The 72,089-nt window shown below is 42.4% G+C and overlaps 2 protein-coding genes across 2 annotated transcripts; both read left to right on the forward strand.

Annotated features, from left to right (window-relative positions):
- Positions 1 to 1,609: 1,609 nt before the first annotated feature.
- On the forward strand, positions 1,610 to 30,752 carry LMAN1 (lectin, mannose binding 1; the record flags this gene model as incomplete). The annotated part of the gene is made up of 13 exons (XM_082853206.1): positions 1,610 to 1,847; positions 5,067 to 5,221; positions 5,305 to 5,412; positions 6,404 to 6,465; positions 7,420 to 7,519; positions 13,369 to 13,492; positions 15,226 to 15,284; positions 15,693 to 15,825; positions 17,177 to 17,370; positions 17,512 to 17,582; positions 25,460 to 25,613; positions 27,179 to 27,300; positions 27,600 to 30,752. The coding sequence occupies 13 exons, from the start codon at positions 1,610 to 1,612 to the stop codon at positions 27,634 to 27,636; spliced, it is 1,557 nt and encodes a 518-aa protein (XP_082709332.1). The 3' UTR covers positions 27,637 to 30,752.
- A 2,625-nt stretch (positions 30,753 to 33,377) lies between these two features.
- On the forward strand, positions 33,378 to 55,991 carry CPLX4 (complexin 4; the record flags this gene model as incomplete). Its single annotated transcript, XM_082852980.1, has 3 exons — positions 33,378 to 33,544; positions 38,978 to 39,065; positions 55,764 to 55,991. The coding sequence occupies 3 exons, from the start codon at positions 33,378 to 33,380 to the stop codon at positions 55,989 to 55,991; spliced, it is 483 nt and encodes a 160-aa protein (XP_082709106.1).
- Positions 55,992 to 72,089: the final 16,098 nt, after the last annotated feature.

Below are 72,089 nucleotides of genomic sequence, written 5' to 3' on the forward strand. Positions count from 1 at the left end.
TCGCACAGAGCACCTGCTGAACTCTAGAAGAGCTAATGAAATAAGCTATTTAAATCATACTGCTTATTCTCAGATTTGAAAAAAAAATTCAGTAAGACATTTATGAAAAACAAAACTCTGGATGATCATTAATATTTTGACAATATTTTTTCTAGTTAAGGCAAAGGAGATTCCCTTTTAAAATGCAGAACTTATTTGTTGAATCAAAGACCAATACTATCTCAAATGTCCAGGTTCTATTTCTCCCTCCCTTCACAGCACATTATTCCTCTTATCAAAACTAAACTCAGTTTCATTTGAATGCCTTATTGCTATGGTTTCAAAATTTGGAAAGCTCTTGGGATTAGATTTTGAGAACGGTAAATGTTGAGTGATAAACTCACACCTGATTCAACACCAACAAAAAGATCTTAGGTTTCTCCGGGCCTATGGATTGCTGGTTCCCAGTCTGAAATGCCCTAACACAGGTTGGTGGAGCTCAGGGGCTAGGACCGTTAGTATTCGTGATTATGCCTTGTTTCTGGAAAGACATGATTCTGCAAAGTCCACCTAATGAAAACCAGCTACTGAACAATGGGTATCACATCAAAAGGAATGCCTTTCTTCTACCTAATACTGAAAAGGTTTATTATAGTCAGGGAGGATTGATGTGGTGGGTCCACAGGTGTCAGGGCTCGAGAATTCTTTTTTTTTTTAAATAAAGTATTTTATTTTTTTAACCTCTTTATTGGAGTATAATTGCTTTACAATGGTGTGTTAGTTTCTGCATTATAACAAAGTGAATCAGCTATACGTACACATATATCCCCATATCCCCTCCCTCTTGCGTCTCCCTCCCACCCTCCCTATCCCACCCCTCTAGGTGGTCACAAAGCACTGAGCTGATCTCCCTGTGCTATGCGGCTGCTTCCCACGAGCTATCTATTTTACATTTGGTAGTATATATAAGTCCATGCCACTCTCCAATTCGTCCCAGCTTACCGTTCCCCCTCCCCGTGTCCTCAAGTCCATTCTCTACGTCTGTGTCTTTATTCTTGTCCTGCCCCTAGGTTCCTCAGAACCTTTTTTTTTCTTTTTTTTAGATTCCATATATGTGTTACCATATGGTATTTGTTTTTCTCTTTCTGACTTACTTCACTCTGTATGACAGTCTCTAGGTCCATCCACCTCGGTACAAATAACTCGATTTCGTTTCTTTCTATGGCTGAAGTATATACGTGCAACATCTTCTTTATCCATTCATCTGTCGATGGACACTTAGGTGGCTTCCATGTCAGGGCTCGAGAATTCTAAAGTATGTTAAGAGGCAGGAGGAAGCTCCAGGCCTTCGGATCTGCTCCTCCAACACTCCACATCAGGTGGGAAGGGTAGGTTGCAGTCCCTTTCCCGCCCTGGGAGAGGATAGGAGGAGCGGGCGGACCTTGCCGCCCCAGGCCCCGCCCACAGATGCTCTGGGTCCAGCAGCCTCCTTGACAGCGGAGCCTGGGGGCGGAGCTCACCCTTGCCCTCGGGGTCCCCCGGGCTCCGCCAATCATGGAGCGCCCTGTTGGCCGGCGGCAGCGCCCGCCCCCACCTCCTTCCGCCGGCCTCCCGTTTCCCAGAATCCAAGATGGCGGGATCCAGGCAAAGGGGTTCCCGGGCCGGAGCTCGGCCGCTGTTCTGCGCTTTGCTGCTGTCGCTCTGTCGTTTCGTCGGGGGCGACGGCGTGGGAGGCCACCCGGCAGCTGCCGGCGCCACGGGCACCCCAGGCGCGCAGCCACATCGGCGTTTCGAGTACAAATACAGCTTCAAGGGACCGCACCTGGTGCAGAGCGACGGGACCGTGCCCTTCTGGGCCCACGCGGGGAGTAAGCCAGGGCAGAGGTCGGGGGGCCCGGGTCCCCTCCCCGCCTTGAGCCTCCTCCTCTTCACCTTCTCCCCGCTGCACCCCGTATGCGCGGTGGAGGGGACCTTTCTCAGCAGCCTCGCCTGCACGCCGGCTCTGGTCCGCAAGGTTCCCTCCGCCAGCCCCCCAGTCTTTCCCACATTCTCTCCACCCGACCTTCCCCCTCCCTTCTTTGATGTTGTCTTTTCTTTCCGTTTGGGTTAGAGGTTTTTCGTTAGTTCCCGCACTTCCAGGTACTAACTTGAGCTCGCTTCTGGGCATCACGTCTCACCCCAACGCCACGTCTCTTCCGAACCTGAGACCTGGTCTGGCAGCCCTCCACCTTCTTTCCCGCTCCCCCTCGGCCCTCCCCTGCGTTTTCGCCTCCGGTGTTAGCAGTGGGTAATGCTCCAGTTTGTACCCGATGCCCCCTGACGGCTTTAGAGGTGGCATGTGTTGGCTTTAGAATAATCTTTATGTCAGAGGACATCCTTCTCACCCTCTTGGAACTGTACGTTAAGTTTGCCTTTCTCAGTGACTTGGTGTGGTCTTTGATCTTTTCTCTTGTATTAACACAGTAGGTAATTTAATAGTCACACTCGTTGCTTTATTTAGTAGAAGAAGGGAGGGGGGTTATTGACTGAGAACTTGAGGCTAAGAATAGCATTATATATACAGCTGTTTGGGGGGTTTTGTTGGGGGGGAATTGAAATAACCTGTGCGCCATGTGTTACTGATTTTATGTGTTTGGCACTGTTAAGCACTGTTAGTGGGTGAGAGAGCCTTGCTAGGTATTTACATATGTGAAAGAAAACGTATCTACTTTAGTGCTGATGTGTCACCTCTGACTAAGGAATCAGCCGTAGCACTTGGCATGCTGTAAACTCTGTTCAGTGACCATCAGATGCAACCTTTGAAACAAGTGGCAAATGCCTTTATCTGGGGTTAGAAGCACTGGCAGTTTGAATTCCATCTTTATGGGTTATTAAGCAATCATTTATGTAAGGCTTGTATACATCGTTTTAGATTGTCGAGTGCTTGAAACAAAATGTTCCATTTCTAGAAAGTAGTTGCTGAATAGGAAGCACACTTTTAGGAAGTGCTATTTCACTGAAATTAATGTATAATTAAAAGGCATAAATTTCAATTTGACTTAATGACCAAGTCATTAAATATTTGAAGTAGAGTGCATTTTGTTACTCAGCGGACATTTATTATGTGATCACTCATCAAGGGTATGTAGCTGGGCAACTGTTATCAAGGTAGCATTGTTTTACTACACAAAGACGATGCAGGTGTACCAGACACAGGTTTGGGGGATTTTTGTTTCTTTTCTTGGAATGATGATGAATTTTTCAGTAGTGGTGGTAAATGTGTTGACATTTTTTCGCTTCTGCCATTCTCCATTGCCGGCTTGCTGTTCTTTTTCTCACACTCACACCACATACATCAGCCAATTAGGAATGTTAATCAGCTACTTAAATTAGTCACATTGACTTTCTTTTCAGAACCTATAACCAACTAAGCTTTTCTGCTGCAGAAATGTCAGATAATGTACCTGGGTGAATGAAAGTTGTATGGCTAGATTGAATTTGAAATAAAGAGATTAGAATTTTAGCTAGTGACTTTTCTGTCTGTTGACTCTGGGAATCACTGCTTATGGGTATCCCTTGCTTTCATTATCACTGTAATTTTTACAGTCTCACAGCTTTCTTAACTCCACTGATCATTTTTTCGCCTTTCATTTTGCCCTGAGATCCATTATTTAAAACAATTTTTTTAATAGAGAAATTTTTAAGATTTAGTTTAAACGTGTCCCCTTACATCATCCCCAAATTAAGACCAAATCTATGGTGTTTCTTTTTCTTAACTCTCATGTTCTTTTGTACTGTCAGTACACATCCTTGGGTCCATAAGGGCAAAAATGATAACAGCAATTTGTAAGCCTTTATAGCTCTCAGAGCTCTTTCACCTTCTTCGTGCTCTGATTAGATCCTTGGTAGGCAAGGCAGGTGTTATCTGTTTTATAGGTGAAAAAAACTGATGTTCAGAAAGGTTAAGGTTCTTGGAAGAGGTTACATAGATAGTGTCAGTAGAATAGTACTCAAATCCAGGTCTTCTGATTTCTATATCCAGTGCTTTTCCTGTGATGACTGCCCCAGACCTTTAAGTGTTTGAAAGTCATGGTGACAAATAGTGGCTGAACTTACTAAAATATCTCAACTTGTCTTTTAGTCAATTTTTCCTACCTGTAAAGAAACAATACAGTTATGTCCCAGTGTGGATGTCAGAATGTCAGAACTGGTTAATATCTGAAAAGGTGTGCCAGAATTGTTCAAATATAGACCTCATAGGTGCTTTAATAATTATCTAGTCCAATAATAGGAACAGCTAACATTTATTGAAATATTTATATGCACTTATATGCCTATGAGGTTGTTAGAGAAATGGAGTAACTTGCCTACGATCAAACAGCTAGTAAGTGAATGGAGATGCAGGCCATCATTTTGGGGATCACTGTTCTCTCTGAGAATCTCCTGATGCTGAAGAACTGATTATTGACTTGAAATTCAGTTGATTGACCCTCTCCCTAGAAGAATGTATATATGCTCAAAATTTTGCATATAACTTTTAGGGTGTATATAAGTGATTGAGCCCAGCCCCTTCATTTTACAGGTGAACATATGGTGAGCCCGAAAGAGTAAGAGAATTATTTGCTCAAAGTCACACAGCTGAACTGAGACTAGGAATAAGTCTCTTGATTCCTAGTGGTATGTTCTTTTCACACTGTTTGAGATTTCTAACATTTGTAAACTGGTAAAAAAAAAAAAAATACAGTTTTAAAAAAGAAAATATGCAAATTTTTCAGGTGTTTGAAAAAGAGTATCATGAGAATTAAATAGTTGATTTGCCTTTCAAGCTGTAGTTTCCTCCCTGCTGCCCCTTGAATTTTTAGTGTTTGGTTGCAGCTTTAATTTTTTTTGCAGAGATATTGCACTCTTCCAAAGATAGGAGGCGGGTATCAAAACCCGCTAATATTTAAAAGCTGAAACTGTCAACATGAAATTTTTTCCTAACAAAGTTACCATACAGGTAACTGAGTTAAACTTAGGTCTCAGTAGGTATATGTAACAGTTTGGTGGTGATTCATTGAGTTTTATCTAATTATAACAAAACTTTTCTTCCCTGATTTCTATTCTAGATGCTATTCCAAGTTCAGATCAAATTCGAATAGCACCATCTTTAAAAAGCCAAAGAGGATCGGTGTGGACAAAGACAAAAGCAGCCTTTGAGAACTGGGAAGTTGAGGTGACATTTCGAGTGACTGGAAGAGGTCGGATTGGAGCTGATGGCCTGGTACGGTAATTTCTTTAACTTGGAAAATTTGTATAAATGCATATACCACTAGTCTCTAAATGTCCCGTGTTATGTATTTACAGGCAATTTGGTATACAGAAAATCAAGGCTTGGAGGGTCCTGTGTTTGGATCAGCTGATATGTGGAATGGTGTTGGAATATTTTTTGATTCTTTCGACAATGATGGAAAGGTATATTTGTTTTCAGGACTGTTACCCATTTTAATATATTTGCTAACAAAGTTAGGCTGTGAACAATATAGCTTATTTAACACTTTTGTCAGTTTAATAGTAGAGGACTCCACAAAATGTATTTTAAGTGTGATGATTAGTCTTTATATAGCTGGGAATTTATAAATTTAAAGCTAGGGTTCATGATTTGTCATCTACCAACTTGAGGTAACAGTGGAACCTCAGGTCTGAGAACTTTTCAGTACCCACCTCCCCATCACCCTGTTTATGCTTAATAATTTTTTTTTTTTTTGCGGTACTCGGGCCTCTCACTGTTGTGGCCTCTCCCGTTGTGGAGCACAGGCTCCGGATGCGCGGGCTCAGCGGCCATGGCTCATGGGCCCAGCCGCTCCGCAGCGTGTGGGATCTTCCCGGACCGGGGCACGAACCCGTGTCCCCTGCATCGGCAGGCGGACTCTCAACCACTGTGCCACCAGGGAAGCCCCTGTGCTTAATAATTTTGATGGATCAGCATGAGTCATTTAGATGTAGGTGGTTAGTGTTTAGAAGATTATTACTGTTTGTTTTCATGAAAATGTGTGCATAACTACTACTAGCTCACATGTTGATATGTTTTCATATATGTTAATCACACTTTTTGATCAGCCGATTTCTCTAAAACAGTTAAGAGCAAAATGTACTTACGAATTGGAAACATTAACTTGTGCTTTAGCAGCCCGAAAACTGATGATCATTGTTTCATTTAGTAGTTTGTCCACTGATTATCCGAGGTCATGATTAGCAATTTAAAGGAGAGCTTTAACATTGAGCTTCTTGAATGCTGAGGCCATGTTAGTCCTCCTGTTACTGAGCTCCCATAGGTCCCATACCAGTCCCATGCTCACAGTGTCCTAGGATTTTAGAGGTGTAAGAGAACTTATAGCACACCCAGAATGATCTATACTTCTTTGATCTAAGGACTTTAAAACAAATACATTCTCTTTATTTATAGAAAAATAATCCTGCAATAGTGATTATAGGCAACAATGGACAAATCCAATATGACCATCAAAAGTAAGTGTATATTTTTTACATTATTCCTGATTTCAGCTTCTTTTTAGAAACCTTATAAAATATATTGTTTCAAATCTGAACATTTTCCAGATGAAGTAAGATTATTCTTTTCCTTGAGATGTTTTTTGTAACTTAGTGGAAAGGTCTTATCTTAATTTGGTTTTGTTTTAAAGTTCTTTCTGCGGACCACCTAGATTTCAAACATAAAAATGTGTTGTAGTTAACCTGCAATTAAATAGTACCTTTAAAGGTTGATAAAACATTCCTGGCTCTCAGTGATAACAATAGTCATGTTTTTTCATCTTTATTAAGAGGGATCTTTAAAAAATAAGGTTCAGAGCCTTAACCAACCTAATGACTAAGCAGTGCGTGCCATGTCATTCAGCCTTTGTATTGCTGTATTGAAAAGATTCTCAGTGGGCTACAAAACTTCGAGTGTTCAGTATATTTATAATGTGTATGAATCAGGTATGTACATTTTTAATTTTCACATGTTTGTTGGGGGGATTACCTTTTAGCCAGTCAGTGAACTGTAAGAAAAATTACTTTCCTACCTTAGTGATTTGTAACTCTGGTAGTTCATCATGACCACCCATTGAATATATAAACAAGAGGTCCAAGCCTCCCCCTTGTGATGCTGCTTCAGCTGATTGAGGGTGGGATCTAGGAATCTGCGTTGCTGAAAGCACCGTATGTGACTCTGACCCTGCCCTAGTCTTGTGGAGAGGAAGAGTATCCCTTCCCCTTGCCAGCAGGCAGCCGTGGTAACATTGGCTCCTTTTGTTATCCAGAGTCCTTGGTGTTTTCTGCATAAATAACTTCAAATATCCCAAGCTTTGTCATAACTTGATTTTGTTTTGACCTTTCTGGACATTAATCATTTTAAATAGTGAGTTTTTAACATATCGAGAAGCTTTAAGTTTCTTGTTTGTCTTCCTTTCCCTCACACTATAGTGATGGTGCTAATCAAGCTTTAGCAAGTTGCCAAAGGGACTTTCGTAATAAACCCTATCCTGTCCGGGCAAAGATTACGTATTACCAGAAAACATTGACAGTAAGTAACATGCATTTAGAGATAATCAAATGAACAATATTCTGGTATGACTTCTCATTCTGAATCTTTGATAGAAATTCAATGCATTTGAAATTTGGATATTGTTCGCATACTCATCAGTGTTACTCTGAGAGAGCAGAAGTGGCTTCAAAGCTCGGTGTAAGTGGTCATGTGTTGTCAAATTTGCCAGTAGGTTTGTGTTTAGTCGGTGAATGTTTAGGCATTCTGCTGTGTGCCACACAAATATGAATAAGACAAAGGTCATTTTCTCCAAAGAGCTTGTCTAATGGAGGTGACATTATGTAACATTATGCTTATGTAATGTTAGTATGCTATGTGGTAAATTTAAGGGATCAGGAGGTTAGAATCCTGTAACTCTGCCAGGCTGGAGTGGTGAAAGTCAGGAACAGTTTCTCAGAGTTGAGCTGCACCTTGAAGGAGAAGTAGAAGTTTCCTAGATGGAGTGCATATTCCAGGCAGAGAAAACGGGCATCGGGACTGTTGAAAGATTTGGGAAAGGCAAATAGTTGGTATGGCTGGAGGATAGAGGAGGTTTGGAGAGTGAGGTTGAAAGGTTGGCAGTAACAAGTCTCGCAGCCCTCTGTGTAGTTTATCCCGTAAGGAACAATTTACAGAGTTTTAAGCAGGAATGTGAAATGATCAGGTTTACAGTTGAGGAAGATGACTTAGGCAGCAGTGTTTTTATAATGGTATTTGTGAAAGGAGCAAAAAATAGGATGATTTTAGCCTCCTTGCTGTAAATGAGCCACGACCTGTACTTGGTACTCTACATGCAGTTTCTCACGTTTTCTTTTTTCTTCCAGTTTTATTGAGATATAATTGACCTACAGCACTGTAGAAGTTTAAGGTATACAGCATAACGATTTGTCTTACATACATCATGAAATGATGACCACAACAAGTTTAATGAACATCCATCATCTCATATAGAGAATTAAATAGAAAAAAAAATTATATTAGGTTAGAATTTTTTATTAGATATTTCGTGCATGATTTCCAAACTGAAATAAAACTGCACATGTAAAATAAAATTTAAAAAATAAAATAGTAATGTCAAACATTTTTTTTCCTTCTGATAAGAACTCTTAGGATTTACTCTTTTAACCATTTTCATATGTAAGACAGCAGTGTTGATTATACTTACCATGTTGTACATTACATCCCTAGTACTTATTTATCTTATAACTGGAAGTTTATCCCTTTTGACTGTCTTCATCCAGTTCCCCCACCCCCATCCCCTACCGCTGGTATCCACAAATCTAGTGCTATATGTTTGTTTGTTTGTTTGTTTGTTTTTCAAGTAAAATTGACCTATAACACTATGTTAGTTCCTGGCATACAATGTAGTGATTCAGTATTTCTGTACATTTCAAAATGACCACCGTGATAAGTCCAGTTATCTATCACCATACAAAGATATTTCATAATTATTGACTGATTTCCCTACACTGTACATTTCATACCTGTGACTCATTTATTTTGCAACTGGAAGGTTGTACCTCTTACTCTCTCTCACCTATTTCCCTCCTCCCTGCCAATTCCGTCCCCTCTGGCAACCACCTGTTTGTGCTCTGTCTATGACTCTTTTTTGTTCTGTTTGTTCATTTGTTTTTTAGATTCCACATATAAGTGAAATCATACAGTACTTGCCTTTCTCTGTCTGACTTACTTCACTTAGCATAACACCCTCTAGGTCCATCCATGTTGTTGCAAATGGCAAGATTTCAGTCTTTTTATGGCTGAGGAATATTCTGTTGTATATATGTACTACATCTTTATCCATTCATCTGTTGGTGGGCACTTAGGTTGCTTCCATATGTTGGCTGTTGTAAATAATGCTGCAGTGAACGTAGGGGTGCCTATATTTTTTCTCATTAGTGTTTTCATTATCTTTGGATAAGTTCCCTGGAGTGGAGTTGCTAGATCCTTTGGTAGTTCTGTTTTAAATTTTTTGAGAAATAATCTCCATGCTGCTTTCCATAGTGGTTGTACCAATTTACATATCTGCCAACAGTGCACAAGGGTTCCCTTTTCTCCACACCCTCACCAGCATCTGTTATTTGTTGTCTTTTAGATAATAGCCATTCTGAACAGATGTGAGGTGATGCCTCATTGTGGTTTTGACCTGCACTTCCCTGATGATTAGTGATGTGGAGCGTCTTTTCATGTACCTGTTGACTATCTGTATGTCTTTGGACAAGTGTCTATTCAGATCCTCTGCCCATTTTTTAATCTCGTTGTTTCCTTTTCTGATGTTGACTTGTATGAGTTCTTTGTATATTTTGGATATTAACTCCTTGTCAGATATATCGTTTGCAAATATTTCTCATTTATCCCAACAGCCCTATGGGGAAGGCATCCCCGTTTTATAAATGGGGAAATTGAATATGGGAGAGTTTAAGTAACTTGGACAGTGTCTTACCACATAAGTAACAGAACTGTGATTTGAACCCAGCACTATTTTAGCGGCAAGACTCCACTTGTGGTCTGAATGAGGGTAGAGGAAAGAAGAGATGATTAGGAGGTGGAGACTACAGAACTTAGTACTAGTTGGCTTGGGGCTGGGAGAGTGAATATAGTTGTGGAGTCAAAGATAGTTCCTGAATTTCTGGCCAGTGTTCAACTAAATGGTACCATTAACTAGCCAAAAACCAGCACGTTTCTTTGTGTTTGAGGGAGGAGTGGGAAGGCAGACAGTTGGTAAGGAGTTTAGTTGTAGACAGATTGAGTTTGGGTTAATATTTAGGTTAGGTGGATATACCCAGCAGGCAGTTATAATAACTAAGGTCACTAATACCATGTGAACATTGCATTTTTAACAATGCCATCAGTACCTGGTTATATAATGCTTATAAGTAAAGAATACCTCGTATACATTTTTCTTTTCCCTAAATCATGAGCCAGCCTTGCACTCCTTTGTATAAACTCTGAAAAAGACAGTTATTTGGAAAACTTTGTATTGGCTTAGTCTTAAATTCCAAACTAATTTAGAGACCTCAGAATAGAGGCACTGTCCAGTCTATTATGACTCACTTGGATTTGAGTTCCGCTGGAATTATTACACATCCTGTACAGTTTCATCAGGGGCATCAGTAGGTCATGCTTACCTTCATGTGGCAGAACCCAGATACCAACCATGGCGAGTACAGACACACACCTGAGTACCCAGATCACAGGGAGGCTGCCTAGATGACCCCACACAGTGAGGCCGTCAGCCCTACCAGCAGTCCTGCAGGACCCCAAAAAAAGTTCCGTGGTCAGATAAGATTGGGAGGTCTGTGCACAAGCACGTTAAAGACGCTGGGAAGTCCCTAAATAAAGAAGCTTTATTAAACCCCTCATTCTTTAGGCTTACTGGGCCATGGAATTCTCTTTTCACTTCGTTTCTGAAGAACACATTTTAGAGAGACTTGGCAGGACATCTGGTTGACTTAACGGTCCCAGCCTTCGTGTGCTTGCTCCGTCTGCTGCCCCTTCCTGTAATACTCTCCCCTTTCCTCTCTACCTGGCAGAATCGTGCTCATTCTGGAACGTACTAGTTCAGGATCCCTTTCCATCAGATTTCCCAAACATCAGCTCGTAAGGATCTGTCTCTCTGAAACTCTAAGTGTTTCTCTTTCCTCTGGTGCTTGTTTGCCCTTTAAAATATGTTGTCTTGACTTGCTAGTTAATTATGGTTTGTATGTCTTTTCTCATCAGTATGGTTGTACACATCTCAGTGCAGGCACTGTATCCTACATTCCTCATACTCCCTAATATTGTGCCCGTGTTTAGTACTCAAGAAATGTTTATTAAATATACTTACATCTTTAGCTCCCAGTTGTTTGAGCTTTGGAGGGAAAAACAAAGCAAGGGGAAAAAGAAATGCTGTTAGTGGAGGAAATATGTCAAAACAAGATATTATACACTTTTTTTTTTTTGGCCACGCCGTGTGGCACGTAGGATCTTAGTTCCCCCGACCAGGGATCAAACCCACGCCCTCAGCAGTGGAAGCGTGGGGTCCTGACCACTGGACCGCCAGGGAATTCCAAAACAAGATTTTAAATACTGCAAGCATGGTGTTTAACAACGGGTCGAAACTGTAAGATGAATAAGGGATGTTATCTGTAATCTCAAAGAAGCGTTACTGGTATTAATCAGTGGATATATTGTACCTGTACAGTCACAGCCCTAAGGTTCCTCCAGACTCATCGTGCAGTGAATGTATTGTACCTTTTTTTGTTTGTTTAAAGAATTAGAACTGGATAGTAAATACTTCTGATGGATTTTCAATTTCTTAGGGCTCAAGGAAAAAATATTGAAGAGTTGAAAGTTCTTAGTATTAATTTTAGAATATGATTAACTTAACACTTCTTTTTTTATCTCTCGAAGGCAAATGTCTTACTGATCGGCGATTTGAAAGACTGTAGGAGAATCAGTTGTACATGCTATAAACTCAAATAGGAACATTACTGAATAGAGGAAACAGAAATATTAATATTGGTCAATAAATGGCAGGTGATTTTTAAAAAATTGGTAGGAGTTCCCGTGTTGCCATCCTACGTTATATAGAGATTAACCCTTCATATTGCCCTGTCCCTTACTCTTTTGCTAAAAATTTGGATCAAGTACTGTCACATTTTACCTGTATGACTTTATCTTAAGTGTCACTAACGAAACTTTGCATCTGGAGGTAATGACAGAAGTGCCCTTACTCTGGTGCCGTGTACCCGCTCCCTTTGCTTCCACTCTATCTCGGTGGCTCTTCTTTAGGGGGGGCTAGTGGTTGGGTTGCTAGAAGTGAAAGGTATTAAAGAGGCCAGACCACTGCTTGACTGGGCTCATGAGAAGAATATTCATGTGCCAGGTGGATTCCTGTGCTTGCTCAGGTTTCCAAAGTTCGTTTAAGACATGTAGGGTCATTATTTCAAAAATACTTTCTGCAGCGTAGAAGCTTATGTGTCTTTCTGTTTTTTTCATTTTCTGCCTTTTTTTGTCTATATGACTTGTCACTTTTGCTGACTCTCTGCTAACTTAGTACAGTCCAGTTACCCCCCTGGTTTTTTTTTTTGGGCAGTATGCGGGCCTCTCACTGTTGTGGCCTCTCCCGTTGCGGAGCACAGGCTCCGGACGCGCAGGCTCAGCGGCCATGGCCCACGGGCCCAGCCGCCCCGCGGCATGTGGGATTTTCCCAGACCGGGGCACGAACCCGTGTCCCCTGCATCGGCAGGTGGACTCTCAACCACGGCGCCACCAGGGAAGCCCACCCCCCTAACTTAATGAAGAGGAGTTCACTACTTGCTGAGGCAATCTGTTTAATTCTCAACCTCTATAGTAAAAATTGTCAATTTAACTTATTCGTTGTAGCTCTGTCACTGGAGTTTCAGACCAAGCCTGATCCCTCTTCTGTAGGAACCATTCAGAGAAAGTAATCATGGTTGGTTCCTTAAGTCTTCTCTAGAGAAGGTGAACCACATTCTGTTTTAGAAAGATTTTCATGGAAAGTTATCAGATTTTTATTTTTAAGCCTTTGACACACAGTAGGGCAAAAACCATTTCCTGAAGTGAATTATCTCATTGTATAATGATCCCAAATAAGTGAGTTTATTTAATGGACAAAGGATTACAGCTTTTAAATTTTTTTTATTTTCATTTTTTCTTCCAACTTTATTGAGATGTAATTGACATACAACACTGTAAGTTTAAGGTGTACAGCATAATGATTTGAAGCTGATAGCTTTTTGGTGGTTATTAGACCAAATATAAAGATCAAATAGTCATAAACTGACTGCTTGAGATTCGTTTTACAAGATCTTTGTAAAAGCTATAGCTACAGTTTGTCTTTCTAGGTAATGATCAATAATGGCTTCACACCAGACAAAAATGATTATGAATTTTGCACCAGAGTGGAAAATATGATTATCCCTGCACAGGGGCATTTTGGAATATCTGCTGCAACTGGAGGTCTTGCAGGTAAAATCTTGGTATCTTTTAATATTGAAAGGTTGTGAATTGAATTTTATTGGGAATAATGTATTTTGGAGATGGGTAGCGTTGTTTGCTTTTAACCTTTTAAGACTGGTTGTAACCTTCCATGATCTGGGATGCCAGTCTTTTGGGTCTCTTGGGACTGCTGATCCTCTACTTTCTGTAGGTTTACAGTTGGCTGGGGCTATGTGCAATTATGTAAATTAGACTGTCAGTTTGGATGTGATATTTTATAGTGAAGGAGACATTTAAAAGGTTAACTGCCAAGTGCTTTAGGATCCTGAGAGTTGTCACAGCACATTTAAATGAGGAAATATTATTGGGGGCTAAACTTTAAAGAAGACGTACTTACCCTTTTTTTTCCATGAGTGGTGATAAATGAACTTATCATTGGATGTTAACACCATCTTGTGTTCATATTGTATAATATTTTTATTATTTTCAAATATGTGAATTTTTCCTTACAATAGAACAAGGAAGGAAGGAGAAAGGATAGACCATATTTAACCGATTTTTAGGTGACTTGGCCAAATCTTCGATTAAAGGGCTTTCTAAAGATCACATGGCCAATAAATCAGACCCAGGCAGGACTTGGTTTGGATTTCTGGCTCCTGGGTCTAGGGCTCTATTAACAACTGCATGACTTCTCCTAATGTTACCTAACCTACACTATGGTATTACAATTTTCTCTTTAATCTGGCTGTATATCTAGATCTCCATAAAAGTAGCAGAAAGCAAAGAGATTGCTGCAGTGGAAATTCATCTCTCTTGCTTTGTGGATGAGACACTAGCCAGGATGAGTATTTTAATTCGATGTTATGAGGTTTGATCTGTTAGCTGTTTTTAGCTTAAACAGCTTGAAATGGATTTGATTTTTTTTTTTTTTTTTTTGCGGTACGCGGGCCTCTCACTGTCTGTTGTGGCCTCTCCCATTACGGAGCACAGGCTCCAGACACGCAGGCTCAGCGGCCATGGCTCACGGGCCCAGCCGCTCCACGGCATGTGGGATCTTCCCGGACGGGGGTACGAACCCGCGTCCCCTGCATCAGCAGGCGGACTCTCAACCACTGCGCCACCAGCGAAGCCCCAATTTGATTTTTTAATACGATTTTAGGTGAAATAAAATCTGTATGAGGGAAACAAATATAAATAATATATAGAAAAGTAATCATATTCTAATCGAGATGCTTTGGGAGTAACAGGAGATGCTATTAGTAATGCCAGGGGAACACAGATAAATCAGGACTGTCCCAGTAATCCAGGACAGAGCAGTGTCATGGTTAAAACAGGAAAGTAAGGCTGGGACTGAAAAGCACTATCGGAAAGGCTCAGAGACAGGCAGGAGCAGGAGACACCTGAAGAACAGGATTTTGTCTCACTTGACTGGAGCGCATGAAGGAGATCTGTGGAAAAATAAAGGAGGCTCTTGCTGCCAGAATTAGGAGTTTGGACTTGTTTTGACCCTTCATTTGTTTGTTCATTCCCTTATCAGGCATTTATTAAACATCCATCATGTGTTAAGCACAGCTAAATGTTCTGGTTTAGGATTTTAAAAAGTGAATTCTAACCTAGTTCTAACATAAGTCAGATGAATTTTTGTCTCTAAGCTCACAGAGCACCGTTGCCTTTACCAAATTAGAGCAAATTTTTGTTGTTTCCCTTATTGATTATTATTTTAAAGCAACAGATGTCTATATTTTTTTTTTTTTACTTTGTAGATGACCATGATGTCCTTTCTTTTCTGACTTTCCAGTTGACTGAGCCTGGGAAAGAGCCGGTAAGTATACTCATTTTTTTCCAAAAGTTTATCTGTAGTTTAGTGGTACTGCCTCGTAGCTGAAAACTTGAGAAGACTGACTTAGGTTTGGATCTTGTTTCTGCCAGATATTGCCATTATGACCTGGTACAAGTTACTTAACCTCTGTAACGCTCCATTTCTTCACTGGTAAAACTGAGATGTTTGTACTGGCCACCTTAACGTTGTAAACATTAAAGACAGTGCCCTCTGGCAAGCACTCAATAAATGGTAGTGGCTATTTTTATTTTTTGTTGTAATATTAGTAGCAAGAGTAAATTAACCTTTCAACTAGTGGTAGAGTAGTTAAAATGAGAAAAAGAACATATATTGAGGTTTATTATTTTCTTTTTAATTTTTTTAATGATCTATTCTTAAACTCCAAAAAAGCCTACACCAGATAAAGAAATTTCTGATAAAGAAAAAGAAAAGTACCAGGAGGAATTTGAACACTTTCAACAAGAATTGGATAAAAAAAAAGAGGAATTCCAGAAGGACCACCCTGACCTTCAAGGGCAGCCTGGTGAGTTGGGGCAGAGCTGTCCTCCGCTGCAGCGGTAGCTGTGGCGCTTCGTTCGTTCTATCTTTGCTCTGTGACCTGGCACATTCCAAGTAATTTCGAGAAATAATTTTTAAGCAAATCTTCAGTCTTTAAAGGGCCTGGAGATTGATGTTTTTACCGGGAAGAGTATCGCTTAGTGAAGTGCGCAGTCGGGAGTACCTGGATGATGTGGACAGTGAACCGTTGGAGTGTAAGCTCTGTGAGCGCAGGGGTCTTTGTTTGCTGTGTCTACTTCTGTGTCCCCTAAGCCTAGAAAAACAACAGCGGTGCTGACGTAGTAGTTGAGACTCAGTAAATATTTGTTGAATGAAATCGTCCAAGGTTTATTTCTTTCCTTTTAGTGACACACAATTACCTTAGTAATATAGAGCTAACACTTGAAAACTATCAAGACTTGCGAGAGTAAGTAAGTCTCTTACTACTCAACAGAATTCTGGACATTAAAGGTTGAAAATTTTTAAATATTAGTGTAAGCTAATGTAATTAAGAACTTACATGTCAAAAACAAAACAAGATAAGGCCAAATAGAGGGACTATATATAATCTGCTAACTTTTATGATCTCGGTTCCCTATGAGCACAAATGATCAAGGCTATATCTAATAAAGCCTGGGCTAGCTTTTGAACTAAGTAGTGTGTTAATGTGAATGATTAACAGTGTGATTCAGATTTAATGAAGATAAAGATGAAAGGTAAGTCTTATATTTTCCTTGGATTTGTTTTAAACATCACATATGATTTGTGAATATATCCTGAAGCTTATTGTGGTAAGTGTTTGAATGAAGCGATCTGATTTAAGCATGGTCAGGAATAAAAGGAAAATCAGCTGTTCTCAACTCCATTTCCTAATCTTTTTTGTAAGTAAAATGCATAAATTTTAAGAGAATAGTTTGATGAATTTTGACAAATGTGTATACCCTTTTAACCATCAGATCAGTATATAGAATATTTTTATCACCCCAGAAAGTTCCCTTACCTCTTTCAAGTCAGCCCCCTTCCAGAGGCAACAAATTACATTAGTTCTGCCTGCCCCTGTAAATAGAATCACACAGTCTATTTAAAAGACAAAATAATTTTTAGGTGAAAAAATTCATACCTAATTTATAATAAGTATTCAACCACCAGAGATGGTGAAAACAGTAATTTAATCACGATTGAATTAATTACATGCATGTTTAACACTGTGGGAAGATCATAACACTGTGTTGATGATGATCTTATTCTAGTATATGTTAGTGCTTTGGTCACTTACAGTAATTTGAAAACTATGTGTAGGTGATTCTAATAATTTTGATTTGTAATTTCCATTTCAGCGGATGAATTATTTGAGAGTGTAGGAGATCGTGAGCTGAGACAAATCTTTGAAGGACAGAATCGTATTCATCTTGAAATCAAGCAGCTGAACCGACAGTTAGATATGATTCTTGATGAACAGAGAAGGTATGTCTCTTCCTTGACGGAGGAGATCTCTAAAAGAGGAGCAGGAATCCCAGGGCAGCATGGACAGGTGAGCTTTGAAAATATGCAGATATGCCTTAGTTATTAGCCTTTGGTGGCGGAGAGGTAGAAAAGAAAAGCTGTATGTTCTGTAGAATGGGGATTATTGAGCTGGGTGGTCATCTTGGTCATCTTTTGTTTTTTTCTCCAGACCACTCAACAAGAACTGGATACTGTTGTGAACACTCAGCATGAGATTCTGAGACAAGTAAATGAAATGAAGTAAGTATACAACAGTAATGTCTGAGTATTGCGTGATACCTTTATCCTAAATTCATGACTTCTCTAGATATGCAAGCACATTATTGTTGTAAGACTGCAGCATGAGTAAGAATCACGTTCTAGATTATTTTCTAAATAGGGGAATGTAAAGTATACGGGGACTTTTGATATTTAGGAAACCTGTCTACATTTTTTTATTTGTTCCGAGCTAGAAAAGAAAAAGATGCTTTAGCATCTTTAAAAAAAAAAAAAAGGTTTTGTCACAGTTGTTTGACTATGTTTAACATCATAAATATTTATAATGTTAAATGAATAGTTAAACTGTTTTAGAAACAGACCAGATCAATATAACATTTAAAAAAATATTTTGATCTAATTTTAGACTTTAGACATAGCAAGAAAAAATAAGGACATATCCCTCATATATCCCATGTATCCCTCACTTATCTTCCCCCGATGGTAACATCTTACATAACCACAGTACAATTGTCAGAATGGAGAAATTAACATTGGTACAGTACTATTAACTAAACTAATGATCTTACTCAAATTTCACCAGTTTTCTACCAGTGCCTTTTTCATTCTAAGATCCTATCCAGTATTGCACGTTGCATTTAGTTATCTCTCTTGACTTCTGCAGTCTGAAATAGTTCATATTTCCTTGCCTTTCATAACCATGGCAATTTTCAAGAACATTGATTAATTCATTGGACCAATTTGGTTCCTCAGTTTGGGTTTGTCTGGTATTTACTCATGATTGGATGGAGGTTCTGCATTTTTGACGAGAATACAACAGTGCATCATGTTCATGATGTTGGTATGTCTCATAACTGATGATGTTGGCTGTGATCACTTGGATATTGTTGTTTCTTCCCGGTTTCTCTACTTTAAAGTTACTATCCTTCCCTTGGTGGTTAATAAATATTTGGGGAAAGATACTTTGAGTCTTTGTAAATATCCTGTTTCACTTTAACCTTTGGCTCACTAATTTTAGCATCCATTGATGTTTTATCTGAAACAAGAATGTGGTGTTTACCAAATGCTGGTTTTTCTATTTCCATAATTCCTTCTGTATCTACTTACTGGCATTCTATAAGGACCACTCCTCCTTCTCCCCCATTTATTTATTTAATCTACTTATATCAGTGTGGACTCATGGATTATTTATTCTGTGGGTTATAATCTTGTACTATCATTATTTATTTGGTTCAAATTGTTCCAGCTCTGGTCGTTAGGAACTCCTTCAGGTTGGCTTCTGTGTTCTTTCAACAAACCTCCATCTTTTTAAAATATTTCTTTACTTTCTGGTACTGTAATATGTTTCAAGCTCATCTTGTATTTTCTGTGCCCCAGCTCTAGAATCAACCACTTCTCAGTGAGCCCTGGTTCCTTTTATTGGAGAGAAGTATTTAGAAACCAAGGTCTGGGCACTAGGTATACTCATTACTACTGGGGTGCCATTGCTTCTAGGCCCTCTCAGTGGGCAGGTCTAGGGAATATGTGAATGTATACTAATCACACTTATACACATATTTTTGTATCCCTTACTCTACATTTGTATATCCCTTACTCTACATTTGTATACCACGAGATTATACAGATACTTTGGATTTTGGTTGGAGTGGACTGAACTGAAAACTGAAGGGCTGATTTTAGCCTTCCTCCTTTCCCTATTTGAAAATTGTTTCTCCAATAGGGAGAAACCTGGTTCTTATCTATAATGTATTTACTTATTGGTATAGTTTTAGTGTGTGCATAAAGTATACATAAAGTGGTTTCAAATCATTAAGCCATATCCCTAATGAGAAACACATATAGTGATGGATTTATGATTTATGTAAAGCTCCTTTTGCCTCTAGCCCTACAGTATCTAGTCCAGACACTATTTTCCAGGTAGTTAGTTTAGTTCTCTTCTTCCCCACTCTTTTCAGTATGGTTATGATATTCATTTATAATACAGTTAGGTTTTTTGTTAGTGTTTGCATTTCTCCTACATCCTGGTTGATTTTAATTGTTTATATTTTGGGTATACGAAGGGTATGTGAATGCTGTGGTTCTAGGAGCCAGAATATATTCATTGAGGTATCACTTCCTCTTCATCACTGCTGCCCCACTTCCATTCTCTCCTTCTTTCTAGCTCTTTCCCATCACCCCCTGTTGGTAACTCATCCCATTAATTTCTGGTTTGTTCTTCCTCTGTTTCTTCTCCACATGTGTATTTTCTTAGATCTCCTTCTTTCTGATGTAAATGGTAGCATGCTTTAGATGCTGTTTTGTGCTTGTTTTACTTAAGAGTAATACTAGAACATCTTAAGATTCAGTTAGTGGTTAGCAAAGCCTAGCCATCCAGTTGTATTATCCATGCAGACACTTACTTAGGGTAGTTAGCAATCCATGTAAATTCCCCCTTATGAATGAAGGACAAATGTCATGCATGCAGTAAGTTAATGTAAAAGCTGAACTCAAATTTCTGAATTTGTCCTCTAAAGCTTTTTCTTCTGAATAAGCTTCAGAAAAAAATGCAAAGAGATAGGAAATATTTGCCTTTCATAGAAAGGGTGGTTTGTGTCTTCATGGATTTTCACGCTCTTAGGGGATCATAGAATTTTTTTTAGCAGAAGCATGTAGTTCAGTTGTCTGCAGTTTACAGAAAGAGGGGAAAAGGCTCTGAATGATAAAAGATCATGATATGAAAACAGTCAGAACTAGTACTCATTATCTCTACTCTCAGATGCTATTTTTAGCATACCGTAAGTCCTTGCCAATTTTTATTTAATTATAGAAAATTTTAAACGTACAAAAAAGTTGAGGCTAATATAAGGGCCTTCTCTCAGATCCCCATCACCCAGTCCAGCAGTTACTGATAACCAGATTTTGTCAGCCTGAGCCCTTCATTATAAAGTGTCTCCATCAGCCTGAGTTTTAGCCAGTGGTGGCCGTAGCCCAAATCCATCATTTCATTAGAGGTTGAAGAAGGATGACACTCTGATTCTAAGATTCCCTCTCCATGTAAAAAGAATTTCTCTGATTACTTACTTGTTATCCTGAAATAGTTCAGGAAAGGCAGGATAAATACTTGATTCTTTTTTATCATTTTTTTAGAATAACGAGTTGGTCCCCTGGCAGTAACCAAGGTTAAATGATGAGATAGTGAGAGGTGATATTTGTTTGATTGTTTTTCAACTCGTGGAGTTTAACATGTTTTGCTGTTTTACATTAGTCTTTATAATTGACGTTCAGATTGTTTCGTCTTTGGGCGCTAGCTGTCCCTACAGGTTAGCTTCTGCATCCTTTTGATGCAACCCCAGTAGTCTTTGGTAGCTTCCTTCCTTTCAGGTGTAAGACTTTCCAGGTTTCTCTTGTACATTTCTGTCCCACACGTGTCAAAGGCATTTTTCTTTGGAGCCCTGGTCTTTTAGTGAGAAGTGGTATTTAGAGACAGTGTCGTGCTTAATGCTACCGGATTGTCATTGCTTCTGGGCCTTTTCAGTGGACAGAGTTACTAATGTTCTTTGAACTTTGCTATTTGTATGTGTTGGCTGTGTTATTAATCGGTTGTAATTTTTTTAATAAGTTCTTTTTGGTGAGCAGGCAGCATTTAGCATTTCATATTTACCTTTACCAGATTTTTTGAATACCTATTGCATTCTGGGTACTGTGCTAGGCATTTTCACATGAATATTTTCACATATTCTTCTGGAATCTTGCTCCTCATTATCATCTTCTGTACCTTCAGCCTGTCCCTGTAATATAATATTTAAGCTATTCAGTGATCTTTATTCATTCTGTATCTTCACTACTCTCATTCAAGGTCTTCACCACTCTCTTCAAGCCCCATAACTCAGCCTGCCATTGACATTCTCCCTGGGAGATGACATTGTCTCCTCCTTCACCTCCTCTTCTGTGCTGCACCCTCCCTCCCCACACTTGTCTCCATCTGCACAGCTGTTGTCCAGGCTAGTCCTTAGCCCTGGATCCCGTTCTTTCTACTTCTCTGACCCGTGCTCTTTAATGATCCTGTCTCTGTCTTCTACCTTTAACTTACACCTCATACAAAAGGGCTTGCTCTTCCATTATTGAAAACTAATCAAGACAAAACCTTTAATTGACACTTTCTATTATTTTTACTATTGCTTCTCTTTTTCCTTCCTTTTTAGTGAGTTTCTAAAAAAGTAGACCAAACTGCCTGTCTTCGTTTCCAAACCACTGTAATTTGTCCTGAAAGCACCACACTGTTCTTTCTGCGGTCAGTGGTGCCCTGTAATGAGTACCTTTCAGTCCTCATCCTGCTGGACTTTCTGTAGAAATTGACACCTTTCCCACCCCCTCTATCTTGAGACTTTTTTTTTCCAAGGCTTCTAGCATACCACTTACTCTTGATGTTCTTGGCCTCTGCTTCTTCTTAGTTTTCTTCATTTGTTGGTCATCCTTCTATTATTCCTTAAAAGGTATTTTTTCTCTGGTGTTCTATCCAGCCCTCTTCACTTGACCTATTCCCTAAGCTACATATGCCCTCCTTCCGTCACAATCCCATCCTCACAGAACCCTCCTTTATCCTTTAACACTCAGCAGTGGGTGCCCAGCTAAGTTAAATGCATCTTCATAGAACTCTAGATGTGCCTCTATCACATTGCTCTCCTGCTAGTCTGTTAGTCTCAGCAGGGCAGGAATTATATTTTTCTTGCACAATTTATATCCCTAAAAATTGCCTGCCTCGTAACATGTAGCAAATAAACATTAGCAGAATCAACAGGCAAATGAATGAATGATGACTCAGTCTTTGTGTATTAAAAAGACATTTATGTATATGTAAGCAAGTTCATGCTCTGGGAAGCAATATTTTAAAATGCAGATATGTGAGAAGGTTGTATATTCTGGGATGCTTTATTTTTGGTAAGTATTTTAGAGATAGTAGAATATAATTCTTAATTTGGGTTTAAGTGGAAAAGCTTAGACTCACATGAATTTCCTTGAGCATGTATGCCATTCAAAGAAGTTTTAATCAACAGATGTCATTTATTCAGAAAGCACTTGAGATATTTTGTAGCAAATTTTTAACTCTTCATTGCTTGTGTAACTCAAGTAGAATTTTTGAAGATTTTTTATTATACTTAACATTCAGCCTGACCTACTAAGTAATTTTAATATTTGAGTTCCTTTTTTTTGTTGTTTTCTTCTAGCAAAGCTTTTTTTTTTTTATTTTTTTTTTATTTTTTTATTTTTGCGGTATGTGGGCCTCTCACTGTTGTGGCCTCTCCCGTTGCGGAGCACAGGCTCTGGATGCACAGGCTCAGCAGCCATGGCCCACAGGCCCAGCCGCTCCACAGCATGTGGGATCTTCCCGGACTGGGACATGAACCCGCGTCCCCTGCATAGGCAGGCGGACTCTCAACCACTGCGCCACCAGGGAAGCCCTAGCAAAGCTTTTATTGATAAATTTATTTATTTGTTTTTGACTGTGTTGGGTCTTCATTGCTGTGCATGGACTTTCTCTAGCTGCAGGGAGCGGGGGCTACTCTTTGTTGCGATGCGCGGGCTTGTCATTGCGGTGGCTTTTCTTGTTGCGAAGCACAGGCTGTAGGCGTGCGGGCTTCAGTAGTTGTGGCGCATGGGCTCAGTAGTTGTGGCTCGCAGGCTCTAGTGCGCAGGCTCAGTAGTTGTGGCGCACGGGCTTAGTTACTCCGCGGCATGTGGGATCTTCCCAGACCAGGGCTTGAACCCATGTCCCCTGCATTGACAGGCGGATTCTTAACCACTGACCCACCAGGGAAGTCCAACTTTTATTGATACTTTTTAAACCAAATTTTACTTCAAGGAAATAAGGTAGATAACTTATTTATTCATTCATCCAAATTGCACTGTAACTGTTGAAGGCTGTCAGAAAATCAGAGACATTACTGTTCTCGCGTAGCTTATGCTCTATGAGGGAGAAAACCCATATACAGTATTCCGTTCATATCCATGCGATTGGTTCCAGGGCCCTGCAGATACCAAAATCCAGGGGTACTCAATTCCCTTGTATAGAATGATATAGTATTTGCTTATAACCTCCTGTATACTTTAAACCATCTCTTGCTTGCCTATAATACCTCATATAACATATTGCTATGTAAATAGCTGTAAGTACAATATAAATAGTTGTCTGTGTGGCAAATTCAAATTTTGCTTTTGAGAAGTTTCTGGAATTTTTTTTTCTGAATATTTTTGATCTATGGTTGGTTGAATCCGTGGATGTGGAAACCACAGAAAAGGAGGGCTGACTGTATACAGATACAAAGGAGAAAAGTATGTGTGATGTTTAGGGAATGGTTGCATTTGACAAGGAAGCCTCACAGAGAGGAAAGTATGGAGGAAAGGCAGTAGTTTGAACTGGCCCTTCCATTTTAGACCCTCCCTCTTGGAGGGAAGGGCCAGGACTAGAAGAAGCATCCCAGACACAGAGGCTTTATGTGAAGGGTATTCTCAGGGAACATCAGGACCAAGACAGGTGAAAGGGAGTAGTAATACTTTCAGGTAAACTGAAATTCAGATATGTTTCTTTCTTTCGTAATAAATAGCCCTGTTACATTTCTGCCATTATTTAAAACAAAAAAATTGTAGTCTCTTACACTATCATGCTTACAGACTCATATCCAAAGCGCATACTCAGTGGTAGAGCTCTTTATCTTACATCTGAATAGTGGAATCCCATCTTACATGGGGATTATATTCTGAAGTCAGAGTGTAAGGTAAAATGTATAAAGTCAGAATTACCCTTCAAAAAAGATACCATGGTGGAGATTACCACACCATTGCTCAGTATGCCAAACAACCAGTTTTTCCTTCATATCTGAAACAGATAGATGTTCTTTAGTTGGCTTCTGGTTGAAGCACTAGGTTTGTATATAGGGGACATCTGATAGAACTGTAAAGAGAAATTGAATTATTGATACATTTGTCTTATGAGTCCCTGAGACCGCCTCTAGATTCCGTGGTCTTCTAGAAGTGCTTACTGAACTCAGAAAAGCTGCTGTACTCACAGTCATGGTTTATTGCAATGAAAGGATACATAATAAAATCAGCAAAGAAAGAAGGTGCATACAGTGGAGTTAAGGAGAAACCAGGCACAAACTTTCAGTTGTCCCCTCCCAGTGGAGTCACATGGACAGTGTTTATTCCTCTCAGCAGTGATGCGTGACAACATGTGCAAAGTGTTGCCAACCAAGGAAGTTCACCCAAGCCTTGGTTTCGGGGGTTTTTTTATTAGGGGTCAGTCACATAGGCATGGAGCACCCACATGACTGACCTTAACTGCTCAATCTTCCGTCCCCCTAGAGGTCAGACTGGTACTGCAGCCTAAGGCCCCAGGCAAACAAACATAAATCATATTGTTGGCCTGGCCCAAGGCCCCAGGTAGACAAAGACACTCTTAACAGGCAGGATATTCCAGGGGCATAGAGATTATCTCCCAGGGGCTAGTCATGGGCAGGGTCTGAAAACCTTTGGAATGTGCGGGGTTTGGGCAGCCCAGGCCTGATGGGTTAATCCTTTACTGCACAACATTAAACACTTAGAAAGATTTAAGCTCATTAAGAGTATCATCCATTATGTTATTCAAGCCATTTATAATATTGTTTTTAACACAGATTATTTAGTATTATTCTCTGTGGTTAGACAACCTTTAGTAAAAGATAAAGGCATAATCTAGTTTTTATAAACTATTTTCTAATCTTGAAGACAGTTTTTTAAAATACTTAATTTTGTTTCTGGGGTTTTTTTCTTTGTTTTTTTTTTTAATCTGATGCATTGGGTTTAGAAATATATCTAACCATTTGAAATCTCTGACTGTAAAAATCATCTTTCTGGTGATTCCATTGTAAAAGGATTTCCTATTTCAGGAATTCCGTGAGTGAAACTGTCAGACTGGTCAGTGGCATACAGCATCCTGGATCTGCAGGGGGCGTTTATGAGACAACCCAGCACTTCAATGACATCAAAGAGCACCTCCACATAGTGAAGCGGGACATAGATAACTTAGTGCAGCGAAATATGGTAAGCTCTTTTTTCTTCTAGTTTATGATTATCACAGTCTTCTTTTGGAAAGGAAAACCACATGTTCCACTGAAAATATTTTAACTTTTAAATTAATGCCAGTGCTCCTTCTTAATATTCAAGGAAGAATTACTCCATATGATTCAAATGTCTACGTGTTCCGTATCATGCTTCCATAGCCTATTGAATAGAATTTTTAAAAAAATAAATTGCTATTCCAGTTAGTGGAGTCATCACAGTCTCAGACTTTTTCTGTTCTAGGTTCTTTTCTATAAGTTCTCTTTTAAAAACATGTCTCTTGTTATCAGTAATGATACCTTTAAACGGCTCTGAACAAGGTAAATGTCTCTCGACACACCCATTTGTTAGACAGACAGGCACCAGGTAATTCATATTTCTCTGTCTAGGCTGTTCAGGAAGTGCAGATCTAAAACTGGCTGACTGATAGCAGCTTTCTTTAGGCAAGATTTTTGTTTGTTTCCAGCTACTTTCCTGTATTACTTGGTTCATTTTTTTAAGTTTTATTTTATTTACTTTATTAGGTCTTTTTTGGAGTGTAAGTCCCATCTACATTTTTGGAGATAGGCAATAAATATTAAAAATAGGTAGCATATTTTTGAAGTTTAACATGCATAGGAGATATTATTCAGAAGACAGATCTCTGGAACTTTTAAGTTTTTTCCTAACTTATTTACTGGCTTTGAAAACCCTTATAAAATTCACAAATGTTTGTAGCATTTGCCTCTTCCCTTCCAGTTTTTCAAATATAGCTTAATAGTTTTCTTGTTGACCATTTTACCTCCCATCCAAAGCATTGTCATCTATTCCCTTAGTTCTGTTTGAGTTTATTTCCCCCCAACTTTTGTCTTTGTTGCAACGGCCAAGTTGATGCTGTGGGTAGTGTATATCAATACATAGTGAAGACCTTTGTCCCATAGGTGTGAGTATATTGAGAACAACTAACCTTAGAAGCCATTCTGTCTGGATACCTTGATGAAATCTTTGTCCCTGGTATTTAATTACTTGCTTATAATAAAATGAATAATCATGGAAATAGGAAAAGAAACATTTTCCAAAATACTAATTAGTGATGTTGAATGTTAGGAGATTGGGGTGGATGAGAGCTGAGAAAAGGCCATTATCTCTGTCAGGTAGTTCATTGGTAGGGCAACTGTGTAATTGTCTGAAATAGAACACTTTTGAGAGTGAGGATGCTGCTATTAATAATTGCTCTAGTACAGCAAGTATAAACTGGGAGTGTCGAGGGAATTGGTGATCTGTGACCTTCAAGGACACTAAAATCATTGTCACTGTGATGAAGGTAGAAGCCAGACAGCAATGAGTTAGTGACAGGACAGTGAAAGAGTGGAGGCCTTCCCACATTGCCTGCTCTTTCAAAAAGTTTGGTGGTGAAAGTTAAGAGGGTGGAAGGCAATTATGAGATGAATTAATGAAAATACTTGAGTTTATACAGTAAACCATGAGTTTTATAAAGATTTCACATTTATTTCCTTTTCTAAAATACTGATTTGACTAATTGTAATAGAAAGTTCTTTGCCTTATAGCCAGCAAATGAAAGACTGAAATGTCCAGAACTACCGCCATTTCCATCGTGTCTGTCTACGGTGCACTTTGTTATATTTGTAGTGGTACAAACGGTGTTATTCATTGGTTATATCATGTATAGGTAAGTCTCTAAAATTTGACCCAACATTTTTCTGTATTTATTTAACTTGAGATAATTCAATAAAGTTATCAAGGTCCATAATAGAACTTTCAATACCTATAAAATTAGGTTCATACAAAGCAAATATTATGTCTAGTCTGTTTCAGTTCACATGGGAATACATGTGTAGGACATATGTTTATCTTCATGTATTTCATACTTCAAAAGGCGTTTTTAATTTTATGCAGTCCTGTTTCATTCCAATGTATATAGAACTTCTTTCAGTTTTTTTTGTTTTGTTTTGTTCTCTTTTTCCGTAGGACTCAGCAAGAAGCAGCTGCCAAAAAATTCTTCTGACCACGATTTTCACACGTGTGCGTCATGTATGATTCTTCTGACACCAGTTTCACATGTGTGCATCATGTATGTATGTACAAAATGCCTTTTCGAGGGAATTGAAGTATTTAAATTGCTTCGTAGTCTAAATTATTAAATTTTGTATAAAATAACTGTTTAAACATTGACTTGAATAAGAATAAACCTTAAAGACAACCATATGTAAATTTGTGCATAGTACATAAATCTATTTAAATTTCAGTGAATTTCCGGCCAGTAGAATACAGCCACTGAACAGAATATTGATAAATCAGAGGGTAAATAACAGAAAGGGGGCACCCCCGTATATGAAAGTTACCCCTAAGTCTCTGATGTTGGAAGTTTCTATCTTTAGCATAAGCACCCTTGCCCTCTTGCCCCCCGCCAAAATAAGAGGTCTGAGAGCTACCCATCGTGTTTATTCTGTAACCAAAGCCTTTTTTTTAGAGGCCAGGATTTCCTACTCGAAGACTCAGTCCTGCAGTCCTTGAGCCTAATACAGCTCCCTTTGAAAGCAAAGAATGTTTTGTCTGAGGGCGTTAGGATCTGGATAATAGGCTTCAGAATGTTTATTGAAGTATTTTTTCCCTTCTGATTATCAATGATATATTTCACTTTTAGAGGAAGTTGGAGGGGAGAATTAAGAGCTGCTTTTTGCCTGCAAACCCGTTTAGGTGACAGCATTCCTCTGACAATGGTTTTTATGGGTATTTTACCTAGTGATGTGTCCATTTCGTGATTGCTCATATTCTTGAATGTCTATGTTCCAACAGTGTCAGTTCAATATTAGGAAAATTACTCTGCGTTTATATCTCTAAATTCAACTCAGATTGCATGTCCTGAGTATATTTTAAGGTCATTAAAAACTAACCACTGCATTCTGACTTACATCACTCCATGCAAACTGGCGTTGATGCTGCATATTTGTGGAAATCAAGAAGGCAGTAGTAGAAGCAGTGTTAAAAGTTTTTGAAGGCAAAATTTGAAAAATAGTGTTAGTGCTTCTGATTTCTTTCTTTTAATGCCAGAACTAAGGATATTGTGAAGCACTTGTTAGTAAGTTAACTTTGAAACATCAGGCTGGAAGGGGTTGTTGTACATAGTTCTAGGTATAGTAGAAACAATCTGTAAATGACATTTTGTTTTCACGACTGATGTAGACTTCAAAATATTCTTTTACTTTACCTCTTCTTGCTAGCTAAAACGATACCTTTCATTTGTCACAGAATCGAAAATAGTACCGTTTTGTAAACAGCACTATCTAATTCTTCACAGCCTTCATACATTTGCTCTTAGTTGTCATTTACAGACTGGACTAACTGCTGAAAACCCATACAAGGCTCTAAAGAGCTCTGCCTTATAGCAGTACCTAACTAGCACTACATATGCAAACGGTCCTAGCACGGCTTTCTTACAGTAGCCTTTATCCTGGAACGCTGAACAGGAACATCTAACGATCACTCTCGTACCAACAGCCACTCCAACACAGAACTGCTTTGCTACCATTTTTCCTTGTAGTGTTAGCATTTTGAAATTCATATTTCAGAGACATCATCATCACAGAATTTACTCTTATTCCATGAAAAATAATTAATACCTTCAGAAGAATGTTTCAGTTGTAGATTATGAGACTTGGAAATCCTCTTGAGATAAAAGGTTGCAAAATACCCAGTATTATAAAATCCATGGTCACGTGTGCCTGAACTTAAAGAAATGTTAGACCTATGCAGTATACGAGCATGAACCTTCTTTTCTTTCGTACTGATATAATTTGCTGAAAATCACTCAGTAAATCGGTTCATACAAGTTACCGTGTTATTGGAAATTTGGTTTATTTTCCTCAGAATCGTCAACTTTAAGTAGCTCATTTCTGTAGAAAAATGTTTTCTCTGTGGAAAAATCAGTCACTGCCAGGATTCTTTCATTTCTGTACTGTTTTATATAATTGAATTTAACTTCTCTCACACCAGCAAGTATTTTACAGGTGCCTTGGATTAAAACAAAATTGATTTTACAATTTTAGTGTAAGTCTTTGTGCTTATGCCACTTTAAAAAAGAAATGCAATTATATTCAATATAATGGTTAATACTCTTATTTAATGTAACTCGTGTTGTAATTGTTTGAATGTTTTATTCAGCTTGAAACTCTATGAGGCCACAATATTTTGTTATGTATTAAAGGGATAATAGTGTTTCTCAGAGTGTGGTCTGTGGTCCATCTGGATCCTGGAGTGCTTGTTAAGAATACCGATTCCAGGCTCAGCTCCAAACCACCTGAAGCAGAACTCAGGGGTGGGGGCTTCAGAATATCAGTATTCAGCAGGCACCTCAGGTGATTCTGAGCACACTGCTGTTGAGAAGCGCTAAGATGGGGGGGTGAACAGAAGTCTCTTGTTAACTTCAAAGCTGAGCTGAGAGCCGATGTAACGTTTTCATTGTCAATGACATTAGCAAATGTGCACTGATTCTCTTATACTTACAATTTTTTACTTAATGTTCTTTTTACTAAAACTCCTGGTTTATTACAATTACAAACTAAACCCAGATTGCTGCTTGTAGCTCTTGGTACTTTGGTTGACAGCTCTTAAACGTACAAAAGCATCTTCAGATCATGGTCAAGCCATGAAAACCCCCATCTTCAAGATGGCCTGCTAAAGCTTTTTGCTTTGCTGATTGTGATTTTTGTGACATTTTATCTCAGACAGTTGTACTTTTTGATAACTTGGGGAAAACAAAGATTACTTGAATAAGAGATTGCCTGACCCGCTGCGTTGCAGACATACAATCCTTGTAAAGAACATAAGTGACAGTTGTGAATATTAAGATGTGATTATCTTTTCCTGTCCATGTGCTTATCGCAGGGAGATAGTGAACAAATGGTTATATTGGGGATTTTTTAATTTATAAGATCTAATGTAAAATCACCACTTGCAACTTTTTAGATCTGTATGTTGCCTGTTTAATATATTTCTTTTAAAGTTTAAAAGGGTTTTCTATCCACTGTTGATTTCAATTGGATAACATTTTGTCAAGTGTTTTTTTCTGATTGTTAATTTGATGCTAGCTGGAATTCAAGAAATGACATTGACCTTATTCAAATAAAGAAATATTTTAGTAAATTTACTTTTTTCCTTTATTGGTCTCGGGTAATAAGTAGTTATTTATTTCCCAAGTAGGCCCCAATTTGTGATAGTATTTCATGTGTCACGTGCTTTGCGTTCTGCCCTAGGTGGCCTACCACCTGCAGAGTCAATACATGGAAGCATAAGAAGAGAATAAGAAATGATCATCGATCAATGCTTACCCTTGCTGGTAATGAAAAACACAAAATAATTAAAACAACGTATTTGATGTTTTCATCTTTAATAACCAAATACCAGTAATAGTGTGGCTAAGCTGGAACTTTTAGTCATTACTAATGGCAGTTTTATAAAAATCTTTTCCTCTCTTTGGCAAGCACCATTCAACCAAGTAATTCCAATTCTGAGAGTCCATGTGGTATAAAAAGGAAAGAGTAGAGCTTTAGCGTCAAACAAATCCGAGTTTAAATCTTGACTTTGCCACTTACTAAAGATGACCTTCAGTTTCCTCATAATACTTCTGTCTTAGGGTTGGTAGCTTTGTAAAGATGGTCTTTATAAAGTGGTTTCAGAATATGGAAACTAACATAATGGACCCTTGTGCTATAAGCCCACAGAAAATACTGAGTAATGTAAAATTAAAGAATTAAATTAGATAGGTTTGAAAGAGATCAGAAGAAACTTAAAGCCTGATCAGTGAGCCTTCTGTTGGGGGTGGGGGGGCAGTGCTGGAAACTAGACACTGGTTGGGGCACTGGGGACATGGCCATAGTAAAGATTTGGGATTTTGTTCAAGTATGATGAGAAGCCTTTGGAGGAGGGGTAACACCTAGTCCTGTTTCACCTGGAGTATTTATTTTCCCTTTCTGGAGGATTCCACACACAGCAAATAGTTGCTGAATGTCCAAGTGGAAAGGCCATTATAATAAACTGAGGAATAAAAAGTTTTTAAAGACGGGATCCCACTTCCAATGGAATCATCTTTTGGGAAGACAATGGAAGATTTGATTTCATAAAGCACCACCAGGGAGTATTCATTTGTCACACTGATGTAGTTACCACGTAAGAGTTTCTGTGATGCTTGACACCCACCCCTCCCCAGCCTACCCCCATCCCACACACACAGACAGACAGAAGAGGACTGGACAGGGAGAGGCTGCTTCACCAACTGGCTTTGGAGTTTAGAATTGAGACCCTCACCATTCATAATATTTCCTAATTCCTAATAAAATGGACTTTTAATAATTTTATAATCTAATAATTTAATAACTTAGAATAACTTATAAAATGGATTTTTATTTTAAATAATAATTTAGAGATCATGGTTTGAATGTATTAAGTCCCAGGCAACACATCTTAAAGTAGAAGTGGAGCTAAGTATGAATGTACATTCTCAATCAGAGAACACCGAGAAAAGTTTCTATTTCACCCTAAATCTTTGTTAATCTTTCAAATTGAGACCATTTTAGCAACAATTTTAAATTGGTTAGTAAGATGAAAAGCAGATCTTAAAATACATTAAAAAAAGCATTTTAGGCAAAAATCCAGTTTGTATAGTTCTGTACAATCTGAGGGATAGTCATCTATTTCCTGAAAGGGCTCATGCCTACAGATAAAATAATAAGCATAGGTTACTAATAGGCTGTATCTTTCCCCTCTGCCCCACCTGCTCTTGGAGTGCTTTAATTAGAAAGATACTAACATAGATTAAAGTCTTAGCCATGCTCAAGTTCCTCCCTTGACCTGGAGAAAACCACAGCCACTGAGAATCTGTGTTACAAAACATTGTCAAAAGTTTTCTCCAAGTAACACCAGTGAGCTTAAATAGAGCACCCTGGAAGTGACTGCGTGTAAGAGGAAAAGGTGACCTCGATACACACTGATGATTTGACTCGTGTTCTTACCTTCTGGATCAGAGCAGTTAAAGTATCCAGCGCGTCATTTCCATGCGGAAGTGTAACGATGCAGGAGCAGGCTAGGGTAATCCAGATGTAAGCGGAGGACCCTCTTGCCTCTTGCCTCAGTTGGGTATTTATGTACAGGACACAGTAACCGCTGAAACGGTATAGAATTCAAGCAAATCCTTGCATAGTCCTTAGAGTCCAATGAGATAAAATGATGGATCAAAGGATTATTTTTGCTTAATGAAGCATTTCGGGTTTTGAGTCTCATTGGACTCAGTTTTCAACAGGATGTTGTCCTCAAGGGCTGGAATTTGGAAATTCCACTACAGCCATATAATCAGTCTGCTCTGATTAATTTAATTGAACCAACTCTTGATGAAGCCCTGCTGGCTTATAATTTAGAAATGGGTAGGGAGAGGGATGGATAATGTGAAGGGTTTTTTCCCCTCTGAAATTAGCTTAGTGTATTAGTTCAGAAAGTAGTCGGTTGCGTCTGATCGTATGCTTTAGGAATCTGAACCATCTGCCTCTCTACACTAAGGAGTTCACCTCTTTAATCCAGCTTACAGTGCACAAACCACTCTTCTGTATCATTATGCCCTTGAATAGATGAGCCTGTGCGAAGTCCTCTGCTTTTAAATGTGTTGCTGTCGTTGAAGATATTTAGAGGTTTTGTGGGGGGTTTATTTCCTTCAGGTTTTGTCTGAGTGTTTGGTATTCTTTTTCTGGGGCAGAAACAATGGCTTTCTTTATGAAAACTATGATAAGTAGTCAGGTAAAGAATTTAGGACTTGGTGGCAGGTCTGAAGAAAAAAAAGAAGAAGGAGGTACATCTGATCCTGCCGCAGCTCAGGGGATGACTAGAGAGGAATATGAGGAATACCAAAAGCAAGTGATCGAGGAGAAGTGAGTACATGCAACTTCCTTTCCTTTTAAAAGCACAAAGAAATTCATTCTGGCCAGACTGTCTTCAGCTCCCCAGTTTCTACCTCTTTGCTCTGTAGATGCCTTTCCTCGTGCTGTTTGCTTCTAACCTGAGGAAAGTCTGTTCTGCTAAAGTGAACCATTTCCTAGCGTCAGCAGTTACTATGTCCTACTTGTATGAAGGGAAATGAAAAATACGAAATAAATCTGCATATTGTCCTGAAAGCCACTGAACACTTTCTGATCCAGACGCATTTTAATTGACCTCAATTGTTCAAATGAAAAACTGCCTAGATAACTTTACAGTCGTCAGGAAATTCACCCTCCTAGCAAGTAGAAAGCTTTCAGATTGTGAAAATTCAGACTTTGCACTTGGAAGAGGGCCTTAAAGAACATAGAGTACAGTGTTCTTGATCTTACATGTGCAGGAAAAAAAGCCTAGAAAATACGACATGACAATTATGTCATAAAACTTGGCTTCTCAAAGACTGAATAAATGTGTGGACTGCCTATTATGAAAAATTTAAAGATGGAGAAGAGTACAACAGTATAATGAATGCTCATGTATACCTATGGCATAAAGCTGACAGTTGACATTTTGCCATATTTGCTTATAGATGATCATCTGGTTAGATCATAGATAGATACATGGAAACGTAGATAGATACAGAGAACCATTTTTAAAGTAAATTACAGACATCACGATACTTTACCCCTAGATACTTTGGCTATATACCTCCAAAAAATACGGACATTCTTCTGGCTATATAAAATGTAATAAAAATAAAACAGTAACATTTCAGTTGGGTATTATGGAATGTGAATATCACCAATTTTTCACTGCTGAAGACTGATCTTTAAATAAGTGTAATATAGATGTAATTTTTTAAAGTTTAAGGTAGAATTAATTTGAGTCTTAATAATCAAATCAACTGAGTATTGAAGCATCAATCTTGAAGTTCAATGTACATTGTATGTTACAAAAGTATTTCTTTTTGCCACCATGGCTATTTTGCTAATGATCAATTACATAATAGTTGCCTGGGTCCTAGATGATTAGAGGTGAAAGGGTTAATGACCTGGAGGAAACTAAGCAAGCATAAAAGCCTGCATTTAATGGAAACCTTGTCTATTGTATTTTTTCCTGAAAGAAATTGTGACTTATACAACAAGAATGTATTATGCTTGGCTCTGTGGTAAATTTAAGATCAGTTTTTTTAAAAAATGCAACTGCAAAAATGTTTGTGCTAAAATAATACTTAGGCAAAAAAAGGCATCATTCCTTGGCATGTTTAAAAAAAAAAAAAGAACACATGTATAATGAAACAGAAGCAAAATAGCACCAAATGTTCTCAGCTCAAGGGGCCCAATAAAAAGAAAATGGTCAGAAATATAGACTATATACCTGATATTAAAATATCACTCAGTATGTCCCAGCAATAAATCTGGTCACAGATATGGCATCTGTTTGATTAACTAATGACCTTGTTTTACTTAATTTTATATCTGGACAGATGAAAGACTGAGATAGTCGAATGGTATGGTCAGTCAGTGGATTGGGTTGTTTACCAGCTACTCAGGGGTGTGTGTGTGTGTGTGTGTGTGTGTGTGTGTTATACATTTATGTGATCAACCAATTTAAGCAATAGTAGCAGGACGATGAGGCTGGCGTGCTTTCCCATGGCAAGAGGCATGACTTCCTGTCCATTGCTTGAGTTTTCAAGAGCTTCATCACCTAGAATAGAATACAACATGAAGAAGTAGGCATCAGGGAACTATACTCAATATTTTGTAATAACCTATAAGGGGAAAGAATCTGAAAAAGAATATGTATATGTATATATATAAAACTGAATAACTTTGCTGTACACCTGAAACTAACACAACCTTGTAAATCAGTTATACTTCAATGAAAAAATAAAATGTATAAATGAGAGCAACTATTACAGTGAAAAAAAAGATGATTCCAAAACTTGGAGTCAAGAAATAGAAACCAGTTTAGCCACCTGAAAATGAAAACAGGGAATTTATTTTAAGGCAAATCATGCTTCATGCAAAGATGCTTCAGCAAACCCATAACAGAAATCCCCCCAGGCCTCATATGGGCCTGAACCAGGACTAGAGCATTGCTGAGAAGCCATGAGCCCTCGTTTTCAATCTCTTGCGGTGGCTTCCACCTCAGTACGGCTGCTTTGCTGTTTTGGGGCAGTCAGCCCTCTACTTGGTCTTCTGCCCAAACCACGTGACCAGTGAAAAATGGCAGCCGACATCCCCCGAATTCACCCATTACAGCTCGAGCCACACTACTGGTCTGTTTCTCAGTCCCAAACCCGAATTCCCAGAGAAGAAAGTCCATTTATCCAGCTTGGTCCAATCCTGTACAGCCAGAGGGCGGGGCCAGGTACCTAAATATAGCCTCCAGTAATGCACTTCTTTGGGCAGCTGGGAGAAGAGGTGGTGAATGTGAGCTTCACAGACGTCCCCGAAGGTGTCCACTTCTCTCTGGATCATCTTGAGCAAGGGAGCCCACTTCAAACCAGCACCATCACAAGTCCAATTAGGCCACCCGCAGGGCATTATGGAAATCCATACCCTACCTTGTTTGAGGATGCCTCCCTCCAAACAGGGAAGGGAACACTGAACCTAAGTTGGGGCTTAGAAGGTGACCTTTTTTATTTTATTTTATGTTTTTTAATTTTTACTGGAGTCTGGTTGATTGACAGTGTTGTGAAGGTGACCCTGTTCAGCTTGTGTAAGAATCGCCGAGGGAGTTTGTTAAAAGTGCTGCTTCTCAATTGTGGGGCTACGATGGAAGCAGGGAGATCATTTAAACGGCCAGGGCCTCTCCAATCAAGTGGCCCGGCATAGTATTTATGATAGAGAAAAGTGGACAGGCCATATTCACCGTTTCCATGCCGGGCAGTAGAGGCCCAGGGAGATTGCTGAATTCAAGAGTAGCTGATTTAAACAGTGCTTGAGCAAAATTAATCTTCCAGCCAGTGACATGCTGGAGCTAACCTACAGCAGCGTGCACTGACTCATGAAAGCTGACTGTGTTCATCTCTCCCCAGTTCCTCATTCAGCGACATCAAGTTGATAGTTTGAAATCCGCCTGGGTGGGAGTATTTACACCATAGAAATTGGCAAGTTCTACAAACAGCTTCTTTCCCCAAAGAGCTGGTTGTGATACGTTTGCCAGCACACCACTGCTTCCAGCTCTTTTGATAGAATACTTTAGTCAACAGACTGCTATTTAAAGAATCACTGCACAAGATACAGTATGGAGTAATGGAACATTCGTGAAGCTGCTATAGTTAAAATGAAAGGCATGGTTATGAGAGATGCTGGGAAGAAAAAGTCTGCAAGACTTGGTGGTTTATAAATGGCAACAATGGGAAGAGAGGAGCAGATGTGTTTTCTCCCCTGGACGAAGGCATCGTTTCCAGAACACATCTCTCTTTGGTAAGATTACAGAGAGAACATTTCACAATTGGATTCCCTGCCGTATGTTTAAATGTCCCTGCTTCAGCTGTCAAGGATTTCAAGTGCTTTTTAAAAGTTCCACATTATTGTAGCTCAGAGTTCTGAATTCTATCACAATTTATTGGTGAAATTAAATGAACAGAATCATAACTGAATCTCAGACTCTCAGTCACTGAGTGTAACTGTCTTGTGGAAACACAGCTCTGCAGAGATCTGAAGGAGAACATCCTTTAAAACTCAAAACTGCGGACTTAACCACTGTGGTCCAGTGGTTAAGACTCCACGCTTCCACTGCAGGGGGCGTGGGTTCGATCTCTGGTCAGGGAACTAAAGTCCCGCATGCCGCATGATGTGGCCAAAAAAAATTAAAAACTCAAAAATGTCTTCCACTTTGGGAATGTTGCAGAATCAAGGCAGCATGGGTGGAGACGGACCCAGACCTTAAATAGATACATGGAAAGTTCACATAAGGGTTTAATAAAGGGCATCAGGAAAGGAAGTAGAAGGAGATGCTAGGGGTTTGCTCCAAACATTTTTTTCCATAAAAATAAGTGTTCTGTAGAATTTAAAACTTATGTCCCAGGTACAAACTATTATGTATAAAATAAGCTACAAGGACATATTGTAACACAACACAGGGAACATGGCCAATATGTTATAATAATTATAAATGGAGTATAACCTTTAAAAATTGTGTGAATAAAGGGGGAGGGGGAAATTCCCTGGCAGTCCAGTGGTTAGGACTCTGTGCTTCCACTGCAGGGGGCACGGGTTCAATCCCTTGTCAGGGAACTAAGATTCCACATGCCACATGGTACAGCCAAAAAAATAAAAATTGTGAATCACGATATTGTACACCTGTAACACAATATTGTACAGCAACTGTATTTCAATTTTTTTAATTTAAAAAATAAGTAAAACTTATGTCCCAAGAATAACACTCAACATCCTTTGTCATCAGCTCCTACACCTAGCATTTCAGAAGAACTAAATGTGTTAACCGCTAATAAATATAATAAGAAACAAAATGATTTTTAAAATGTAGCTTCTCTCCACAATGCAGTCGGACTGGGAAGCTGCATTCTTTTTTTTTTCAGTTTTGTAAATAAAGTTTTATTGGAACACTGTCATGCGCATTCCTTTACATGTCATCTTATGGCTGCTTTTGTGCTACAAGGGCACAATTGAATATTTAAAACAGAGACACAGGGCCCACAAAAAATCTACAATATTTACTCTTCAGCCCTTTACAGAAAACGTTTGCTGACCCCTGATCTAGAATAACCCAGGTCTGATTTTTGCCTACTCTTTTTTTTTTTTAACATCTTTATTGGGGTATAATTGCTTTACAATGGTGTGTTAGTTTCTGCTTTATAACAAAGTGAATCAGTTATACATATACATATGTTCCCATATGTCTTCCTTCTTGCGTCTCCCTCCCTCCCACCCTCCCTATCCCACCCCTCCAGGCTGTCACAAAGCACCGAGCCAATATCCCTGTGCCATGCGGCTGCTTCCCACTAGCTATCTACCTTACGTTTGTTAGTGTGTATATGTCCAGAAGCTGCATTCTTAATGAGCGCTCCGGGTGATTCTGACGCTTGTGGTCTCAGGTTGTACTTAGAGAAACATAGTGAGGTCGGGTCTACATCAGGAGTAATCACCCTGTCCCTCTCCCGGGGTGCATCAGAAAGAGATTCCCAGAACTGAGCTGTCTTTGGGATTTAGGGTCTGTACTGAGTTATGATAGTGGAATGACAGACAGAGAGGCAGAAATTTGGGGATGTAGGAAAAACTCCCCTATTTCCCATTTGTCTGCTGGCAGTGGGAACTAAGAAGGTGTGTCCCAGTGTCTGGCTCCCCTGAACAGGGGCTGGAATGGCCTTAGCTCTCTTCGTCCTTTGATCCTTTATTCTATTCTTTTACTTTTAGGATGGAAAGAGATGCTGCATTTACACAAAAAAAGGCAGAGAGGGCGTGCCTCAGAGTTCACCTCAGAGAAAAGTACAGACTCCCAAAGGTGAGACACTCAACACAGTAAACATCCAGTCATTTTTTAAGTAATAAGAAATGGAAAGTGATTATCAGCAAAGGGTCACACTCATGGGTATATAAATAACATATATACACACATATAGATGTACATATATATAATACAGAAATATATTTATATGCCTTAATCGTAATTGAGGTATCTGATATAGTGAAAATAGCATTGAACTTGTTCATAAAAACTAGATTCCAGTCTTTTAACCTCTGAACTTGCATTTCCTCTCAACAAAATGGAGTAATACCTGTTTATGTAAATTTATCTTAAGACTATAGGACATCTATATATAAATGCACAATGGGGATAATCATCACAGCTGACATTTCTTGAGCTCCTTCCTAAGTGCCAGGCACTGTTCTAAGTGCTTGGCACATATCAATTCATTTAATCCTCAGGACAGTCTTGTAAGGTAGGTTTCTTAGAGGAAACAGAGGAAGAAAGAGAGTAACTACCCTCCAGCCAAGGGCCATGCTGCCAGGCAAAACAGAGCCCAGGGTCTTAACTTCTATGACATTCTTCCTCCACGTCAGAGGAACAATTTCTTCCTTCCTTTTGGAGATGATGTGGTGGTGATGGTCATCACCGAGCACCATCTTATCCATCCTGGCTGAGAGGACAAACTCCTGTGGGCTTTGGTCAAGTAGCTGGTCTCCAAAAGTCATGGGTCTGACTCGTAAACTAAAAACTGCTTGCAAGGACTTCCCTGGTGGCTCAGTGGTTAAGAATCTGCCTGCCAATTCAGGGGACACGGGTTCAAGCCCTGGTCCGGGAAGATCCCACATTCCGCGGAGCAACTAAGCCCGTGAGCCACAACTACTGAGCCCACGTGCCACAGCTACTGGAAGCCCATGTGCCTAGAGCCTGTGCTCTGCAACAAAAGAAGCCACCGCAATGAGAAGCCCGCGCACCGCAACTAGAGAAAGCCCGTGCGTAGCAACGAAGACCCAACGCAGCCATAAATTAATTAATTAATTAAATTTAAACAAAAAAAACTGCTTGCAGTGCCCTCTACTGCACAACTGTTTTAACTTTGCTGCCTGGGAGGTGGGAACAGGATATGTTGACATGATCTGGCACAGGGCTCGGATGCACTGCTCCAGGGCTTGTATCCAGGGGTGACAAGGGCCTAGTTCCCTGCTCCCGACTCGCTTCTCATTTCCCCTACCTGGGGATCGCCCAGCTCCTCTAAATGACTCCACCTCCACCTTCTGGGTTGGCTGTCCAACTCCCCCTTCCAGAGGGGCACCCTCCCTGAGAGAACATCTTCCACCTGGAGAAGCCAAAGAGATCCTTCCAAAGCACATGGTCTTCTCGCAGGGATGAGAGCCAGCGGGCTGGGCGGTTTAGAAAGTGCAGCTAAACCGGTTGCTTCAGTGGGTCCCCTGCAGATCCCTGGGAAAACTGACTTCAGAAGCTGCAAGCTGTAAACAAAGGGAGCGAGCCCATTGCCCAAGCAAGGTCACTGCTGAAGCCACTGAAGAGGTATAGAGCCCCGCGCCCGGGAGACATTGATCCTAAGACGGACGTGCTCACTGAGGGGGGAAAACTCACAATAAAATTTAAACTCATGTTCATTTGCAACCAGTGAATTTCGAAAAGAGTGCCTTGCTTTTTGCCCACCTTATTCCAGGTTAGTACTTTTTCCCACCGGGACTGCATTTTGGGAGTGTGGAGCACTTCTAACACGGTCCCTCCGCTCCTGTTGCCTGAATTTTCTGAAGCTCCCTGGGATGGTTGGGCTGTGTTTAGCAGTGTGGCAGCAGATTCACGCCACTCAACTGAGGCCCCGCCCTCCCACCTCCCGCCTCCCGCCTCCCGCCTCCGGTGCAACTGATGAAAGCACCACACATCTCGTTTGGAAGGAAGCAGAAATAAAGTGCACTTGCGTGCTTGCGCACACACCCCCACACACCATCAACTGGCTGTGTCTCTTCCAGAAAGGTGGGGCTTTTTTGTGTTTTTTAAATTTTATTTACTTTTGGCTGCGTTGGGTCTTCGTTGCTGCACGTGGGCTTTCTCTAGTTGCGGCGAGCAGGAGCTCTGCTTCCTTGAGGTGCATGGGCTTCTCATTGCGGTGGCTTCTCTTGTTGCGGAGCCCAGCCTGTAGGCGCGCGGGCTTCAGGAGTTGTGGCTCGTGGGCTCTAGAGCGCAGGCTCAGTAGTTGTGGCGCATGGGCTTAGTTGCTCCGCGGCATGTGGGATCTTCCCAGACCAGGGCTGGAACCCGTGTCCCCTGCATTGAAAGGCGGATTCTTAACCATTGCGCCACCAGGGAAGTCCCAAAGGTGGGGCTTTTTAAGAATACATATATATCTGTTGTTGTTGAGGATATATTTTTGACGACTGTTCTGTTGTTTGGTGAAGATATAAGGAGAACTGGCTTTCAATGCTGGCTCTGACATCTGCAATCTCAGATGGTTTTTTAACATATCTGAGCCTCCATTTCCTCATCTATAAAATGGGGGCAGTGATACCTACTTCCTGAGGTCTTTGTCTGAGATAATAAGGTGTGCCTGACAAGGCGAGTGCCTGATGAGTGGAAAGAGCTCCGTGGATGGTCACTCTAATTGCTGTTATTATCTCTATGCACAAAAGTTTTATTTCTTGATAATAACAACCAGGGGTCTTGGAGGCCTGGGGTGGGCACACTGATGTTTGTAAACAAGGCAAGAATTGGAGGTCCCTGAACCACAAGCATCTGAGCTTTGTTGGTGAGTCCATGGTCCTGCTCACCTCAGTTCTCAGGGGTGGACACCTTTGGGCTTTGTAAAATGAGTTTGATTCTCTTCAGAGAAAAAATAATTCCCAAATCTCTGAGCCAAGCTGTCCTTTGAAACAAGAGCCTTTCCAACAGAAACTATGGGAAGAGGGGAGGATTATAGCCACATAACATACAGATTCATATCCTCCCTGGAGCGATAGTGACTCTATCTGCATAGGCTACTGCTCCCTAAAGCCAGCTAGAGGAGGGGGACCCCAAAGAAATCTATACATTGTTAACGATGGAGCCCAGTGTCTTTCGTTGCATGGGTTACTGCTGCCCATGTACCCATTTTTCTACAGCTGTTTCAAATGCACAATGCATGAGAGCCCACCTGATGTTTTCATAGACCCTGAAGGAGACCTTTGAGTTCATCTGAGAATCTAATGCCGCAGCCTCACTTTAGACCTGAGGAAACTGCAGGCAATGGGGGATGGGGGTAGGGGTGCTGTGGCTAAGGGACTTCGCAAAACCCCACAGCTGTGGAGTGACAGAACCAGGATTGGAACTTGGGGCCTCTTAACCACACAAAAGAGCATCTTAACACACAAAAGGATTTGGATGTAGGTCCTTCTGGCCCCAAGGTCTCTGCTATTTCTACTCTTAATATTTGATGTGCCCCAAAAGTTTTAGAGTGGTTTGGAGTTCCATGTGGTTTAAAATTATCCTGAGACTTTGGGGGAAACCGGCACTGCTCACTATTTCAGCAAAGTGTCGCAGAATCCGTCCCCCGGAGGACCAGGTGCATCACTTTTCCTGCCCCTGTGTCAGCTGATAGCTTGACCGGAGACCTGGGAGTTGCTGACGCAGTTCTAACACAATTCAAGTAAACAGTGATAGTGTGACTTGAAAGCATTCCACGTGTCATCCTTCACCGCAGAGTTTACTTTCTGGTGGAGGCCTCTCTAGGGCGCTTTATAACATGGCTGGATTTCGTAAAAATGGATGCTATACATAATGTTGCAAGACTTTGCTTATGGTGTGAAAAACCGCAACAATACAACTGCCTGCTTTTTTGTAAGCACATGGATATTCTATCTAATCCAATGTGTACTGGGTGGCTGCTTCCTGTCTGTGCAGACAGGTCACTCCTGTCCAAGCCAGATTCTGGGTTTGGTGTGGTACTCGTGGTAGGAGCCGCTGCCCACACAGGGACAGGAATCTGGGTCCTTCCAGCTCCCTGATGTCCCCAGACTCAGCCACAGGGAAATGCACCCGGGCTGCCCCAGAAGAACCACCCCTCAGATGTTCTCAGTTCTTCCCCGGGGACTGTGTGCTGTAGCAAGGGCCGTGGTGGTGCTGAGGAACAGAAATAAATTTCTGGACATCACTTTTTTTTTTTAAGCCCATTCTTTTGATATTAAGGACCAGATTGTGCATTTTGTTCTAAAGCGGTCGCTGCACTAGCGAGCCTGGAAAGGCCTGGTGGGCTCTGCTATGAGCACCTGTCACGAAGCAGGAGGTGGCAGCACACTTGAGGGACAGTGGCGGGTACAGCCTGGGAGGGCAGTGTGTGAGCAGCGGGATCCTCCCCTGGCACGCTGGGAAACAGCTAGAAAACCAAGCGTTGTAGCTGTCTCCGCAGCAGCCAGGATGGTGAGAGATTTTAAAACGACTGACTGTAATTGAGGAAGCATTGAAGGAATTGGAATATTCAGCCTTGAGAGGAGATGACTTTGGGGAAATGACGACCATGGGGGATAGTCATTTCCCAGGCCCAGAATGTCATGCGTTGGTTCTAATATTTGTATCAAGCCGGCTTCTCTAGAGGGGCCCACGCTGCTGGCTGGTATGGAAACGGCTGTAACTCTTAGGTCTTTCTTTAATTATTCAGAGGAACCCTTCATAGTGGAACCTTTAGAAAGCCTTCTGAAAAGCATGATGGGAATATAAGTGGTAGGTTTTCATCTCCTAGTTGTTCCAATAAGGAGCAAAGAGGCCCAGGAAGACCAGGCAGTGCCCGTGGGCATCACTGTGATTGGGAAAGGCCAAGGCCATGGCAATGTGTACAGTGAATTGGAGGGAAAGGGATGAGGGGCTGGCTGGTCAGTACTGGACCCTTATGGCAGCCTGGACAGGGCTGAGGGTGGCCTGGGCCAGCGAGGAGGTGGGGCAACAGATTCCCAGGTCATTCCTTGTGTCCCCTTCATGGGGCTTGCCATCGTGATTACTGCACTTATCGGATTACTCATCTGATTACCACGATTAAAAGGTGGTCATCATGGTACATATAGACAGTGGATTGTTATCCAGCCATGAAACAGAAGGAAATCCTGCCGTTTGTGACAACACACATGGACCTTGGTGACACGATGCTAAGGGAAATAAGTCGGACAGAGAAAGATCCAAGGAGATCTCACTTATACGGAGAACCTAAAAAGTCCAAGCTCATAGATACAGAGAACAGATTCAAGAAGCAAGGGGGGGGGGGGCGTGGAAAAAACTGGGTGAAGAGGGTCAAAAATACAAGCTTCCGGTTAGAAGGTAAATAAGTCCTGGGGATGTAATGTATAACATGGTGACTGTTTAAAGGAAAAAAAAGAGGGACTTCGCTGGTGGCGCAGTGGTTAAGAATCCGCCTGCCAGTGCAGGGGACACGGGTTCGAGCCCTGGCCCAGGAGGATCCCACGTGCCGCAGAGCAACTAAGCCCATGTGCCATAACTACTGAGCCTGCGCTCTAGAGCCCACGATCCACAACTACTGAGCCCGAGCGCCTAGAGCCCGTGCTCCGCAACAAGAGAAGCCACCGCAATGAGAAGCCCGCGCAACGCAACAAAGAGTAGCCCCCGCTCGCCGCAACTAGAGAAAGCCCGCGCGCAGCAACCGAGACCCAACGCGGCCAAAAAAAATTAATTTATTTGATTTTATTTTTTTTAAAAAGGTCATCAAAAGACATGAGTAGGACAGACATGGTGTCGTCATTAGCAACGACCATGACCTCAGGATAGGCGGGCACATGGGAGAAGCACACACTCCGCCCCTTCTTCTGGCCTCTCTAAACTCTTCCCAGGACAGGTGTGGATTCCTACACTGCCGCGGCGCTTTGGCTGCTTGGTCCCAGGGTCTGAGCTGCATTTCTCTCTTTTTTTTTTTTTTTGCATTACGCGGGTCTCTCACTGTTGTGGCCTCTCCCGTTGCGGAGCACAGGCTCCGGACGCACAGGCTCAGCGGCCGTGGCTCATGGGCCCAGCCGCTCCACAGCATGTGGGATCCTCCCGGACCGGGGCACAAACCCGTGTCCCCTGCATCGGCAGGCGGACACTCAACCACTGCACCACCAGGGAAGCCCTGCATTTCTCTTTTTATTAAACATTTTTGATATACAGAAAAGCACATATCATGGGTGTACACTCAATGCATCATCATGAAACTCACGCAAATCAAGGGACTTGCCCAAGGACTCAAAGTTCCCCTGAGCCTCTTTGGTCTTTTCCCAGTACTTCTTCATGCTCCATTCTTCCCCCACCCCCTCCAAACCGTGTGTCTCCACCCAGGATGGCAGACTTGAGAACTGAACACAACCGTCTAACAAAGAAAATGGTGCTGGGTGGAAAGCAAGGCTCACCAGGACCTTACTGGGCTCCTGATAACAACCTTCCCTCCCCTCGTGGTTTGCAGAATCCTCAGCCCTGGTGCCGTCTTATAAAATCCATGTTGGGTAAACAGCCGAACTAATACTATTAACAGCCCACAGGCGGTTGGACACATTCACCAGGTCCTCCAGCTAACGAGGGGGGACCCCTGGGGGCCTCATTCACAGTTCCTCACGGTCACTCGCAGCGGTTACATAACCGGCAGGAGCGGATTCTGGGCCCGTCCCCTCACCCAGGCCCAACGGAGAGCGGATTTGAGGAAGATGTCTTCCCAGGAGCCGTCAGGTCTAATGAGGATAACTGTGTCACATTTTGGAATTAGAACTGTATTTTCTAAAGAAATTATTTGGCTGGTGTTTCCTGTGAAAAAGAGTTTCAGTCGATTGCCGACGGGGCAAGGGAAATGTGGCCTCTGAAAGGAGGAGTGTAGCCCTGGTATCCGGCAAACAGCACAGGCCTCCTCTCCGGGTTTATTGTTCACCGTCAAGGTCAACCCCGTTGGTCGTACCCTTGTCTTTTGATGGCCACTTTTCACTCATCACATAAGGAGTCAAATAAATGCAAGCATCAAATCACAGTAATCAGACGTGTTTGTGGGAAAGTATATCCGTCGTGAGGACGTTCACGTCCACCCTTATGTTGGTTTCCTCTGGTTTTCAAATTCCAGGTAATCAGGAGACTTCAACTGCCTAAAGTAACCCATGATGCTCATGTTAGATTTGGGTCTCATTCCACTAATGATCGTCTGTCCTGTGTCTTCAGCGTTTCCTCCCTATGGGCCTCTCCTTTATAAAAGAGGTCAAGTCTCTCCCAACTAAAGCAAACAGCACTTTGAACGTGGCTTTCTGGGCATCTTCCTAAATTACTTGTTCCCACTGCTCTGCCGAAGGCTGCCTCCTGCCGACGCTCGGCGGTCGGTCTCAACGCGGTAGATGGTTCCTCTCTTTCCTTTGGGGACCTCCTCCTGGAGCAGCTCTTCCTGGGGCAGAAATTTCTTTGCCTCCTTTAGCTCATTGCTTCCTCCTTGGAACCCTCTCTCTCCTCAACTTCTGGATACGATCCTTCTCATTCTCCTTCTCCTGAAACTGTTCCTTCTCTGTCTCTTTCAAGGGTTACCCTTCCCCTGACTGCCCCCAAATTTCCGAATATCCCAGGGTGTTTCCTCCATTGCCCTTTGTCCCACTCAAGCCATCACATTCTCCCTGAATGGCTGCGTCTTCTATTGCTTTCAGCTGCCACTTAGGTGTGTGTTGATGACTCCAATCTATCCGGCCTTCCTAGACCTTCTCCGTAAATTTCACCGCTGCGTCCACCTCTGCTCGGGCACCTCTTAGCTCGCATCCAGGACAGACACCGATCCTCCCCCAGCCCTGCGCCTCCTGCAGGCTCCACCTCCACCGAGGGCTCCCCCCCAGCACTCCCCCTGGAGTCACCCTTGCCTCGTCCCTCCTCCTCCAGCCCCACATACAGCAAGGCACCAGGTCACCGTCATTTCACCTCATAAGTCATTCTCAGCTCATCCCCAAGTGCAGGGCTCGTCACTTCTCAGCAATTTTACTACAATACGTCAAGGAGATCGTTGACTTTCTCTTGCTTCCCTCAGAATTGCAGAGTGAGGTTTCCAAAATGCAAACTGATTCTGTTCCTCCCGTTTTATATATATATATATTTTTTTTTTAATTAACTTATTTTTTATTTTATTTATTTATTTATTTTTGGCTGCGTTGGGCCTTCGTTGCTGCGCGTGGGCTTTCTCTAGTTGCAGCGAGTGGGGCTACTCTTCATTGCGGTGCGCGGGCTTCTCATTGCGGTGGCTTCTCTTGTTGCAGAGCACAGGCTCTAGGTGCGCAGGCTTCAGTAGTTGTGGCACGTGGGCTCAGCAGTTGTGGCTCACGGGCTCTAGAGCGCAGGCTCAGTAGTTGTGGCGCACGGGCTTAGTTGCTCCACGGCACGTGGGATCTTCCCAGACCAGGGCTCGAACCTGTATCCCCTGCATTGGCAGGTGGATTCTTAACCATTGTGCCACCAGGGAAGTCCCCTCCTCCCCTGTTTTTATAAAAAAAAAAAAAAAAAAACAACGAAGGTTTACCATGACTTTTCAGAATAAAGTCCAACCCCCTTGGCCTGTACACCATGACGTGGCTCCTAACTTTCCAGCCTCACTTCTTGCTACCCCTCGCCTGGACTATACTACTCTCCTGCTTCGCGTCCCCTACACCCTGCTCCCTGTGACCTCTTTCCTTCCTGTAAGACGTTGGTCTAGTGCCACTTCTTCCAGAAACTTCCATGACCTCCCTCCCCTCCCCCTCCTCCATGCTCGCGTAATACCTGAGTGCATGTCTCTTATGCCATCTTTCCAACCTGAATGCTCTCACCTGCTGGACTGTGTGCTTCTTAACAAAGGGGCTGAGGTTTTGTCTCTGTCATCAGGGCCTTGCATGGTGTCTGACATGCAGAAGCTGCACAAACACACACACATGCACGCACATACACACCACGCACACATACATATGCACATACTACACACAAACACATAGACACACACACACACACACACACACACACACACAAAAGGTTTGCTGAATAATCGATGTCATAGGGAAAAAAGGAAAACAGAAACACACCCAAAGTATCAAAAACCGCAGAAGGAATCTATCAGCCATAAGAGTTACATGAAAATCAATTTTCATGAAAAGAACAAGACTGCATTCGACATTATGATTTTGTATAAAATACAGAATTACTTTATATAATAATTAAGATGTCATATTTTTTTGCAAATAGAGGCAGTAATACATTTTAAATAAAGCCACAAGATTTTTCTCTGAAAACAAAGGTGCCCCTCTTTCTAGCCAATTCAAAATGTATATGTAAGTCAAGCCAAATTAATAAGAGAAAACAGTTCCACAATGAACCCTAATCCTATTAACAGAATTGTCAGTCTAGGTTAGTCATTGAAAAATAATGTCATGCTCCCTGCTGAGCTATACGATTTAGTTACACCTGGTGTTTGTCTGCTGTATTAAGGGCATCGTTCACTTTGAACAAAGATGAAGATAGAAGAAAATCTATCAGTAGAGTTTCTTTAAACGTAATGCATTGAAAGCTCCATTAGAACTGAATTTGAAAGTTGCCTCTAACAAACAGATTGGATTCTGTGAAGCTTTCTTTGCCCGCCTTCTTCAGATCAGGAGCTCTCAGGGCTGCCTGGCCGGGTCCCAGACACTGAAACCTCCTGCTTCTGAGCAGCTGTTTCTGGTGGCAGCACAGGGAGGCCATCAGAGGCCCATTAGGGGCTGTCCCTTCCCGCTCCTCCCCTTGCTGCCCTAGTTCAGTTGCTCCTTTTACTCACGCCCTTGAAAGAGCCGGGGATTGAAGGTCCTGGGGGGAACCTGGGAAGGGAAGAAAGTCATCGGATCTGGATGTGTCGCTTAGCCGCACTTTCTCACTTAATCCTCACAGCCACCCTGGAAGGTAGGTAGATATCATCTCCCCTTCATAGATAAGAAGAGTGGCTCAGAGAGGGAATGGGACTTCCCAAGGTCACACAGCTGGTAAATGGCAAGATTCAACTCCAAGCCAATCCGACCCACTGGCCACATTTTCCTGCGAGACCTGGCAGCAGGGCTGGTTTCTTGTCCCCTAACAAGCAGGATGACATTTATGCAAGTATCTTCACCTCCCAGGACCTCGGTTTCCTTATCTGTAAAGGAGAGGCTTGGACAAGCGGCCTCTAAGAGCTTCTTGAGTCCCTCTGGAACGTCTGCGTAAAGAAAAGAAGTTTAAGATGTACACAGTGGGGACATTTCATCCCACGAGGGGCCCTGTGTGTGCACCCTCTCAATCAAACATTAAAAACTGACGGCTGGGAGACTTCCCTGATGGTGCAGTGGTTAAGATTCCGCGCTCCCAGTGCAGGGGGCCCGGGGTTTGATCCCTGGCCAGGGAACTAGATCCCACATGCATGCCGCGACTAAGAGTTCTCATGCCGCAACTAAGGAGCCCGCCTGCGGCAGCTAAGACCTAGCACAACAAAATTAATTTTTTAAAAAACTGAAAACTGTATTCGAGGAGTCAAATCCACAGCCTCTGTCCCATTCTGGGTGTGCTGAGGGCTCTTTAAGTAGCTAAAGAGGGAAAGACGGTGTGGTATAGCAGAAGTTGCAGCTAGCAAGCCCGGGACAAGGTCTCAACACCAACTCATGCGTTAGAATCACCCGGGGAAGCTTTTTAAAAACTCTATTGCCTGGGTCTCTGCCACAGATCCCTAGAGCCAAATATGGGGGTGGGGCCTGACCATCGTGGTTTTCGACACTTTACAAAGGATTCAGAGGTACAGAGAGGGTCGAGAACCACTGTCCCCAGGGAGAAAACATAAACTCAGTTCTTCAGCAGCATCCTATCAGAGCAAGGATGAGGATTTCTGCTGAAGCCTAGCCCCCAAGGGCCTCACACCCACCTCCCTCCTGGTCCAGCCCGAATTCCTCCTTACTTTCGGCAAAGCAGGCCATGCCCCCTTTTCCTCTCTATAGAGGCGTTTTTTGACTGGCTGTATCCTTCGATCTACACCCCACCCTCCCAATGTCTTGTAAGCTCCAGCAGGATGGGAGCCAGGGGATGCTGTCACCTTGCCTAGGGGCCAGCGTGGCTGCCTCACTCATCACCAGGACAGTGAGGGGTGGTTTGTGAAAACAGGTAACTGCTGACATTGGAGATCCTCAGAAATAGGTAAAACATCAAATATTAGATCCACTCGTCCACGGGAAAGAAATCCATTAATCCAGCGGTTTGGTATCCTGTGGACCAAAAATAAGGAAACAAAGCAAAATCAAAGCTACCTTGTATCAAACAGACTGGTGTGTGCTTGTACACCAAGCTTGACTGACTGGACTCTTAAGTGGTAAATACTCAGCCTTTTGATCATATAACCGTGTAAGATAGTTTATCATCATATCTCCAGTTTGGTACAAGATGAAGGCCAGTTTATCAAGATGAGGATGTAGGAAGTCTGAATCCAGCGTCGTGCTTACCCTTCAGAGAAAGGTCAGAAATCAGTCACAGGGGATAGCAATGCAGGCTACGGGGCTATTTAAATAATGGGGCATTCAGCACTGGCAATTAAGATTATAAATCTGGTTAAAAAGCAAGAGATTAAAACTGATTCTGGTCAGCCAGCATAAAAATAATTAGCTCTTAACTGCATTAAACAATAGCGCAAGTTGATAAGCTTTCTAGAAAAGAGGAGACTTCTGAAACAGAACCCCGAAGAATGAAGTATAGCCTATAGTTCCTCTTTATATGCTGGTTCACTTCACTTTTTCCCTCACTCACTCACTCATTCATTCATTCATTTATTCACCTACACCACGGTTCTCAGCGCCAAACTTCCCCTCCCTCCCTGGAGCTGATTTGTATTGGCTGTAACTGCGTTTGTGCTCGTGGGCTGTGATGAGGCATTGCTGCCTTTTCCTGATGCGTGAACTCTGTCAAAATATTCCTAGCATTCCCAACCTGGAGCAGCAGAAAGTCAGGAGAAGACTTTCATTGTGTGGATGGTAGACAAGGTCCTATCGGCAGGGTGGTTTGTCATGCAAGGGAGAGACAAGGCCCAGGGTCCACGGTATAAATCCCATAGACGGGCCTGAATTGCTTGCTCTGTCCCGATTTGTTTCTTAAGGGCTGGTACTCTTCCACCCTCTCTTTCACTGTGCACGCCTTCTTTCTCCCAGGGATCCTTTCAGCAGGGATCTTGACGCCGTGCTGCGCTTTTTCCTCTAAAATACTGTTTGTCCAGAGCGGAGACGCTTACAAGGCCATTTCACAATATGTCTCGTTCAATCTGCTCAGTAATCCTCTGAGGTCCCACCTGGTGGGCATCAAATTGTAAGGTGACTTGCCCAAGGTCACGCAGTGGGCGAAGGACAGACCCGGTCTCCCGGCTCTAATCCCACAGTCTTCCCGCTGTCATAGCCCCCTCTGCAGGATAGAGGTCGGGGTTGGCTGCAGCTTTTTGCAAGTGGGAGGGACCCTAACCCTTGGCCTGTCCTAGGTCTACAGCTGACCCACAGTGCTAATGAGTCCGGGAGTTCAGGTTTGGTCCCAGAGGACTTCATTTTGTCCTCTAGACCTGCCTGGTTGTCTTACGCTTAGTTACGATGTGCCCAGGGCACAGGCTGCAGCCCAAGAAAATTGATTCCAGGACTAGAATCATCACTTGCAGCAATGGTGCTTTGATGCACAGTCAGTAGCATTGTCCTTCTAGAAGGATGGTGGTCACAGGACTCTCTGACCACAGCCATTGACCACACCCAGTGCCGCCCTGAGGCCGGACAAACAGCACCGCCTGCCCCCGGCCCTGCGCTTTAGAAGACCCTCCTCTGTTCCTCCACCGGCCACACCTTCACGAGGGGGGAGAAGTCTGCGGCCAAAGGCACAGGCCTGCCCACACCCCTCTTGTAGACCACACTCTGGCTGCCCAATGCCCTGAACTCCCTGCCTAAATGCATTCTGGGGCCTGCCCAGGCCTCTGCACCAGGTCTGTCCTCTCGAGGGTACACTGAGCTGCTGGCCTGAGTACCACTGGGCCTGAAAAGTAGGGTGGCGGTCTGCATACTGGAAACCATACACACAAGCTTCCCATGGAAGGATGGAACCAGGGACTGGGGAAAAAAGAGGTACAGGTCTAAGCCAGGGACCTCTATCAGTATTTATCCTCTGTGTCCCACAAACATTAGGGTGAGCCTGACAAGGGGTAAGGGGAGCTGGACCCTCTGGGCAGGTTTCTCCCAAAATTGAGGGCCTAGTGCTAAAAGGGAAATGAATAGGCCCAGTTTGCTAGGAACGCTGAGCCTCTGGAGTGAAGGTAGGGAGGGTTCATTCCCAGGCCAGAGGTAAGGGGCCAAGAGAGCGAGGCCTTCTGATGGGGCTGAGCACCACGTGCAGAGTCAAGACTATCCAGTGCAAATCCCCCTCCCCCTCCCCCTCCCTCTGAAGGTCATTACATTCAGGAGTATCTACCTTTAATTATATATAATTATATATATGCTTAATATTTTCCAGATAATTCAGTTATCATTTAATTACTCTTCTGTAACTCTTAGGCAAATAACATAACCCCAATTTATAAATAAGGAAATAAAGCTCAGAGAGGCAGTGTCAGGTGCCCAAGGTCACACAGCCTGTAAGCGGTGGCAGTAACCTTCATGCTCAGGTAATCTGATTCTCAAACCAACACTTGACCTCTAGGCTGCACTGCCTCCGGCGGAGCGTAAACATAAACAAGTCAGTAGCTATGAAACAGAGCTCTTGACAGTAGAGAGGGCCTGCACATTCAAGTGTTGTTAAGGCTGCTATAGTCCCTGACAACGGGCTCACCGAGTCATTCAATAAACATCTATTGTCCGTGGCGACACGCCAGACACTCCGCTGGGTTCTGAGACTTACTGATGAGTAAGTTACAGCCCCCTGTCTTCAAGGGATGTGGAGCGGGGCTTCTTAAACTTTAGCAAGCACCAGAATCACCAGGAGGGCTTGCTAAATCACAGATGGCTCGGCCCACGCCCCCAGCTTCGGAATCAGCAGGTCTGGGTGAGCATGTGCTTTTCTAACAAGATTCCAGGAGATGCTGCTGTGGCTGGCCCCGGGACCCCACTTTGAGAACCACTTGGCTAGAAGTTGTGCCGACCCAGATCCCCTCTGTGAGTTGGGAGGCAAAGTGGAACCCCACTACCCTCCCTTCCCTGGGCCAGTGGAAGGAGGTAAAAATAAACCCGAACTGGTCCAAAGCGGCAGAGGCAGAACACTGAGCTGCCTGGTGAAGAGGGTGCTGGGGAGCACCGGCCCGGGAGCCCTCCTGAGTGCCTCGGGTCTCTTTGGGCACCAACTGGCTGGCTCGCTGGCCCTTTGGCCCCTCTAGCTGCCTGTCCCTCCAGGCCCCCAGCAGCTACTCTGTCCACGTGCAGAGATCTTATTACGAACCAGAGGGGCGGGGGTACCAGAATTCCCAGCAATGCCTTTGCAAATCGTGTATGTGTGCGCAGGGGTCCCGCAGTTACCTGAACTGAGAATCACCAGGAGGCCCTGCTTTCCCTCCCGTCCCTGTAAAAATGCCCTGAGGACCATCCTCAAAGGGATGCCTCAAAGGGCAACCTCGAGGGTAGGTAAATAAAAAATAAACAGAAATGGAGGATTGGCTGGGAGCCCCTGGGGATTAACTAATTAATCCCCACACCAGTTTGAGGAGGAACTAATTAATCCGTTAAGCGCCTTGAGGGGAAGAGGCCTGGCCAAGTGCACAGAGAAGCTTCTCTCACCTGGGGAGTCGCCACTGAGAGTCGCCATTTCCAGGCGTCTCCAGGGAGGGCCTGGTGAAGACCACGCCGCCCAAAGGCATCCTCGTCTTCTCAGCATCAGAAGTCGGCCTCCCGAGGTGGGGAGAGAAAGCAAGGGAGTAAATACGAAGAGGGAACTCTGTGTAGGGCAGGGCAGGTAATCTAGAAGTTTCGCGTTGGAAGGTGAGCCGCTGAGCTCCATGACCGCGTGTGGACAACACAAAAACAGAGCTCAGAGCTGCTGAACAGGATCGGCAGAGACACCACGTCAGATCATTCCAGACAAAACTGAGACTTCTCTCTTGGGCTGGCTAACTGCCTCTGTGAAGCTAGCTCCACTGTGTTTGCGAAAGGAAAATGACTGAGCAGGGGCCAGCGATGGGGGAACCTGTCCATCACGGCTGAGCTGAGGCATCCGCCCTGGTGCCTCACATCCTCATCTGTCGATGGTGCCCTGGGGCTGCCAACGTGATGGCATACCCTGCCCAGAGGGGGTTTTTACAACCTCATCCTGAGCGAAGTTCACATTGTTTTTGCCTAAACTGAAGTTTTCTGGGGGGAAAATATCAAAAGTCCTTTGCTGCATTTTGTAACAAATTATGTCAACTTTTAATGTTTAGAATAAATCTTTTTGAGTTAAAAAAAAAAAAAGTCGGCCTCTCAACCTGTTTCTGGAGCCAGGCTTGCTGTCAGTTTACCCAGAGAACCAAATAAAAGGAGCTCTGGGGAAAGGCTGTGGTCTCCAGCCTCTCAAAGGCCATCGGAGAAGTCTGGAGCTACAGAGCATCAGAAGTGGGGACTTGGCGGGTGCCCAGATCTTTCTCCAATCAAATCAATGCAGTCTGCTTAAGGCTGAGATGATCATTTTGCCTTTGTGTGGTTTTTCATGCCCTTTGGTAACAAATTCCAGGCTGGTCACAACATCCTTGAGGTGGGCCCTACAGTCTGCTTAGATCTTTCCCACCACTTAGACCACAAGATCACTTAGATCTTTCCCATCATTCGCTTTTCTGGTGCTCTTTTTAAACTTCTGTGTCCCCAAAGCCCAGTTTCCCTCACGTCACAACCTCAGAAATTTATATCTGAGACCTCTCAGAAAATTATATCCAAGAGCAGTCATCTGAGAAAGGAAACCCTTGCCTTTCCCAGAGAAACTTTTTCTCTAGATTCTTCTCTGTTACAAAACAAAGGGCTCTGCAGCCTAAGGGTAAAGGGATTTCAGAGGCCAGGCGGCAGGAACTAAGAGCTCGTGGGACAGCCACAACTAGGACCACAAAAGGAAATTGTAAGGCATCGGCGACACGCAAGGCTAGACGGTGCTGGACGATTCACTTAATAAGCTGGTTTGTGCGCCAGACTCGCTTCCAGGTGATAAGGATGTAAAGTTGAGTTTGAGGCGATTCTGTGTCTAGTAGAAGGGAGGGAAGGGGCGATGGTTAAACAGACGTTGCCCCTGAAGAGAGATGGCTGGATCGAGGGAGCACTGTCTGGCCCTGTGAACCCAAACCCCACCCTCCAGAGTGGGATCCCTGAGTCACAACAGCCTGGGGCTGATAGACAACAAAGCTTGCAGAGCTGCCCTGAGGCGGAGTTGGTTAAACTTTTGGGGCATCAGCACGATAGGAGAGGGATTCTTCAAATGCAGATTGCTGGACCCCCACCCCGGAGTTTCTGATTCAGTAGGCCTAGGGTGGAGGCGGAGAATTTGTCTTTCTAACATGCCCGGTCCAGGGACCACACTTTGAGAACCACTGTGCTAGAAGGTTCCAGTCGACCCAACTGCAGTGAAAGGTGGGGGTGGGGGGTCTCAACCAGCATGTCTGGCCTCCATAACTGGTACCAGGCCCAGGCTCTGCTGCGAGGTGGCCAAATGTTCCATTCCCTCCATCCATCCGCAACAGACCTCTATCTCCCTGCTGCTTTCAGGATTTGTGTGTTTGTTTTAGAATGGCTTCTCCATCTCCGTGTTTGTTTTGCCGCGCAGAGTGAAATGGACGAGAACCAAATCCAGATGGCTGGAGATGATGTGGATTTGCCCGAAGATCTCCGGAAAATGGTAGATGAGGATGAAGAAGAGGAAGAAGATAAGGATTCTATTCTCGGGCAGTTACAGAATCTCCAGAACATGGACTTGGATTCCATCAAAGAAAAAGCCCAGGCCACCTTCACGGAGATCAGGCAGACAGCGGAGCAGAAGTGTTCTGTGATGTGAGGGGCAGGGCAGGCATGGAGGAGGCGGCCAGGTGAGGGTGGAGGTGACGCCTCCCCCGTGGAGCATTTCAAACCGCATAGGCTTTAACGCAGTGAACAGTTAGGAAAACCATATGAAAAGCTCTCTACAGACACATAGCTTGGTTGTTCTAAATGTTCCCGGCAGAACGATTAGCTAGCACCTTCCAGCAGGAATCATACTGTCCTTTTAGTTATAAGTGTGGTCAAGCATGACCTTTCAGCTGTGAATGTTGCAGAACACACCTCTGCTTAAAGATCTTCAGGATAGCCAGGAAGAAACAAAAGCGAGTGGCGTTTCATCCATGACTTCCTTCTGAGAGGGCAAGGTCTCACCCTGTCCAACAATTAGCAGGACTCCAGGTCCCTTCAGAGAAAGATGTGGAAGGTCAGGGCGTCCACTGGGGAGCCCAGGCTGCAGGCTCAAGGGCTGTCAAAGATCACACCACCTCTCACTCCAGGCTTCTTGATGTCGTTGATGCTTCTCGTCAAGTTTTGCGTGAAGCCAAGGAGCAGGGATGGGGTAGAAGATGAGAAGGAGGCAGAGACTAGACTTCGCCAGCATCTGCCTTGGAGACCATCATTCTAGAAGCATGTGAAGAATGGATGTGGGTGGAGGAGGGAAGTTGGGGGGAAGGGGAGGTGGGAGCTAGAGGCAGGGGGGCAACTGGAAAGGCTACCGCTGTTTCTGTATTCAGTGTCATCTCCTCTTGAACTTGGTGATTGCATGGGGACCAAAAGGGTGGACAAATAGCGTTGAGATGTTACACCCATCTCTGTGTGTGTGTCTCTTTCTCTCTCTCCTCCCCTTTTCTCTCTCATCCTCTTCTCCTCTTCTTGCTCCTCTCTCTACCTCTCCTCCTTCTTTTTCTTTCCTGTCCCTCCCCATCCCACCCCTTCAGACTGGATTCCAATAAACCATGCTATTTTCATTCTGTGCCGCAGTCTTCCGGGCTACAGTCAACCCTCCGTCTCCACAGATGCGGAACCCGTGGATGCGGACCCCAGGGATATGGAAGCCGACTGTACCATGCCATTTTATATAAGGGACTTAGCATCCTTGGCCCCTGTATACACGGCAGGTCCTGGAACCAATCCCTGGCAGATGCCCAGGCACGACCGTATACATAGATTTCTTTTGCCTAACGTTTGCTCTCTTTCAAAGGAAATTACCCAGAAGAGTTAGAACTTTTACCTCTGAGGCACTTAGAGCTGTTTAACCAAACCCAACCACCAAAACAAAATACTGTTTTCTCCATGAACCTTCACAGAATAAATAATTCTCAAAGACCAATTTTATCAAGAAGAACTGCTCTATCAGAGGAAAAAGGAATTAAGACCAAAAAGTTAGGGGCTAATCTGTTCTCTACCCAGAGTTCCTGAATGTGTTGTATAAGAACAAGTTTCATGTTTTGAAAATATGCAAATAAAACAGATTATTAGGGGGCCAGAATCCATGGTCTTGGGCAAAGTGTAGCCCCTCTCAGAAGTTCCTGGGAGAATTCTGGTACAGTGTTTAAGGATAATTAGCCCTCAAGTCCACTTAGTCCATTCAGGCTCAGTCCATTGTAATAAAATACCAATAGACTGGGTGGCATATAAATGACAAACATTATCTCTCATAGTTCTTGAGGTTGGAAGGCTGAGATCAGCACGCCAGCATGGTTGGGTAAAGGCCTACTACTGGGTAGTAGAATTCTCATTTTATCCTTACATGGTGGAAGGGGCAGGGGAGCTTTGGATGGGGGGATCTCTTTTATAAGAATGCTAATCTCATTCATAAGGTTCCCTACCCTCATCACCTAAGCACCTTCCAACGGCTCTACATCCTAATACCTTCTCCTTGTGGGTTAGGACTCAACATGGGAATTTGGGGGGGACACAAATTCAGACCATAAACCCCAGATACCATGAACATTTTTTTTAAATCATGCTCATCTGTTATCAGAACTGGCATGTGAGTTGTGATTTGTTTTATACCAGAAACTTTAAAACATTCACAATTTTTTAAAGACAATTTTTTAGAGCAGTTTAAAGTTCACAGCAACATTGAGAGGAAGGTACAGAGATTTCCCATATGCCCCCTGCCCCAGCCCCAGACACACAGCCTCCCCCACATCAGCATCCTCAGAGTGCAGACATTGAAAACATTCACAATTTTAAAACTATAAATAATAGATAAGATTTATTTTCAGTTCAATACCTGACTCTGCCCTATAATTGGAAACGTTGGTGAATGGGTGATGCACGTGACCCTACTTTGTACACTTTGTTGTGACATAAAATACTGTGACTGCCAAATTATTCCCAGACCAGTTGCAGGATGGCGTAGAAGACTTGCTTTCTTGTCAAAGATGTAGCCAGTGCTCCTCAGAAAAATCACTAAATTGACACTTCACCTTGACAACCCAAATTGCTCCAATACCATTTGGTCCCTGCCACGGTGGGGCTGTGTAACTCCTAGAAGACTCTGGCCATGGTTATCTGATTCCTATCATATGACGACACACCACACCACTTTACACCATACAGCCTCACACCATGGCATATCACACCACACCACAGCACACCAGACACCACCACCCCATCAATACGGTGTCTCAGGTGTATGGGGTCGGGGCAGGGAAGGGCCTGTATTAGGGCATTCAGAAGGCCTTTTTCCCTCTAAAGGGTAGATGTGTCTATGCCATGGGATGGACACAAAACATAGACTCCAACAATTGTAAAGGACCGGGAGGGAATCTATTCTAAGATCCCACCCAGTAAAGGGGCCTCTTCTACAACAGCCTAGTTGAAGCTTATCTGAAAGCTCCCAGTGGTACAGAATTCACCATCTGCTGCTCCAAGGGAATTCAGCCACCACCCCTTCCATCTGTGGACACCTTTAATTGTTAGAAAATCCTTCCTTGTCTTAAGCTGAAATTGGCTGCTTCTTCGGCCCCTTGGTCATGATTCTGTTGTCCGGCGCTCCACAGCTATGCCTCAGTTCTCACTCAGTTTCCTCTTTTCCAGTGACGGCATCCTCAGTTCTTTTCTCAATTCTCATCACACAGTATCGACACTGTTAACCCCCCAGGTGATCCTGCTCTGAGTGCCACTGTCCACTAGTGAAGGCAACCTTGCAGAAGACTCTGATGCTATCACTCTCCACACCTTGCCACCGGACTTGATGCTTGCAGCCATTCCTTTGAGCCAACTGGTAGTCAGGAATTGGGATTCTAGCACAAATTCTGCTAGTGTGAGACCTTGAACAAGTCATTGATTGTCTCTGGAAATTCATTTTCTCAATAGTAAAAATGAAGGGGCTGGGTTACTTTACATTCTATGATTCATGCTATGGTCTCGGGGTTGGTCAATATCCAATGCAGATTTATCTTATGAAACAGAGCAGATTGGCAACAGTCACCGTCACAGAACTAGGTTTCTGTCCCTTTACTAACGCCAGCTGAGCAAAGAGACAACAGGCCCCAGGGGTGGTGAGGGGACAGAGTTTTGGTAGGTACTAGAAGGGAGAAGAGCCAGGAACACAGAGGGTTGCCTGTGGAGAGAAAATCTGGAGGTCAGGTAGCATTTCTAGCTGGGTGGAAGGAACCACAGTGGCTCTGGGAAGAGATGCAGAAGAACGAATTCCAAGAAGACAAATTAAATGGACTTTCCAGTTTGCCAGGACTTAGTCTAGTCCTCAATTAGATATGCACTCTTACAGCATAATGAAACAGGAGGTCTTCTTTTGAAAGAATATTGACATAGTGAGCTCAGCCATTCAGAGGCCAACTAATCCAGTTTGTGAGTTATATAAGCACTTCAGTTTTCCCTCCTGATGCTAGAAATCTGCCAAATCACCGCTTACAAACGGAACCATCAGAGACAGGGAGAGGAGTAAGATTAAAAGTGAACAAACACGGACTTCCCTGGTGGCGCAGTGGTTAAGAATACGCTTGCTAATGCAGGGGACACAGGTTCAAGCCCTGGTTGGAGAAGATCCCACATGCTGCGGAGCAACTAAGCCCATGGACAACTACTGAGCCTGCGCTTTAGAGCCCGCAAGCTGCAACTACTGAGCCCGCGTGCCACAACTCCCGAAGCCCGTGCTCCACAACAAGAGAAGCCACCGCAATGAGAAGCCTGCGCACCACAACGAAGAGTAGCCCCTGCTCACCACAACTAGAGAAAGCCTGCATGCAGCAATGAAGACCCAACGCAGCCAAAAAAAACCTAAATAAATAAATAAATTTATATTTAAAAAAAGGATCGCTCACAATCCCACCATCAAGAGTCAAAAATTTAAAAAAAACCCACAAAAACCATGTATCTGACAAAAGACTGGAATCTGGAAGATATATATGTCTTTTTTCAGGTATAATTATATATAAATATATAGTTTATGTATTTTATATAAATTACATATATATATCTTGGATTCCAGTCTTTTGTCAGATATAAATTATATAATTTATGTAAACATATATATCTGAAACTCTTACAACTCAGTAATAAAAATTTTAAAAACAGAAATAGAAAGGCAAAATATTTGAGTAAGACACTTAACAAAGGAAGGTACACAAATGGCTAAGCATATAGAAAGGTGCTTGCTGTAATTGTCAGTTAACATTAAATCCAATCACAAAATGACATTTTCTTTCTTTTTTTTGGCCGCGCTGCTTGTGTTGCTTTTTTTTGGCTTGTGGGATCTTAGTTCCCCAAGCAGGGATCGAACCTGTGTCCCATGCAGTGGAAGCATGGAGTCTTAACCACTGGACCACCAAGGAATTCCCTTTTTCTTCCTTTTTCCTTTTTTTTTTTTACAGAATGACATTTTACCACAGACCCACTAGAGTATTTAAAATTTTAAAAACTGACAGCAGCAAGTGTCGGTGAAGATGTGGTGCAACTGGAACTTGTATATTGTTAGAGGGAGTGTTAACTAATGCAACCACTTCTGAAAAAAAGTTCTGGAAGTTTCATATAAAAGTAACATACTAAACTAAACTGCATCTGACCTAGCGTTCTACTCGCAGGATTTGAAAGCACATGTCCTCAAAAAGATGTGTCTAATCACCAAGGGGTGAAAGTGGCAGGGGGGTGGGGGGGGGATGAATTGGGAGTTTGGGATTGACATGTATACACTAATGTGTATAAAATGGATAACTAATAAGAACCTGCTGTATAAAAAAATAAATAAAATAAAATTCAAAAAAAAGATGTGTCCGAGAATGTTGACAGCAGCTTTATTCATAAGAGTCAGGAAGTAGAAACAGTTCAGGTGTCCATCAATGGGTGAATGGATAAACAGCCATGGAATATTCTACAACTCAGCAATAAAAATGAATGAACCTCTGAGACACAAAACAGCATGGATCAATCTCAAAAGTATCAAGTTGAATGAAAGACATCTTGGGCAATGTACGTGCTATACTATTCCATTTGTAAGAAGCTCTTGAACAGGTAAACTATTCTATGTTGAAAAATACCAGAACAGTGTTCGCCTCTAGGGGAATGGTGGTGAGCACTGACTGGGAAGGGGCAGGCGTGAGTTTTCTGGGGTGATGATAATGCACCCTGTCTTGATAGGGGTTTGCTATAAAAAAGCATATTAAGCCATATGTCTTTGTGAAACATTAAATAGTACACTAAGATGTATGTCTTTCACCATATGTATGTTTTACTGAAAAAGTAAAAGAGAATCCTTACAAACGATTGAACTCTAGGTCTTCCCTGGTGGCACAGTGATTAAGAATCCGCCTGCCAATGAAGGGGACACGGATTCGAGCCCCGGTCCTGGAAGATCCCACATGCTGTGGAGCAACTAAGACTGTGCACCACAACTACTGAGCCTGCTCTCTAGAGCCCATGAGCCACAACTACTGAGCCCACGTGCCACAACTACTGAAGCCTGTGTGCCTAGAGCCTGTGCTCCGCAACAAACAGTAGCCCCTGCTTGCACAACTAGAGAAAGCCCGCGTGCAGCAACGAAGACCCAACGCAGCCAAAAATAAAATAAATTTAAAAATAAAAACATAGGGCTTCCCTGATGGCACACTGGTTGAGAGTCCGCCTGCCGATGCAGGGGACACAGGTTCGTGCCCCGGTCCGGGAGGATCCCACATGCCGCGGAGCGGCTGGGCCCGTGAGCCATGGCCGCTGAGCCTGTGCGTCCGGAGCCTGTGCTCCGCAACAGGAGAGGCCACAACAGTGAGAGGCCCACATACCACAAAAAAATAATAATAAATAAAATAAAAAAAAAAAAGAAAAACATATAAATATTAAAAAAATTTTTTTAAAAAAACAAACTATTGAACTCTAGCCAGTGATATGCTTGCATTTGTGTATTTGGGGCTGAAATGCACTGAAACCTGAAACTTACTTTAAGAAATACAAAACAAACAAACAAACAAAAAACAAGAGATGATGGGTAGATAGAGGGATGGGTAGATGAATAGATATGATAGAACAATATAGAAAAATATTAATTTTAAAATCTAAGTGGTGGATACATGGTGTTTACAATCCCTTCAACTTTATTATATGTTTTTAAATTTTCTAAATATATGTTTCATATTTTATAATTAAATTTGGGGGCAGAATGAATAAACCTCTCTACTTTAGCAGCTCTAGTGAAAAATGTATGATGGGAGGAAAGGCTGAAACAAACGAGTGAAACAAAGTTGTAATGTAAATTGATCCAGTCACTGTGGAGAACACTATGAATGTTCCTTAAAAAACTAAAAACAGAACTACCATATGACCCAGAAATCCCACTCCTGGGCATATACCCAGAGAAAACCATAATTTTAAAAGAGACATGTACCCCAATGTTCATTGCAACACTATTTACAATAGCCAGGGCATGGAAGCCACCTAAATGTCCATCAGCAGAGAAATGGATAAGGAAGAGGTGGTACATATATACAATGGAATATTACTCAGCCATAAAAAGGAACGAAATTGTGCCATTTGCAGAGACATGGATGGACCTAGGGATTATCATACAGAGTGAAGTAAGTCAGAAAGACAGAAACAAATATTGTATATTAACACATATATGTGGAATTTAGAAAAATGGTATAGATGAACTTATCTGCAAAGCAGAAATAGAGACACAGACATAGAGAACAAACGTATGGATACCAAGGGGGGAAGTGGGGGGGTGGGATGGACTGGGAGATTGGGATTGACATGTACACACTACTATGTATAAAATAGATAACTAATGAGAACCAGCTGTATAGCACAGGGAACTCTACTCAGTGCTCTGTGGTGACCTAAATGGGAAGGAAATCCAAAACAGAAGGGATATATGTATACATATAGCTGATTCATTTTGCTGTACAGCAGAAACTAACACAGCATTGTAAAGCAACTATACGCCAATAAATAAATAAATAAAATACACTCAATGAAAAAAATTAAATTAAAAAAAAAGTTTGGGATTCTCCATGCATTTTAAGTTTTCACTTTCTTCTCTGCCTAAGTATTCAAATAAAGGACAGATATTTGTTTCATACTCTTGTGTTCATATGTAGAACTTTCATTTAAGAGTTCAAAGCATTGAACAATGTGTAAATATTACTCCCACAAAAAATGAAAGTTTCTACAAGAATTCATATCTCTTAATGCATTTAAAATATAAAAGTTAATTCATGTACCCCAACGTTCATAGCAGCACTATTTACAATAGCCAAGACATGGAAGCAACCATCTGTCCACCGACAGATGAATGGATAAAGAAGACGTGGTACTTATATACAATGGAATATTACTCAGCCATAAAAAGAGAATGAAATAATGCCACTTGCAGCAACATGGATGGACCTAGAGATTATCATACTAAGTGAAGTAAGGCAGAGGAAGACAGATATCATATGATGTCGCTTATATGTAGAATCTAAAAAAATGATACAAATGAACTTATTTACAAAACAGAAATAGAATCACAGATATAGAAAACGAACTTATGGTTACTGGGGGGGAAGGTAGGGGAGGGATAAATTGGGAGATTGGGATTGACATATACACACTACTGTATATAAAATAGATAACTGGGGCTTCCCTGGTGGCGCAGTGGTTGAGAGTCCGCCTGCCGATGCAGGGGGGCATGGGTTCGTGCCCCGGTCCAGGAAGATCCCACGTGCTGCGGAGCGGCTGGGCCCGTGAGCCATGGCCGCTGAGCCTGCGCGTCCGGAGCCTGTGCTCCGCAACGGGAGAGGCCATAACACTGAGAGACCCGCGTACCGCAAAAAAAAAGAAAAAGAAAAAGAAAAGATAACTAATAAGAACTTACTCTAGAGCAAAGGAAATGTGCTACTCAATACTCTGTAATGACCTATATGGGAAAAGAATCTAAAAAAGAGTGGATATATGTATATGTATAACTGATTCACTTTGCTGTACAGAAATTAACACAACATTGTAAATCAACGATACTCCAATAAAAATAAAAAAGAAAGAAAGAAAGGGTTCTAAGAGATAGATGAAGGGTTCTGAGTAGAATCTGAGTGGAATATGTCTCTGCTACATAACAGGTATTCAAGTTACATTTGATGAAAGAATGGATAAACATTATATATATATATGTTAAAATGAAATGAATATACTCACTGTCTAGCCACAGAAATTCTGGAAGGAAAAATCATGTCTTCTTGTTCTCTTAGGGATTTAAAAGACTAGCGCTTCTAGGTGTTCAAGTCAAAAGTCGTGTTTTGTGTGGACTTTCAGATCCAGTGCAACGATAAATGCAGAATGTGGCTACCGCAGTCTTTCTGTTTCCCCTCCCTCCTCCCCCACCCCCACCTCCTCCGGACTAGCTTATTTCACTTAGCATAATGTCCTCAAGCATGTGTCAGAATTTCCTTCCTTTTATGGCTGAATAATATTCTGTTGTCTGTAGATACCACATTTTGCTTATCCATTCATCCACTGATGGACACTGGCTTGATTCCACATTTTGGCTATTGTGAATAATGCTAGTATGAACATAAATATCTATTTTAGTCCCTGCTTTCATTTTTTTTAGTGAAATTGGGTGGAATTCCCCCCAGAAGTGGAATTGCTGGACCTTCCTTACATTTTTGTCTACATTAGAAATGGCAGTTTGGGGAGCCACAGAAATTGTTTGGAGGAGGTAATAAAATTTAATCTGAAATTAAATTCAGATTCAGAAATCTTGACATTTGTTTTGCCTCTTCAAAAATCTTTTATTATGGAAAACTTTCAAACCTAACCAAAAGTAGAAATATAAGTATAACAAATCCACTTGGACCCAAGTTTAGCCCCTTTACCCTACTCTAAAGTGTTGCTATTCTTGGAAAACTCTATATTGTCACAATTTCATCTATAAACTGAAGACATCATTCTTAGATGGGGTCTAAGTCCCTGAGCTATAGAAGGATAACACAAGTGTACACAGTGATGCTTGCTTGTTTTCTTAAGTCATTTTAGAAACCTTAAAAGATTTCCAAGTTGTGTTTCTTTAAAGCTCATTCCTTTAACTTACAACACATACACCCTGCAGTAAGTGTGGGTCAGCTCCTGACATTTGAATAAAGATAACTTCTGGGGAGCATCTTGAAAACCCTATTGAAAGCATCTGGTGGTTAAAAGGGACTAATTAGATTGGTCAGGACATATAAGATCAGCATTTTTAGGGCTTAAGGGGTCAAAGGAGAAAGTACAACAAAAATTGACAAACAAGTGTCCATAAAGTTGCAGTCAACTGTAAAAGCTAATAGTCTGCAGTAAAGATGCAGGGGCCACTCTGGAAAAAGAATGGCATTCCCTAAGATGGTACAGCCCGGCAAGAGAGAAGCGGGGTGGGGGGGGGGCTCTCAGCAGACGGCAGAGGCACTGCGTGGAGCCCTGTCTCCTCATGTGATGAACACTCACATCAAAGGCCTTGGAGGCAACCCCGTTCAGAGCTGATGCTAACAAGACTGGAGTGGACTGAACTGACTTTTGAAAGTGATCAAATGATTTCTGTGGACTATTTGGGAAGGAAAGCAAAGCACTTTGACATTTCCAAACATCTGGGAAGTAATATTTTAGAAAAACTCCAGAGGACTGATTAAAAGAATGTGAAAAAAAAATGTATACTCATGCTAATTAATAGCTCTGTGAAATGAGACAACTTACTTAATCTGTTTCCTCATCTGTGAAATAGAGTTCCTTGCAGTTATTCATTACATCAACCACCACTATGCGCCACGTATGTTCTAGACGCTAGGGATCTAAAAACAAGGTCCCCGTTCTCATGCAGCTTAGATTCTAATGAGGGGAGACAGGTAACGAACAAATAAACAAATAATAAGTAAAATAGTTTTGGAGAGGTGCTATGAGACAAATAAAATGACAAGAACGATCATGTAAACATTTGGGTGAGGGTGTCGCAGGCAGTGAGAATAGTCAGTGCAAAAGTTCTGAGGCAGCAAGGGGCTTGGGTGATTTCAAGAAGAGAACAAAGGCCAATGTGGCTATAGCTCAGTGAGCAAGTTGGAGCAGACAGGAGAGTGGTCAGAAGTATTCAAGGAGGCCATGTGAAAAGTGGGGAAGAGGTAAGTCTTACAGAGCTAAAAGGGCTTATGGATTACGGGTGGTACAGCGGAAAAAAGCATTATAATAATATTGACCTTACAGGGTGCTGTGAAGATAAAATGAGAATTGGCTCCCTGGTAACTGTCCTTTCGAAAAGAGGAGGAGAGAAGAATCCTGGAGATGGCCAAACTCTGGGTGGGAGATGGGTCAATGCTGCTGCAAAATGGGCATTCTCAGATTTGCCGTCTTAGCACTCTAAGAGGATTGATGGCCTTCAAGACCATCATCCCCTGCAGATAAATGTCTCTTGTACTTCCCCTAGTCACTCCGAATTCAATTAGTTTAATTAGAAAATAAGTAAAGAGGAATTATCTTAATATAGCTTTGCTTCTAACAACTCAAAAAAGGCCATTTCTTTGGCAGAAATCCAGGTTTCCCCTTATTTACATATTCTGAGATAATGATGTAAATGTCCCATTTTTTGGCAAAAGGTGGACATCTCTTGCCCATGAGATCATATTTTAATAATAATGATACTTTCTGATTTCTTCACTCCTTAATGGAGTAGGAATACGCTAGTAAATACTTTGAAAACGTTAATGGGGGTTGGGGAGGGGGGAGAATGTCCTGATTTTTAGCGCTTGCTAACTTCAGTGGTAAAAATACTCCCACTGTGGCTGATTTCAAGCTACTAATGTGAACTCAGAGCTCGGAAGAGATGCTAACTGTTGGCTCTCACAAGACAGGAAGAGCTGATTCCGGCAAACCAGTGGGTAGAAATATCGGTTGTTTGCCCAAACGCCCGGCAAATCTATTGCCAAGGGAAGTTTTCTCCTCCACAGAGGCTACTTGAATCCGCATCAGCTGCAAAAGCAAGCTCAGGACCAAGGTAATCGTGTTGATAAATGACTGGGGCGTAGTGTGAGGAGTAACTCCATTGTGTGTGTGCAACAGCATATTGCTCAGGGTTCAAGCACAGGTTCAAGGTCTGCGCGCAAGCACGGGGCAGCCAGTGGGGGCTCCTGAGGGCTGAGCAGCAGCGGGAAAGCCGCAGCAGCCTGGCGGAGTCTGGAGACTGGCCTCTAGCCCAAGGCCTGCTTCAGATGCCCTGTCCCATCTGGGGCAGATCGCTTAACTTTTCCGGGTCCACATTTCCACGTCAACAAAGGAAAAGTGGAGGCTAGAAGTGAAAGAGCAGACACGATCCTCACCAAGATTCCTCTTATAATTCTTAAGCCTACGGTCCTCTGGAATAACAGAAAAACTCAATCAGAGGCAAATTTTCAGGATGTTGTTCCCAGAATATTGTAATTGGGCAACAAGGGGAGTGCCAGAGGAGGACAGACATCTTGCTAATTACTGGCTGGTCTGCAGAGAGCTGTGGTCCCTGTTCTTACACCAAAGGAAGCCTTGCAGACTCTAGGTCCATCCACCTCACTACAAATAACTCAATTTCGTTTCTTTTTATGGCTGAGTAATATTCCATTGTGTATATGTGCCACATCTTCTTTATCCATTCCTCTGTTGATGGACACTTAGGTTGCCCTAGAGTCTGTCATACAGAGTGAAGTAAGTCAGAAAGAGAAAAACAAATACCGTATGCCAACACATATATATGGAATCTAAGGAAAAAAAAAAAGGTCATGAAGAACCTAGGGATAAGATGGGAATAAAGACACAGACCTACTAGAGAATGGACTTGAGGATATGGGGAGGGGGAAGGGTAAGCTGTGACAAACCAAGAGAAAGGCATGGACATATATACACTACCAAACGTAAGGTAGATAGCTAGTGGGAAGCAGCCGCATAGCACAGGGAGATCAGCTCGGTGGTTTGTGACCGCCTAGAGGGGTGGGATAGGGAGGGTGGGAGGGAGGGAGACGCAAGAGGGAAGAGATATGGGAACATATGTATATGTATAATTGATTCACTTTGTTATAAAGCAGAAACTAACACACCATTGTAAAGCAATTATACTCCAATAAAGACGTTTAAAAAAAAAAAAAAGAAGCCTTGCAAACAGGGCATTACTGCCGGAAAACACAACCACTCCCAACTACCCTACATTTCATTTTTGTTTTTAGATGAAATGTCTGTTTCCATATGCCCTTCCAATAGGGCTCTCAATTCAGCCAGAGATGCCTGTGAGGCCCATCTCTTCACTGATTTATGTATTTTAGCCACAATTATGTTATGGGATTTTTATTCACTGCAGATCAGCTTGCGTGATCTTTGTTCCCGGGTCGAACCCATGCCCCCTGCAGTGGAAGCCTGGAGTCCTAACCACTGGACTGCCAGGGAATTCCCAATACTTATTTCAATTTAGTCAGAAAATGGTAGAGAAGATTCAGGTGTTCATATTGACTAATAAACTGGTATATAGGAAGGGTGTTGATCATTTGTGCCAATTTTATGGAAGTGACAAGGGATATAAGTTGTCTACTTATAAATATGGAGTTTCTGATAAGCATCTCCAAGGACATTTTCTTGATATACCTTCCGTCCTGCTTCTAGTAGGGAAATGTTTCATCAACTGGGAAGATCTGATAGTGAGAGATGAACAAGCATAGTATATTTTATCTCTGGACTCAATATGTCAATATTAAAGAGAGTTTAGCTATTGATTTTTTTTTTTTTTTTTTTGCAAAGACTGTCAGCAGCTTGTATACTGTGCTCATGACATACGATAATAAACAGTAAAGGGACTTCCCTGGTGGCACAGTGGTTAAGACTCCACGCTCCCAATGCAGGTGGCCCGGGTTCCATCCCTGGTCAGGGAACTAGATCCCACATGTATGCCACTAAGAGTTTGCATGCCACAACTGAGGGGCCCGTGTGCCACAACTAAGGAGGCCTTGAGCCACAAATAAGGAGCCCTTGAGCTGCAACTAAGGAGCCCTCAAGCCGCAACTAAGATCCGGTGCAACCAAATTAATTAATTAATTTTAAAAAACAGTAGAGTATAGAGGAGAATACATTGAATCAAAGAAGGACAAAATAAATGACACATGGTAAATGCTTAAACATATATTGTTCACAAAACCCTAAGAGTGAATTGGAACTCTGGGAACAGAGAGAGAATTCCTTAAACTTTATAAGGCAGCCTTGGGAAGTTGAATGGTATACTTATTTTTTAAGCATATCTGGCATCATTATAATTGACCAAATAAATTATTGGCTGCACATCACACCTTTTTCACTCCCACCTCCCTCAAACTCTGAACCACATTATTCCTGTGCCCTTTGACTCCTAATTTTTTTTACTCTATCTGCTAGTTCTCATGTAGCCACAGGAGAATCAACTGAATATGTATATACACCCACCGTATTGGGAGGTGGTATACGCAGTGATTAGATGGATATTCCTGAAAAAACACCGGGGTTCAAGTCCTGGCTCCACCTGAAACCAGCTGTACAACCTTAGGTGAGTGACTTATCCTCTCTGAGTCTCAGACTCCTTATCTGTAAAGTGGAGATAATAATCGTGTCTACCTCACAGGGTTATTGTGAGAACTAATTAGGTAATCTACATAAAGGACTTGGAAGAGTGCCCACTGGCATATTGTTAGAATTCAATAAATAATAACTGTTCTTATATATACATATATTTTGCTTAACTCTTGACAGCTGAATTTGTTGAACTTCAGTGTGTGTGTGTGTTTAATGATTGCACGAGTTGAGTTTTGCTTTGGTTACAACTAAAGTTAAGTTGCTTTGGCCGAATGAACGTGTATCAGCTTGTGGGAGGAGATGGTCCTCCAGTGTGGTATGAGACAGATGGAGTTATTCCAGGATTAAAATACATCTACTAAGAGGATAGTCTCCATGCAGACATCGAGTTGGTTTTATACACTTTATGGAGTGATAACCCATAAGTCCTCCAATAGACACTTTTCTCGCCCAAACCTAAAACATTGCTTCAAGGTGAAATTACTAGACTCAAATGCCATGAGCTCACTTGTGAGTATGCCCCCTGCCCACCCAGGGTACAGAAAATTCACTCCATATATGCCCATTTTCTCAAGAGTGCTGTGGGTGAAGCAGTCCGCCTAGAATGCTTCTAGAAAAGGGACCTCCTGTATACATCCAAGATAAAAGAGCCACCTTGATGGCGGGTTATGTTTAGACTTTGTTTTCTTCGTGCTAGCCAGTCCCTAGCCCCTTTCTCCTCAAAATCTCCCCAATCCAGTTGTCATTCTAGATTGTCTACCCCACATCAAACTGGGCCTCCCCTTCTTCAACATCCCTGCAAGCCTCAACCACTCTCATTTTCCTTACTTCTGGAAATGTTTCTCCAAACCATGCCAAGTTGAAAGGGGCTGTAGCTGCCTAAAGTTCAGCCCGTGTGTTGGCAGCTGTGAGGAGGGAGTTTTCTTTGATCCACCTAATGAATTAATGAATTAAACAGAGGTGGAGTTCAGAAGCCAGGCTCCTTGCTTTTGCCGAAGCTGGGTTGGGTAGGAGCTGGCGTAACTGCTGGAAAAATGCAGCTTTGGGCTAGAAGAATTAAGGACATGGACGAATCCATTCATCTTCCCTAATCGAGTTCTTGGGAAATACACATGTAGATTAGCCCCTAACAATGACCCCCGGCTGATTGCTTGGAGTACCCTCCACTGTGCCCACAATAGTATTGACTAGCTCTTTATGTCACGTACAAAAGAAGTCCCAACCTCCCCTTGTCCTGCTTTGCCCTGTTTCCCCCGTGGTCCCTCGCCAGTGGCTGTTGAAGTCTTTGCTGCTTTTCTCCTGAGACTCTGAAATAAACAGTAAATAAAAGCTAACCTCACCTGGACCTATTAGGGAGAGCTGGGCAGTTCCAGAGGGAATTAACTTTGGAAAACAAGGCCATAAGCCCCTTAGCGTGTGGGCAGGAGCTTTGTTTAGCAGTGATTATAGAGATCAGTTTAATATTGGGGGAGTTTACATAAAAAGCATACTCAGAGGGGAAACAGCAAATACCAATTAATTATCCCTATGGCTGCCCTCTGGTCACCAAGGCGGCAGCATCTCAACCACCTGGTCTTTGTAACTGGTTCGTGGGACCTTGTGGGGTGCCACCAGATCGTTTTGGGGGAGAGTGCCTTTGACAGCCTAGAAAATGCGAAAAGAGGCCAAGTGGCAGGCTTCCCCTGCACTGGGGCGGGAACCTCCAGAGGGTTTGTCCTGTCGTCCTGGACACCAGCGCCCAAAGGCCACTGTCTACAAGCTCTGACTGCGTTTCTTTGGGAAACTAAGCTGCCTCTTCCTCAGCCTCTTACGTGCAGGATCCAGTCTCCAGGAAGGATTAAAGACGGACTGCAGACTAAGATGTGTTTTGATTCTGTTCAAAAATATCACACTCTGCCGTAAGAATTACAAATGAGGGGCAGCCAGAGAGCACTGGACAAGGAGTTGGCCACTCTGAGTTCCAGTCCTGTCCCTTCCACTTAAGAGCTGTATCACTTTGAGCCTCAGTTTTCTCTTCTGTAAAATGGGGACAAATATATTTGTCCTGCTCACCTCACAGTGGGGTTGTGAGGCTAGGATGGCATGAAGAATGTGCTGAATACCG

Source organism: Leucopleurus acutus (assembly GCF_964270905.1).
Source record: "Leucopleurus acutus genome assembly, chromosome: 13".
Classification (NCBI taxonomy): Eukaryota; Metazoa; Chordata; class Mammalia; order Artiodactyla; family Delphinidae; genus Leucopleurus; species Leucopleurus acutus.